Source organism: Rhineura floridana, chromosome 4 (assembly GCF_030035675.1).
Source record: "Rhineura floridana isolate rRhiFlo1 chromosome 4, rRhiFlo1.hap2, whole genome shotgun sequence".
NCBI classification, from domain to species: domain Eukaryota; kingdom Metazoa; phylum Chordata; class Lepidosauria; order Squamata; family Rhineuridae; genus Rhineura; species Rhineura floridana.
In genome coordinates this window covers 25,445,111-25,517,199 of record NC_084483.1, presented here as the reverse complement: position 1 = coordinate 25,517,199, position 72,089 = coordinate 25,445,111, and positions in this window count along the sequence as shown.

The following is a 72,089-nucleotide window of genomic DNA, read 5'->3' as shown; positions in this document are numbered from 1 at the left end:
CCGTATATCTTTCCTTAGCTTGCCATGGGCTGAATTTGCTGTCCTGCATATGAATTGGCCTTCTTGAAAGCCAGAGATATTATTATAAATGGAAAAATATATGATCCATGCTTTCCATGTTAGAAACAGTGGTATACATTCTCCATATCACTTGAAACTTGTCTCATATTCAGTCCTGTATAAAGTTCAGGGACTTTCAAGCATTCCATAAATAAATATATATGGTTGGATCCAGACTTACAGAGCAACTCAAAAGAGCAATGCTGGAGGGGGGGTTGGGTGGGGCGGATGTGTCCCCCACATGACTCTGCTTAGCTCCAGTAGCAGCGTGGGACGATGTTTCTGGGGACACAGAAAGGGAGGAGGTAGTCCAGCCAAGGGTTCACTGGATCTTAAACCAGTCCAGCTATCAGCAGTGGATCTAATCTGGGCATCTCTGCTGTGCTAGTCTGGACCTTATACAGCAAAAAATGGGCCAGTGTGAGGACTTCAGATGTGTTCTGTACAGCCTTTCCACTCCCACACAGGAGCTAGGATGGTTCTCTTAGCCATCCTCAGAGAAGACTCACTGAAATCAAAGGGACAAAAGATAGTTATGAATAACTTTACCAATTTCAACAGTTCTTCTCTGGTAATAAATTTAATAATAGTTGTAGAAGTAGTGGTCACTAAATTCTATCCTTTTGGAGAGATTTATTATTATTTATTACATTTATTTATTTATTACATTTATATACCGCCCCATAGCTGAAGCTCTCTGGGTGGTTTACAGCAATTAAAAACAATAAAAACAAATATACAAAATTTAAAACACAAAAAACAATTTAAAAACACAATTTAAAAAATATAAAAAAACAATTTAAAAACACATGCTAAAATGCCTGGGAGAAGAGGAAAGTCTTGACCTGGCGCCGAAAAGATAACAGTGTTGGTGCCAGGTGCATCTCATCAGGGAGATTATTCCATAATTTGAGAAGCCCCTCTCCCTTGTCGCCATCCTCCAAGCTTCCCTCCGAGTAGGCACCTGGAGGAGGGCCTTAGATGTTGAGCGTAGTGCACTGGTGGGTTCATGTCGGGAGAGGCATTCCATCAGGTATTGTGGTCCTAAGCCGTATGATGAGTTGAATCATAGAGTCTCTTAAAAACTATTTGGCAAAAGGAAAACAGTCCTTCAAATCTTTATTTTAAAGATAATGTTTGGCTTTAAAAAAGAAAGAAGAATCCCGGGTTGCCGAGTAAAACTACATATGTTTGGTAACTTTTAAAACCTGGCCAGACAGATCAGCTTTCAATGACTTACCAGTCAATAAGCTTTCCATCCTCTGAAACCTATCAGAAGCACAATACTTTATGGCCCCTGTACAGTTGTGTTTTCTGCACGCTGTCAAAGTCAAGGAAAATATACAACACCTGTACTGCTGAATGCCTTGCAGAAATCAATACTCTTGTCTTTCCACTGAGGGTTACAAATGGGGATTTCACAGGCACTTTGGTAACGAAGAGTGTCCTTCATGCAAATGCCTCTTAAATTCTTCCTCCAACATCCTTGGCTACAGAGTTTGTATTTGTTGTTTCTGGCTTATACTGCTCTAAAACGCTATTATACATTCACAGAAAAGTCATGCATTTTACACCATAGTTAGACAGCAAAAAACAACACAAAAACATGATATGATAGGATTCAGTGACGGCTGGTGGCTCCATGTCAGTGGGGCAGTGCAATCCACTCCAGATTTAGTTCAAGGAGCTGTCCAAGTTTCTCAGCACCCTGGACAGCTCCTTGAAAGGTTGGCATGGAGCCACCACCCACCACTGATAGGGTTTTAAATGTTAAAAGCAGTCACCAGTGCCACCCCACCCAGATGAGAGCTGCGGTGTACTGGTGAAGGGTAGAGTTGACTCTTTTGCTCCATACCTTTTCTACATTGTATTTACTGAGATAATTTTTGCACTGAATTTCCATTTATTTCACTTTGTTAAGTTGAACAATTGTGTGTGTGTGTGTGTGTTTCATATTGCTTGCTTCTGTCAGCAAGGTCTCTTGTCCACTTATTTCAAAATACTTAAGGCTATGCCCCTGACATTTTGATCTTCCAAAAGGCAACCACATGCATGCTTACTGAGAAGTCAATCTCACTGAGGTCAGTGGGGTTGATTCCAAAGTAAAAGCCATAGAACTGCATTGTAAAGTGTTTTTCATGAATTTATATCATGGATCAAGTTTAATGAGGCTGCCTATGAGCCTCCCAACAAATGGGATTTGTGACATTAAAGAAAAATGTCTTTGGGGATGTGACTTAAGGGCAGCATGTTTCTTTCTTTCTTTTATTTATATCCCACCCTTCCTCCCAGAAGGAGCATACAACATGCAACATACATGGAAGCATACAATATGCAATATTATATAAACTCAAAGCTGTATCTCATTTGCCATTATTCAGAAACCCAGCCTTTGAGTTAGGAACGATTTCTCTGTTGATGGAGCATAACATTTTTCAGTCTCCTTCAGTGCTGTCATTGTGAAACCTTATTTTTTGCTACTCTACCCTGTAATGAATTTATTAAGCCATGAAATAATTAATTGTGTCACAACCAGGGGCTCCACACTGTCTGGCAGCACTATAATTACTGTTTCATGCTGCTGGCAATGACAGGCAGCTACCGGACTTTCTCCTCTTCACAAATCACCACGTCGTACTCACTCACTCACTCACTCACTCACTCACTCTCTCTCACACACATATACCAATCAGGGGTGGAACTATAAGCAGATCCCAGGCCATGGTCTGAAGGCACATAAGGCCAGTTCCCTAAGCAGGGTCAGGTCTGGTCAGTGCCTGGATGGGAGACTGCCTGGGTACCATATGTAAGCTGCCTTGGGTTTCTATCATGAAAAGAAAGGCGGGTATAAATGAAATGAAATAAATAAAAATAAATCAATCCTTCTAGGGAGAGATAATTGCCAAGCTTTGGAATGGTTGCTACCAGCTCATGTTTTCATGCTTCTTAGAACACAGTCAGATTTAGGAAACCAGGAAAAAACATTAGGAAGTGAAAATACAGAATGACAGGCTAAACGCATAAGAACTGAAGAAGAGTTCTGCTGTGTCAGGCCAATGGCCCATCGTCTTGCATCCAGTTCTCACAAGGGCCAACCAGGTGCCTAGGGGAAGCCCACAAGCAGGACCTGAGTGCAAGAGCTCTCTCCCCTCTTGCAGCTACTGGCAACTAGTATTCTGAGGCATACTGCCTCTGACTGTGGAGGCAGAGCATAGCCATCACGGCTAGTAGTTGGTGGTCATCATAGAGTGATATCCAATGTTAACTGGATATCCTTCAGCTTTGGAGGAGCTCAGGGACAGAGTATCTGCTTTGCACGCAGAATGTCCCAGGCTCAATTCCTGGCAGTCCTGGAGAGCTTCTGCCAGTTGACCTGTAGCTTGTTAAGGGTGCTGAGAATTGTATCTCTGTGAAGGGTAAACTGCAGTTCCCAGGATTCTTTGGGGAAAGTCATGTGCTTTGAATTTATGGTGTCTGGAAATTGTGAAAGCTATTTTATTATGGATATACAGCTTAAGCCCATATGGAGGGTTTTGTTATGCCAAAAGGCTCTTTACATCTGGAGGAAGCTTCAATAATCACCAGATGAGAAACCAGAGATATAAAACAACACCTTTATTGTTTACCAAACATCTTTTGCAAAAGAGAGACGAAGTATTAGGCTAACGCCAGAATCCTGGTCTGAAAGCATAGCTACACAGATTACATTGATATATGGCTCCAAATCCTCTGCACACATAGCCCCTCCCTTATTGCTTGTTAGCAACACTTGTCAGCGACTCCATTGTCTGCATTTAGAGCGTTCTGGCCTTGAGCACTCCTTGTGCTGTTCCTCGCGCTATCTACTTGGATGGTGTCCAGTTTCATGAGAAAAGCAAGCTAACATTTAAGTATCAAACAGCAACTGAGCATCTAGCCTTCTCAGGCACTTTTAGTATCCACAGAGGAATTTTGCTTTTCTATTTCTAAGTTAAATCAGGTTAATCCATTTTCTGCTGTGTCATATTAACACTACACATACTATAGTTCCCAAACTATATATCTCATTTATCACAGTTTCACACTTTATGTTTTGAATATAAGGGGTAAAGTTGCAATCCTAAGCCCACTTACCTGCAAGTAAGTCCTACTGAATTCAATAGGACTTACTTCCAAGTAGACATTGAGCTCTAAAGCTGCCTTGCCATTGGTGCTGGTGTTTTAAGAAACCAATGGCCAATATGGACTACAAGTTTTAGAGGGTGGGTACCAATGACCCAATTAATACACTGTAGTTTGGAGAGGGATTCCAAGTTTCAACTGTTCAGCCCACCACTGCTTTCTTAGAAAACAGCTTTTCTTTATAAAATTGCTATTTTTTAAAATGATGGCAGTGACGTCTCATGCAGGTTAGGGGTTAGCATGTAGTTAGCCCCTAAAAGTGACTACTTACTTTCCATTTTATGCTTTGGCAATAGATATTTGGGTAGAGTCATAGCTCTGTGGTAGAGCATCTGCCTTGCATGCAGAAGGTCCCAGGTTCAATCCCTGGCATTTCCAGGTAGAGCTGGGAGAGCCTCCTGCCTGACACTGGACAGCTGCTGCTAGTCAGTGTAGACAATACTGAGCTAGGTGGGCCAATGGTCTGAGTAGGTATATGGCAGCTTCCTATGTTTCCATTTCAGTTCAGTGCCATAGAGAGACAGACAGATGACCAACACTGTTCTTGGCAAAACACATGAATGTGGGATCCAGTCATTTCCCAACAGCTGCTTCCATGTATTTCACTGACTGATAGCACAACCAGTTTTACTGGATTTTACTTGTCTCTCTGGTATTTTGTTGGGTGTTTTGTTGTATACTGCTTAGAGATTTTTAATACTAGGCCATTCCTGAAATGCTTTTAAAATAAATTAATTAATAAAAACTCAGTACATGTTTAACTCAGAAGTAAGCCTCCCTGTGTTCAGTGGAGGTTACAGCCTAGAAAGTGTGTTTAGAACTGAAGTCCAAAGCCTCCATTTATATATGTGCAGGTGCATGTGTGTGCCCTACTCTCAGCATGTATGGGCTCATCTACTACAGTGTGTTTGGTGCTACTCACATCTCCTTTTAATTTGCATGGTTCACATGTTACCAGCAAACAGAAGCTATCTTGCAGTTTCCCCCCTGTAAATCCGTACTAACCCAATCCACTAATAATATGAAAAGATAAGAAAAAAGTCTTCACTCTGTATCTCTAGTGCTTGAAGACACTTTGCTCTGATGCTTTTGGGTGGGTGTGTCAGTTGTTCCCCTCTCCATGCCCACTATCTCCTCCTCCCTTCTTTCATTTTGTTTCATTTAGGCTGACAAGCAACTTCCAGCTGCTCTCCTCTGTTCTGCTGGCTTTTTTTATGTTGCTGCAAACAATGCCATTATTTTTCTTTCCCCCCCTAACTTGTGTGCACAAGCATAACACTGCTCAAAGATTTGTATTTCACAGTACGTACCTGTTAAAATACAAATAATCGAACTTCCGGGTTTCTTTGTTTTTAAATGGAACCTACTGCAGCTGGTAGAACAAACTGAGTATGCTCAGTTGCCAAGCAACCAGAGAGAGTGGAAATGTTAAATTAGAGGGCATGGTCATTAGGAAACTGCCTGATTGATCCTTCCCCTCAGTGTGAATAGAAAACACCGTATTTGCAGCCACCATTGAGCCCTTACTGTGAATGGTCCAAACAGAAAGTGGAGATAAACACAGCGTCTTTAGTATGAAGTAATGCTCCCATGTAGATAAGCCCTATATTTTGTCCTCAGGTATCTCTCTACCACATTCAAAGGAGGACAGGACATTGGTCCCTTTTAAAAGGAGGAACTGTAGCCAATGAAGCTTTTCTTACCTCTGCAGGGCAGGGAGACCTGCACAAATCTTGCTATTAAGTGCATTTCTCAAAAAGTGCAGAACCCCTATGAATTTGGGGGCTTTAGAGGAAAAGATAGCAAGGAAAAGAGAGGGCAGGTCTGGCTACACTTCATTGAAGGTTCCTGGATGGAAACAAAAGTACAGAGCAATGAGTCAATGTCTTCTGCTCCAGATGACTGTGTGCTATGGTTGGCTGAATGCTAAGAGCCATGGAAATGTCTCGATTGGTTTTCTGCCACCACAGGTATAATAATGCTAAGCACTCCCAGGCATAACATTTGCTTCATATCTAATGTTTCTTTGTAGTTGAAGAAATACCCACCTATGAGAGACTTATAGCACAATCGAATGCATGTTTAGTCAGAGAAGAAAGTCCTAATGTGTTCAGTAGTGGAAAGCCTATAGCTCAGTGGTAGAGCAACTTTTGCATGCAAAAGGTTCAATCCCTGGCATCCCCAGGCACTGCTGGGGGTGACTGCTGCCTGAAACCCTGAAGAACCCACTACCAGTCAGTGTCGACAGTAATGAGCTAGGTGGACCAGTGGCCTGAACTCAGCAGAAAGCAGAAGGTGGACCAGTGGCCTGACTCAGCAGAAGTTCCAGATGAGGCTTATTTCCTAGTAATTGTGTGTTAGGATTGTACTGTCAATTAATCTGAATTAAACTGTTCATTTCAGTTCCTAATAGGATTTATCAACTTAATGAACTCAAACAAAAGACTGACTTGGTCGCCCTGTACGATGACCCTTGTCGGGAGAAAGACAGAGGGAGTGTAACTCTGTTGATTCTCCTTGATCTCTCAGCGGCTTTTGATACCATCGACCATGGTATCCTTCTGGGGAGGCTTGCGGATTTGGGAGTTGGAGGTACTGCTTGGCGGTGGTTCTGCTCCTATCTTGCAGGCCGTCTCCAGAAAGTGGTGCTTGGGGAGCACTACTCGATGCCCTGGGCGCTTCAATATGGAGTTCCGCAGGGATCAGTTCTGTCCCCCATGCTCTTTAACATCTATATGAAGCCGTTGGGTGCGGTCATTAGGAGTTTTGGAGTGCGTTCTCATCAGTATGCTGATGATACGCAGCTCTACTTCTCCTTTTCCTCAGGTGAGGCCGTCAAGGTGCTAAACCGATGCCTGGCCGCGATAATGGACTGGATGAGAGCGAACAAATTGAAACTCAATCCAGACAAGACTGAGATGCTGTTAGTAAATGGGTCCCCTGACCAGATGGATGTTCGACCTGTTCTGGATGAGGTTACACTCCCCCTGAAGGATCAAGTGCACAGCTTGGGAGTCCTTTTGGACCCGTCCTTGTCACTTGAGGCGCAGGTGGCCTCGGTGGCATGGAGTGCTTTTTACCAACTTAGGCTGGTGGCCCAGCTACGCCCATATCTGGACAGGGAACATCTTACTTCAGTTGTCCATGCTCTGGTAAACTCGAAATTGGACTACTGCAATGCACTATACATGGGGGTGCCCTTGAAGACGGTTCGGAAACTGCAGCTTGTGCAGAATGAAGCGGCCAGATTAATAACTGGAACCAAGCGGTCGGAGCATATAATACCGATTCTGGCCCGCTTGCACTGGCTGCCCATATGTTTCCAGGCCCAATTCAAGGTGCTGGTTTTAACTTATAAAGCCTTACACGGCACGGGCCCGCAATACCTGATGAAACGTCTCTCCCGATATGAACCTACCCGTACACTGCGCTCAACATCGAAGGCCCTCCTCCGGGTGCCTACTCACAGAGATGCCCGGAAGGCGACTACAAGAAAGAGGGCCTTCTCAGTGGTGGCCCCTGAACTATGGAACACCCTTCCTGACGAGGTTCGCCTGGCGCCTACATTACTATCCTTTCGGCGCCAGGTGAAAACCTTCCTCTTTGCCCAGGCATTTTAATGTTTTAATGTTTAATATTTTTAACACTCAATATATTAATATTTTAGTATTTGTATTTAATGTTTTAACAGACAGTGATATGATACATCCATTTGTAACTTGATGACCAGTTGGTTTTTAAATTATATGTGAAGTGTTTTTATTTGATGTACACCGCCCAGAGAGCCTTGCTACGGGCGATATAAAAGTCGAATTAAATAAATAAAATAAATAAATGAAAATATGTATATGAATAACTCTTCATTTCATTTCAGCTCAGCAAGAGGTCCCCATTCAGAATTACTTTCAGATTACTAGAATGTCAATAGTCTTCTTGAATTAATTGTAATAACTATCATGACACATGACAAGATTTATTATGCAAAACATATACACTCATCAATAAGATTATATATGAAACAGGTGACTTAACTAGCCTTGCATTAAATTCTTGGGCATTTCACATTAAAACATTTAACACCAATTATATGTTAGAGAGATCTGATTCTATCTACGGTTATGATGCACTGTATTTTTAGCATTTTTACTATCATCTTTTCTGTTTTTTATATTTATAGACCTGGAGACTGTGGTGCAAACCAATACATTTATAGTTTTTCATGCTGTCTGTTATGTATCTTTTGGGGGATTTCTTTGTTTGGGTGGTTAATGATGAAATCTTTCAAGAGTTTATTCTTTAGTTGTGCAGCTTTTGAGAAATTATGTGTTCTGTTGACACAGAATTTAACAAAAGAAACATGATACTCTAATCCCCAAAGTCTATAGGCTTTCAGATTAATCTTTACAGAACTCAGTTAAATATTTATAGAAAACCTAAGTCAATCCCTCAAGTGAAATTGAGTAGGTTTTTCCATTAGATTACATTCTCAATGTTTCTGTTGACAATATGCTTTTATTTGATGTACCTAAAACTGGCTGAAGGTCTCTAGATTTCAGTCTACTCAGTTACTCATTTGCATTCTAATTCTCCAATTTCTAATACATTGATTGGGAGCTCCGAAATTGCCTAGTGAGATTTGTTCTATAGAGTTATTCAGGCTTGCCTACACAAAAATGCAAAATATATACTTAATCCACTTTAATTAGGCCTGTAAATCTAATGTGGAGCAGTTAATCTCTGCTAAATTCCCAGACATGACTCTTTAGTAGAGACTAAATGATTTAACCCTCTTCAAAACAGGACTGAGGTTCACTAAAGAGGAAATGCCTGATCTATAATAAGGATATTTACTTTGGGTTTAGAAGAAGAGAGCGAAGCATTAATGAAAGTTTCTCTTGTTCAGTTAACAGATCTTCTGTTCATCTTGCAGTGAGACGCTGGAAGACCTGAGTGATGGAACAAACAACTGGAAATGTATGATCGGTCACTTGAGTGGAAACTCAGAGAGAAGGAGTTGCTGGGAAACAATACAGGCTTTTGCTTTTTGGAACTCCCATGCATATGACTAAGCATAACTTCCCTTGACTGATACACCGTTCTTAAACACACATTTCTGGTGTCTGTTGCCTTTAAACTTCCCAATTAATTAGAAGTATTCACATAGTGAGTCGTTTTCAAATATGATGGTCCCTGTGTCAGTTGCTGCCTTGCGGTATTTCCCATGATGGGGACAACTGTGCTCTAATCAGCCCTTAAATTCTGTAGCATTTGAACCCAAATGCAGAGATGCTGAGGTCCCTAAAGACTGAAACTGATGGGGGAGGGGGATGATATGCTGAATAACACCATTATTTGGGGTGAGTGGAGTTTTTTTCAAAAAATAATAATGATGATGTAGCATTATTCCCATTGAGGCATCGTCCTCTCAAAAGCAATTTTCCCATTACATCATCTTTTCATTCATTCATCTTTTCCATTTGCTGCATTGCAGGAATTCTGGTCCCCAGATCCAACTATAGTAATATAGGTTTTAATACATGGTTCTTGAAAGGTTTCTGAGATCTGCGGTCTGTCACAAGTAGATTGTCGTACTATGTAAAAGCACACTAGACAGCAGTACAGCTAGATAATTTTCATTGGGGTGGCAGAGACAAAAATGGGGGGCAGAAGGGTTGGGAAATTGGTCACTATAAAAGAGGTTTCTGGGGGGGGAAGGTTTCATAGGTTGTTGATGTTATGTGCCTCCAAGTCAACCACGACTTATAGCGGCCCTATGAATCAGTGACCCCCAAGAGCATCTGTCATGAACCACCCTGCTCAGATCTTGTAAGTTCAGGTCTGTGGCTTCCTTTATGGAATCAATCCATCTCTTGTTTGGCCTTCCTCTTTTTCTACTCCCTTCTGTTTTTCCCAGCATTATTATCTTTTCTAATGAATCATGTCTTCTCATGATGTGTCCAAAGTAGGATAACCTCAGTTTCATCATTTTGCTTCTAGAGACAGTTCTGGTTTAATTTGTTCTAACATCCAATTATTTGTCTTTTTTGCAGTCCATGGTATGCGCAAAATTCTCCTGCAACACCACATTTCAAATGAGTTGATTTTTCTCTTATGCGTTTTTTTCACTGTCCAACTTTCACATCCATACATAGAGATCGGGAATACCATGGTCTGAATGATGCTAACTTTAGTGTTCAGTGATACATCTTTGCATTTGAGGACCTTTTCTAGTTCTCTTATAGCTTCCCTCCCCAGTCCTAGCCTTCTTCTGTTTTCTTGACTATTGTCTCCATTTTGGTTAATGACTATGCAAATGTATTGATAATCCTTGACAAGTTCAATGTCCTCATTGTCAACTGTAAAGTTACCTAAATCTTCTGTTGTCATTACTTTAGTCTTCCTCATGTTCAGCTGTAGTCCTGCTTTTGTGCTTTCCTCTTGTAGAATCTTGAGCATTGCTTTACTTGCATGGGATATTAAGGCAATACTTCGATAATTACTGCATTTCCTGGGATCCCCTATCTTTGGAATTGGGATGTATATGGAACGCTTCCACCCTGTGGGCCATTGTTTAGTTTTCCATATTTCTTGACAGATTTTTGTCAAAATGTGGACAGATTTAGTCTCAGTAGCTTGTAGCAACTCTATTGGTATACCATCTGTTCCTGGTGATTTGTTTCTTCCAAGTATTTTAAGAGGAGCTTTCACCTCACATTCTAAAATTTCTGGTTCTTCATCATATGGTTCCTCTGTGAATGAATCTGTTATCCTGTCATCTCTTTTATAGAGTTCTTCAGTGTATTGCTTCCATCTTCCTTTTATTTCATCTTGGTCAGTCAGTGTGTTTCCCTGTATTCAACATCCCTACTCTTGGTTTAAATTTCTCTTTCATTTCTCTAATCTTTTGGAATAGGGCTCTTGTTCTACCCTTTTTGATGTCCTCTTCTATTACTATACAGTAACTATTGTAATAGTTCTCTTTGTTGCTATGTACCAGTGGCTGTATTGTTGCATTTAGGGTTCTGACCGAGTTTCTATCTCCTTTTGCTTTTGCTTTCCTTCTCTCTTTAACCATTTGAAGAGTTTCTTCAGTCATCCATTGAGGTCTTTCTCTCTTTTTAACTAGAGGTATTGTCTTTTTGCAATCTTTCCTGATAATATCTCTGACTTCATTCCATAGTTCTGGTTCTCTGTCAACTAAGTTTAAAGCCTCAAACCTGTTCCTTATTTGATCTTTATATGATTCTGGGATGTTATTTAAATTGTATTTTGGCATTATGATTGCTTTGTTGATCTTCTTTAGCTTTACTCCAATTTTCGATACGACCAGTTCATGATCTGTACCGCAGTCTGCTCCTGGTCTTGTTTTTGCAGAAAGTATGGAACTTCTGCATCTTCTGCTACCAATTATATAATCAATTTGATTCCTATATTGACCATTTGGTGATGTCCACGTGTACAGTCGTCTTTTCGGTTGCTCAAAAACTGTGTTGGCAAGAAACAAATTATTGGCTTCACAGAATTCAATAAGTCTTTCTCCTGCTTCATTTCTGTCTCCTAGGCCCTATTTTCTCACATTTCCTAATTCTTCTCTGTTCCCTACTTTTGCCTTCCTATCCCCCATGATTATCAGCACATCTTGTTTTGGTGTGTGATCAATTTCTTCCTGTACTTCTGCATAAAATCTCTCCAATTCCTCTTCTTCTGCATTTGCCGTTGGAACATAGACTTGGAAGATGGTTATGTTGATAGGTTTCCCATTTAATCTTACTGATATAATTTGCTCAGACCTTGCGTTGTCGTTTGCTCTTGCTACATCACTTCTCACTATTAAAGCAACCCCATTTCTTCTTAATTTCTCATTTCCTGCATAAAATATTTTGTAGTTGCTTGATTGAAAATGTCCCATTCCTGTCCATTTTAGTTCGCTCACACCAAGTATTGTAATGTTGATGCGTTCCATTTTTTGCTTGACAATTTCTAACTTTCCCTGGTTCATGCTTCTCACATTCCATGTTCCTATTGTATGCATCGTACAACTCCGGACTCTCCTTTCGCATCTGTGCACATCAGCCTCTGGGCTTCCTTTCGGCTTTGACCCAGCTGTGTCATTAATCACAGTGCTATTTTCCACACAGAAAATAGTTGTATAAACTAAATAATAGTGACTAGGAAGTAAATGTATATCATGCAAGTCATCCTACCATAATGATCTGAACTATTAATAAAGTCTAGTGGGCTGTGATTTCTCTGCAAACTTGCAGAGGAACTGTTCACTTGAAATTATTTCAGATATGTTACTTTCAAAAGCCAAGATTACTAAGTTTGGTTGTCTCTGATGAAGCATTGGACACCTGTATGGTGTTAACACATGTGTCAAATTTGAGAATGAATTTTCACAGACAGCTGTAGATGCACCAAAGGTGAGTCCTGCAGCATACAAAGTGTGCATGCATGGAAAGGCTTCCTTGTACAGGTACAATGTTTTAGTAAGCTCATGCACTGTGAGTTCAGTTCTCCTGAGGCAGCTGCTTCCCAGAACTAACTATCTTTTGATGTTTCCCGCACCAGTACGGTTGCCAGGTTCAATCCCTGAGACTGATCCTGTATCTTTAGGAGAAAAGAAAGTCAGCCAAGTGCAGGTGTTCTTGCAACCCTGTAATGGAAAAAACCACAAGGTGGAATTCTCCCTCTCCCCTGCACAACCTTTAAAGATACAAAAGACCTCTTAGATAATGATAACATTTTTGTGTTATTGTGAAACACGTACGAGGAATTTCTTAACAAGGTGCATAATAGAATTTAAAAGTACTAGCAACCATTGGTGTGTTGTATTTAAGTTTGGAACTGCAGATATAAATATATGTGTGTGTCTTTTAAATCTGAGAAAAGTATAGAGGTTTTGCACTCCTGGGTTTTTTTAGGTTTAAAAAATGCTCTGTGTGTGTTTGGTTAGCTACTCTGAGAAAAGGATGCTGGACTAGGTGGGTCTTTGCCTGATCCAGCAGGCTGTTCCTGTGATGGTTATAAGATGAACTGTTTATACAACAGATACCCATTGTGGAATCACCTTATTAAATACGTACAGAGGTTCCTCATAGGTGAGGTAGGTGCACTCTGTCCATGCTCAGGCCATTTATTTCTGAGGCTTATAGTTCCTAATCTTCCTGTCTCCTTTGGTGGTGTTTAGGTTGCATCACACTTTGATTGGGTAGAATTTTGCCTGCACATTTTTTTTCTCAGTCAGCCAACTGGCAAGAACCTCCTTGTCTTTATACCTTTAAAAAAACAAGCACACAAGAGGATCTGGACTCTTGAGACTTGACTTAAAAATCCTTCTCTCTGTCACTGGCTCATTGTGTTGTGTTGCGTAAATTACTCTGGTATCCTTTCAATCAAAGGGGTAGCCAACTAGCCATGGCTTACAGCAAAAATGAAACAATAGTCAAGTAGCGATTTAGAGACTGTACATAGGAACAGAAATGCAAACAAATACAAGAAAAATACAAGAAAAAATCCGAAAGTAGATTTTTTTAAAAAAGGCTATGTCTGGGCTAGATACCTTCATAAAAAATATTAAGAGGGGGGGGGATGAAATTGCAGCATTTGTAAAAACAGCCAGATTCTAACCATAAAATATTTGACATCCACTAGATTTACCACTAGACAGGAAAATTCGCCACTGGTCATACACCTAAAAACACTAGATTTTAGTGGGAAAATCATTACATTGGCAACAATGGAGGAGATGCTCTGCAGTGCAGATTCAGAACAATACTGTCCTTCCCACCTTGCCTTCCTCCAATTGCAAACCCTTAGGTTTGCAAACGCCCTCCCTCAACCATCAAGATTTGCGTTCATTCACTCTTCTAACTCTTATATTTGCTGTGTTTGGTATCTACCCCCTTTTATCCATGAGACAAAGATACTGTGGATTCTTGAGAAGAACTTTATTGATCATATCCAGTCCCATTTGTGGCCTAATCCATCCTGCCCCTTTCCCCTCTCCTCCCAGCTCCTCCCCTCAACTACTGGGACCTGCTCAAGACAAACTTCTTAAACTCATACTTATTATTAACAGAATACTGATGGAAGCTGTAAAGTTATGGTGTCCGGTGCACCTCTGTGGGAAGGGAGTTCCACATTCTTGGGCCACCACCTAGAAGGCCCCCTCACAAACTGCCTCCCTCAAAAGTGTGAGAAAAGTTATGAAAGTAAACTGCATCTGCTAAAGCTCCTGAATCTGTTTTTTAATCAGATAGTGATCCTGGGACAATTTCCAGGATATTGTAAAATAAACAATAGTTATACAAAAAATATGCATTAGTTAAAACTAATTTTAAAAGACAAAACAGCCGAAACATACTTAAAAACAGTAAATGACCACAACAGTTCACCCTAAATGCCTGGGAGAATAAGAATGTTTTTACTTGGTGGCAGAATCCCATCAGGATTTCCACCAACTGAGCTTCCAGGAGGAGGGTATTTCACAACTGAGGGTCGGGAACACAACAGAGAAAAAGCTCTTGCATGCATCACCACCTACCAGCAGGACAACAGCAGAAACTCTCGCACCCCATCATTACTCCCATTAGTAAATGGTGAAAAAGGCTAGTGAGTGACAGGGGGATGTATAAGTTTATGCATGGTGTTGAAACAATGGATGAGGGAAGTTTTTCTCCCTTTGTCATAACACTAGAACACATGGACATCCAATGAAACTGAATGTTGGAAGATTCAGCACAGACAAAAGAAAGTCCTTCACACAGTGCATAGTTAAACTATGGAACTTGCTCCCACAAGATGGAGTGATGGCCACCAACTTGGACGGCTTTAAAAGAGGATTAGACAAATTCATGGACAATAAGGCTATCAAAGGCTGCTCACCACAATGGCTATGTTCTATCTCTGCTGTCGGAGGAAGACACTCTCTGAATACCAGTTGCTGGGAATTGCAAGTGGAGAGAGTGCTGTGGGCTTCCCATAGGCATCTGGTTGGCCACTGTGAGTACAGGATGCTGGACTCAATGTTCTTATGACAAAATAACATTTTAGACTACTTCTGTTTAGGTTGCTGTTTCACACTGATGTACCTTTAGGCATCCTCCCTATAAAAAATATAGCGCAATTGTTACTCAGAGTGAAGAACTAGTGAGCTGGTCACAGGCAAGGCTGCTTCTGATGTATGATCACATCTGGCCTAAATGCAAAGAGGGGTGCCTGTCCCTCAGAGCCCTTAAGAAGAACCATGGTCACAACATAAGTGTTGGGGATAACAACTCCAGAGATGTTTAAACCCCTGCATTTCATCATGTTGTTGGCTGGAATGGCAGCTTTTTCTGATTCTGCTTGTGTGCTGAAGTGTAAGGAAGCAATTATAGCAGCTGGGCTTTAGCTTTCTGCTCAGTTAAGCCTCACAGCTGACAAAGTGCATGATGATGGCTTCCGAAATTACATCACCAGGCTCTTTTTAGTTCATGCCACTCTGTGCCAAACTGACCAAATCAGTGATGACATGTCTGGTTTTCTTTCTGAAACACAGGAAGGAAAACCCCCCCTCCACATATCTAGCGACAATGACTCATACAGGATAGATAATTTTCTGTGTGCTTTACTCCCATTTCTCAAAATCTAGCCGGCGGACTTGTATGTGTGTGTGTGTGTGTGTTTAAACAAGCAAATGATCTCATCAGGGCTATCTGCAAGGGAACCCCTTCCCAACCAAGACCAAAATTGTGCAGAATACTTGTTTATTCCTTGACTCGGTCAAGGGCTTCTGAGTTTCAATTCTGTCTTTTGCAGACCTCAAGTTAATTGGAGTCAGGGTTACTTTCTTTGCATGCCAGAGATAGTTGAAATTCTCAAGAGGTTCCTTGCCGAAGGCAGCTTGAGGAGGGGGCTGAAATAAAGGAAATATTTTCCTGTAGCAGAAGGATTTTTTCTACACACTGCTTCTTCCTCTCTCTGCGTTAAAAATATTCTCTGACTGTTGGGATGTCAGTGCTGAATGCATAATGAGTGCACCCCTCCATTTCAACATTTTAAATATCAGGACAAAATAGGCCTCTTCTAAAGGGGGGGTTGTGTGTTGGGAAATGTTGACATGGGTATGCACACATCTCCCATGTGCCATTCTGAGATGGTTTGAGGACTTTGCCGTATGCGCACCTGAACACTGAATCAGGGCTCAGATGTTTTCAAGGTGAGAGTTGTCTAGGAAATTGTTGGAAGGTTGCAACCCTATATAGCCATTTGCCTAGGAGTAGGGATAGGAGGATTTGTTGTTTCGGTTCTCTTGGTTTCTCATTTTTCTGATCTTAAATTCAGTTCTTCACATTTCTGCAGTAATTTGCAAAAAAACTCACTCACTAGGGCCATGACAAGTGCTGATGACTGCTCATCGCAGATTACAGATTAATTCAATCCACTATGGCCATTAATATTGTTCCTCAACATAGGCTCCAAGGAAGAAATCCAAGGCGTAAAATGAACATCCACGCCCTTCAAGATCCTACTAAGCAAGCTTGTTTTCAAACAACGCTTAAGAAATATCTACCTACAGAACTCCCTGAAAACGTTGAAGAACACTGGAATAAACTGAAGACTTCCATTATTGCAGCATGTGAACAAACGGATACCAGAGTAAGAAACATTAGGATTGGTTTGATGAGTATGATACTGAGATTGAACGTATCATCAACAAGAAAAGGAAAGCCTTCCAGATATGGCAGAACAACATTGACTGTGCTGCTAAGAAGAAAATCTATGCCAGTGCAAAGGCTGAGGTCCAAAGAAGAACTAGAGAACTTAAGAACGCCTGGTGGATAAAGAAAGTTCAAGAAATCCAGCACTTTGCAGATGCTCACAATGCATGGGGCTTTTTTAATGCCACAAAGGCCATCTATGGACCAAGAAATTATGGTACGAATCCCTGACGTTCAATGGATGGTACCAAACTCCTTAAGGATAAAAAGTCTATTGCACTGTATTGGAAACAGCATTACTACAACCTCCTTAATCGTAACTCTATAGTGGCTGGTGAGGTCTTCTCACAAATTCAGCAACAACAAACTAGAGATGAGCTTGCAGTATCACCTATTTGAAGTCAGTAAAGCCATTAATCAAATGAGGAATAACAAAGCTAGTGGACCTGATGGGATTCCTGCTGAAGTCTTTAAAGAAGGTGGGCCTGATCTTACACAACAACTTCATAAGCTCATCGAAAAGTTCTGGATGAGGGAGGAAATCCTGGAAGACTTTGGGGATGCCATAATTATCACTCTTTTTAAGAAGGGTGATAGAACAGATTGTGGGAACTATCGAGGCATCTTTCTTCTTGCTACCGCAGGTAAAATCCTTGCAAGGATCCTTGTAAATCTCCTCCTACCTATCTCAGAAGATATCCTCCCCGAATCCCAAAATGGTTTCTGCCCTTCCAGGGGGACAGTGGACATGATCTTCACTGTACAACAGCTTCAAGAAAAATGCCAGGGCAAAATCAACCTTTATATATGGTGTTTATTGATCTAAGGCCTTTGATACCGTGGATCGAACTGCTCTCTAGACCATCCTTCTGAAAATTGGATGCCCTGATAAATTTGTGAATATTTTGCGACTCCTTCATGACAACATGATGGCGACAATTTTGAATAACAATCACTTTCAGAGCGATCCATTCAGAGTCGGATCAGGCATAAAACAGGGATGCGTTATTGCTCTGAACTTATTTGCTATTTTCATTGCCATGATTCTACACCTTATTGAGGGGAAACTTCCTACCAGTGTGGAAATCATATACCAAACAGATGGAAAGCTTTTTAATCTCAGCAAGCTGAAAGCAAAAAGTAGGGTAACTACAACCTCTGTCGTAGAACTTCAATATGCCAATGATAATGTAGTCTCTGCATATTCAGAGAAAGATATTCAAACTATCCTAAATGTCTTTGCAGAAGCATATGGAAAGCTTGGGCTCATACCTAATATAAAAAAGACCAAAGTGCTTCATCAGCAGGTGTGAACTAGTCCCTCTGTAGCACCATCAATCCATCTTAATGGTGCCACGCTGACATTGATGCTGAAATTCAACATCTTCTGAGCTCTCCACGAGCTAGAGGGAGCCCCAGCTGACGAAGCATCAAGGCGAGTTAAGCAGCAGAGCGAGTTCGGCAGCAGGGCGAGTTGGCCAGGGCCCCCCACACTGCCCGTCTGTTCCCTGACCTCAACTAAACCGCAGTCTCCAACCCACTGACGTAATAAACCTTAAGCAAAACTATGCAGGTAAGAAGCCAGCAGGGGTGTGGGGGCTTTCCAGTGTTTTGCACCGCCTGCAGCATGTACGACTATCTGCCTGTTGGACAGAAGTCGTGGGTATGCTCTCGGTGCAATGAGCTCCTGGCTCTCCAGGAACGACTTCATTTCCTTGAGGCCAAGGTGGCGGACCTGGAAAAGCTGAGAGAGGCAGAGAGGTGTGTGGAGGAGGCCTTCAGGGACGTTATAGCTGTGTCCCACTCCAACGATGATAGCTCTCCTGCTATCATGGATAACGATGGTCTCGGGGAAGGAGAGCATCCAGCTGAGGAAGAGGGAAACGATCCCTTAGAAGGGACCCATTCCTTGGGGGATGAGCAGCTATCCTCTCGTGCCGAGGATATATCTCCAGGGGGTGGAGGGATCCTTGTAGTGGGTGATTCGATCATTAGGAACATAGACAGTGGGGTGTGTGATGGGCGTGTAGACCGCAAGGTGTTTTGCCTGCCTGGTGTGAAGGTTGCGGATATCGCCCGTCGTTTAGATAGTTTGGTAGACAGTGCTGGGAAGGAGTCAGTGGTCATGGTGCACGTTGGCACCAACGACATGGGGAAATGCAGCCGTGAGGTCCTGGAAGCAAAATTTAGGTTGCTAGGTAGGATGCTGAAAGCCAGGACCTCCAAGGTGGCTTTCTCTGAAATGCTACCGGTTCCACGCACAGGACCAGCCAGACAGGCCCAGCTTCGCAGTCTCAATGCGTGGATGAGACGATGGTGTCGGGTGGAAGGGTTTGGATTTGTTAGGCACTGGGGAACATTTTGGGACAAGCCGGGCCTGTACAAAAGGGACGGGCTCCACTTGAACCAGAATGGAACCAGACTGCTGGCACTTAAAATTAAAAAGGTGGCAGAGCAGCTTTTAAACTGACTGAGGGGGGAAACCCGACAGGAGCTGAGGAAGGTCTGGTTCGGAATAAACCTCCCCCCTGGGATAAAAACCAAAGAAATGATGAAATTTTAAAAGGGGTAGGCCTAGAAGTAGGCATTGTGAGAGCAGGGGCACAGGATATAAATTCAGAAGAGCAAAATTACCACAGGCCTAACCACAACTTTTTATCTGCATTCTGATAGTCGGGCGGTATATAAATTTAATAAATAATAATAATAATAATTTCACCCTGCCCTACCTGGAGATGCCTGGATTGAAACGAGAACCTTCTGCATGCAAAACAAATGCTCTGCCACTGAGCTACAAGGCGGCTGCTGCTGTAATACCACATTTATAATCCAATCATTCAACCTACTGCTAATAATGGCTTATTTTAGCATGTGGCATATGTTCCTTTATTGCCCCCCAATACAATATCTGGTTTATTATTTTTTAATTATTTTTTTAAAGACAAACGGTTCACCTGCAAAACAAATCAGTTTAAGCAATTCTGTCATGTTGACATTTCCTCTGGAATGCTATTGTTTTCCCACACAGACAAGATGGAAAGAACAGTTAATATCCTCAAAGCCTCTAGAGTGACTATTCAGGGGACAGGCCCAAAGACAAACACGTCTGGAAAAAGCAGGCAGCTTTCCAAAAACGCAGATGGTCCAAGCTGATAAATCCATAATGCTGTTCTCCAGGTGCTAATTGCATGCCAATAGGAATGAGTGTGGTTTTGTTAGATCCGGGGAGGCTGTGTCCACAGACAGACATTTTCTTGATGAGGGTCCAGGTGCAGCTCCAGCAAATCGTTTTGCAACCCAAAGATCATCTCTAAATCACATAGATTTACTGCCTTTATTTCCTTTCATAGATCCATTGGGCCAAAGATACTGAGCCTGTTGTAACAGGCAGGGTAACATTCAAGATCCATTAAACTAAGCATTAAGGCCTCTGTACATTTCTGCACCACAGACTGAAGTGAGTTTAATAGTTACTGCTGCTTCTTTAGAAATGGTGGGATGATCGTTTGTTAGGGGGAACTAAGTATCTTTTATAGAGAAGTCTTAGCACCTCGCCAAACCACAATAGCTAGGATTCTCTGGGGGAAGCCATGATAGTGCAAGTAGTAAGAAACAAATATGCAATCTGTAGGATGAAATGGTCACTGAAACATGCCTTGCTCAACTGTTCATTCCTAGAAAGTGAGGTGCAGGGCTAGAAGATGTCTTGCAGTCTCACCATTGTACTCAGGCACTTGTCCCCCATATCTGTGGGTGCTGGCTTGGTCAGGAGTGATGTAGGTGTAGGTGTAGAAAGGAAGATTTCAATCAACAGCTTGTTTCATATTCAAAGCATGCATTGTTGTTGTTATTGTTACGTGCCTTCAAGTCGATCATGACTTATGGAGACTCTATGAATCAGCAACCTCCAATAGCATCGGTCATGAACCACCCAGTTCAGACCTTGTAAGTTCAGGTCTGTGGCTTCCTTTATGGAATCAATCCATCTCTTGTTTGGCCTTCCTCTTTTTTGACTCCCTTCTGTTTTTCCCAGCATTATTGTCTTTTCTAGTGAATCATGTCTTCTCATATGTGTCCAAAGTTGGATAACCTCAGATTCATCATTTTAGCTTCTAGTGACAGTTCTGGTTTAATTTGTTCTAACACCAAATTATTTGTCTTTTTTGCAGTCCATGGTATGCGCAAAGTTCTCCTCCAACACCACATTTCAAATCAGTTAATTTTTCCCTTATCTGCTTTTTTCACTGTCCAACTTTCACATCCATACATAGAGATCGGGAATACCATGGTCTGAATGAGCCTGACTTTAGTGTTCAGTGATACATCTTTGCATTTGAGGACCTTTTCTAGTTCTCTCATAGCTGCTCTTCCCAGTCCTAGCCTTCTTCTGATTTCTTGACTATTGTCTCCATTTTGGTTAATGACTGTGCCGAGCTATTGATAATCCTTGACAAGTTCAATGTCCTCGTTGTCAACTTTAAAGTTACATAAATCTTCTGTTGTCATTACTTTAGTCTTCTCGACGTTCAGCTGTAGTCCTGCTTTTGTGCTTTTTAACTTTCATCAGCATTTGTTTCAAATCATTACTGGTTTCTGCTAGTAGTATGGTATTGTCTACTTATCTTAAATTATTGATATTTCTTCCTCCATTTTTCACACCTCCTTCATCTTGGTCTAATCCCGCTTTCCGTATGAGATGTTTTGCGTATAGATTGAACAAGTAGGGTGATAAAATACACCACTAAAATACACTCTTTCCGATGGGGAACCAATCGGTTTCTCCATATTCTGTCCTTACAGTAGCCTCTTGTCCAGAGTATAGATTGCGCATCAGGACAATCAGATGCTGTGGCACCCCCATTTCTTTTAAAGCATTCCATAGTTTTAATCAGGGCTGGCTCCAGGCATGCGGGGGCCCTTGGGCATCAGCTTGTCCCGGGCCCCCGGTAGGTGTGTGTGTGTGCGCACGAGTAGATGCGTGCATGGCCTCCCCCGCGCGCCCCCCCCACAGCCTCCCTACCTGTCTAGTCTTTACCATTGCCCTTAATGAAGATGGCGGCCGCAGTTTCCCTAAGGGAAATGAAGCCTCCACCGCCATCTTTGTTGATGGCACAAGTGCGTGCTACGCGCGCACATCTCTGCCATCAACTAAGATGGTGGCAGCAGCTTCAGTACCTTAGGGAAGCTGCGGCCACCATCTTCATTAAAGGCAATGCTAAAAAGCCGGCTGACAGGTAAGTGGGGGGCGTGGGGGGGCACGGATCGCGGAAGGGGAGCGGAGGGTCCCTTAGGGGCCCCTCAGGGGCTCCTGTAGCTCCAGAGCCTGCGAATCAGTGCCCAACCTGGCCGCCCTTTAGAACTGGCCCTGGTTTTAATGATCTACACAATCAAAGGCTTTGCTGTAATCTATAAAGCACAGTGTGATTTACTTCTGAAATTCCTTGGTCCGTTCCATTATCCAGTGTATGTTTACAATATGATCTCTGGTGCCTCTTCTTTTTCTAAATCCAGCTTGGACATCTGGCATTTCTCACTCCATATATGGTAAGAGCCTTTGTTGTAGAATCTTGAGCATTGCTTTACTTGCATGGGATATTAAGGCAATAGTTCGGTAATTACTCCATTACCTGGGATCTCCTTTCTTTGGAATTGGGATGTATATTGTATGCTTCCAGTCTGTGGGCCATTGTTCAGTTTTCCATAATTGTTGACAAATTTTTGTCAACATTTGGACAGATTCAGTCCCATAGGTTGTAGCAATTCTATTGGTATGCCATCTGTTCCTGGTGATTTGTTTCTTCCAAGTATTTTAAAAGCAGCTTTCACCTCACATTCTAAAATTTCTGGTTCTTCATCATATGTTTCCTCCATGAATGAATCTGTCATCCATGTATCTCTTTTATAGCATTCTTCAGTGTATTGCTTCTATCTTCCTTTTATTTCATCTCTGTCAGTCACTGTGTTCCCCTGTTGATTATTTAACATCCCTATCCTTGGTTTAAATTTCCCTTTAATTTCTCTAATCTTTTGGAATAGGGCTCTTGTTCTACCCTTTTTGTTGTCCTCTCCTATTTCTATACAATAACTATTGTAATAGTTCTCTTTGTTCCTACGTACTAGTCACTGTATTATTACATTTAGGGTTCTAACCGTGTTTCTATCTCCTTTTGCTTTTGCTTTCCTTCTCTCTTTAACCATTTTAAGAGTTTAAAATTTTAAGAGTTAAAAGAGTTAAGAGTTAAAAGCATGCATTAAGAAAGCTAATTTAAAAGAAGAAAAATTTGCCTCCTTAAAAGTTATTCTTTAGGTTACAATGAATGAGCCATCTTTGTTTAGCAAATGTTTTTATTATTCAATATTTATTTATTACATTTATATACCACCATTCCTCCAAGGAGCTGAAAGTGATGTATATGGCTCTCCCCCTTTCCATTTCATCCTCACAACAAACATGTGAGAATAGGTAAGGCTGAGAGACAGTGACTGGGCCAAGGTCACCTAGTGAACTTTGTGGCTGAGTGGGATTTGAACCCTGGTCTCCCAGGTCATAGTCCAACACTAACCATTACAACACAATGGCAAACACACAAAGCAAAAACACCTAGGAATATTAGCTGTTTTCCAATAGGAAGGGGACTCCTGCTTTCATCAAATCCATTTCCCCTAACTCTTTCCTGGCTGACCTTGGGCCTGAATAAGCAGAAACAGCTGGGATTTCCCCAATCCTGCCACAAAGGGAATGAAAAATCTGTGCTAATATTGGTAAGAACAGCAAGAACATGTATGTCTTAAGCCAAGCTTTATGATGAAATGTCAGTGAAAGGCAGAAAGAAAGAGAGAAAACAAAAAACAAAAAACAAAATCAGAGGCCTTTGTGTAAAGATGGAGGAAAAAATCCCTTTTGGCTGTTAGAGATTAGAGCGAAATGCAGTGCAATAATGCATACTGTGATAATTGTGTTAAAGCTAAATGTATGTAAAATGATTGCAGTGATCATTCATAAAGCAACATCCTGGCATTGGTAAGCAAATTCATACCTGTTGTGGGACAAAAAAACTGTTATCTGGATTCAGGCGACTAGTGATAGAACTGAACTGATCATTTAAATAGTTCATTTCCTTCAAAAGTTGCTTTTTTGTTGTTCCTTCAGTGAAGAGCAGATTAATCAAATAAATAGAAAATTATGCACCCAATTAGAGTCACATCCAAAAAGGCTTGCCATTTCAAAATTCAACTGTGAGGATTGTATGAGTGTACTCCCTGTGGCCTCTCTTCCACCACTGATGTGCCTTTAGTGTATTTTGTGAAAGAGCCTATCTATGTGCAAACTGTATGTGCACAGATTCTGTCCAACAATTGGGAAAGCTGCCAGATGCAAGGGCCCTAGTCACACATAAAGAGCCTATGCACAAGCACAAGCAGATGAAGGTATTTCAGAGCTTTCTCAGACTGCGGGTGTTGCTCTTAACTAGTTCCCGGTTCCTTGCAAGAAGCACAGTTCGCGTAGGTTGCATCTACTGTCCTTTACACGTTAGTACAATCTAAGGCTACAATCCTATGCCCACTTATCTGAAGGTAAGCCCCATTAAGCTTAGCTGAGTAGATATGTATCAAATAGCTATTTTAGTTAAATTGCCACTTGGATAATTGTTACCTACACTTGCCCACTTTTTAAATCACAAAGACTTTCCAAGTCCAGAACACAACAGGTTCTTTATTTGAGTTCTAATTATACGATGCAACACTGAGTAATAAATAGGTTGACTTCTACCAAAGTGGTAAGTACTGAAGATGCAAGATGAGTGTATTGCAAGATACTAAACCCAATTAAGGTTTAATTGTTGGAGGCGGCCTCTGAATACCAGTTGCTGGGAATCGTGTCCTGCTTGCGGGCTTCCCACCGGCATCTTGTTGGCCACTGTGAGAACAGGGTGCTGGATTAGATGGGCCACTGGCCTGATCCAGCAGGGCTCTTCCTACATTCTTAAGGTGATATTAAAAGAAAATAAATCCGTTTCTGTCAGCATTTTAACAGCAGAATATAGAATCAAGGGGATGGATACTTAAAAACATGATAAAAGGCAGCACTGTGATAAGCCTTTTAAGTGGTATAAGGAGAAATCATGGTGTTCACGTATTTAAAACTTGTGCCTGAAGGATTATTTTAATGAAGGAGCACAAAGGTGCTGTTTTTATTCTTGCTTTTCTTAAACAACTCATTACTAATGATGTATCAATTGCCCCATAATAAAATGATTCCTCCTATTTGAGAGCAAATGCAGAATATAATGAAATCTCTAGAGATTATAGTTTCATTTGCCTTTTAAATTTATTTTAACAAAGACTCAGGCTTTGAATTCCTTTAAGGTGGGGATTCCAAGGTTACTTCTTTCTATTCCAATTTACATTAGAAGTTCCTTTGATGTGCAAGAAGGACAAACCAACGATAGGGCTGAGAATCAAGTATAGAACTAAAAATTCAGAAGCAGCTTGCTTTAAATAACAGAAATCATTAGTCAATCAGGGTAACGTTTTGGGGGAAAATGTGGAGGGGATAGAGAAGGAAAAAAGGAAAGGGAAAAGAAGGGTAAAGTTAAGAATGACAAAAATATCAAAGACATCTGTGGCTGCGTACACAGCACGCATTAAAAGCACATTGGAAATACATTATTTTCCCCAAAGAATCTTGGCAACTGTAGTTTGTTAAGGGTGCTGAGAATTATAGCTTTGTGAAGGGCAAACTACAATTCCCAGGATTCTTTGCAGGGGGAACACATTTTAAATATATTGTGTATGCTTAGGCTGTGTGCACACTGTACATTTAAAGATTATTATTTTCCCCAAACAATGTACTTGCTAGAGCCAGACTATCTGATAGGTGTGTTCTGCACAAGAAGAATTGTTTTCTCAATGCTAGCTCCAGGTTTTGGAGGGCCCTTAGGTGAGGTAATCTCCATGCCCCAACCTCAGTGATTCTGCCTTCTCGTTGCAGCAGAGAACTCTTGTCAGTGGGCTCCCTGCTGTGGTGCAAGCCTTCAGCAGATGCCTGACCAAGTCGACCACTGGCATCAGCTCTGTCTTCTCTAATAAAGATGTTTCCTCCAAGGTGCCAGTTAGCCTTATTTGCTGTGGTATTCTGCCTGTCCCTGTTTATGGAAACAGGCTGTCTATTCATTTGAAATGGAGCTATAGGCACCTGTTCGGAGGTGCAAAGATAAAGACAGATACAACGTTCTGAACAGCAATGTCAGCACATTCTTCGCCTGCACTCGGCTTCAGAGCTTGCCGTGCACTTGTATGTGTACATACTGAATGCTGTGTCAGTCCTTAGTTTTTCCTTCGGCTCATGCTTCAGGCACTGTGTTGCTTTTTAAAATACGTTAAAAGCAGCATGTATATACAGCTGTGTTCTTTTGTCACTTTACCATAAATAAATGCATACATAAATCCATGTGTATGGTGGGTTTTTTTAAGTTGCAAAACTTCTCCAAGGATAAGCCTGTATGTTTCCGAGCTTGATTCAAGGTGCTGGTTTTAACCTATAAAGCCTTACACGACTTAGGACCACAATACCCGATGGATCACCTCTTCCGACATGAACCCACCCATACACTATGCTCAACATCAAAGGCCCTCCTCCGGGTGCCTACTCCGAGGGAAGCTGGGAGGATGGCAACAAGGGAGAGGGCCTTCTCAGTGGTGGCCCCCAAATTATGGAATGATTGTTTTGACGAGGTGCGCCTGGCGCCAACACTGTTATCTGTTCGGCACCACGTCAAGACTTTCCTCTTCTCCCAGGAATTTTAGCATGTGTTTTTAAATTGCTTTTTAAAAACGTGTTTTTAAATTTGTATATTTGTTTTTAATGTTTTTAATTGTTGTTAACTGCCCAGAGAGCTTCAGTTATAGGGCGGTATACAAATGCAATAAATAAATAAATAAAGGCAGGGAGGAGTGTTACATTTGTGGCGTTAAAGGCATTGTTTGTTACATCCCCCACCATAGCTGATTTCTCCTTTGCATGCTGCAAACTGGCAGAACTTTTCTTCCTTCCTTCCTTCCTCCAGGCCCTCCGTGGCGCAGAGTGGTAAGCGGCGGTAACGCAGCCGAAGCTCTGCTCACGGCCGGAGTTCGATTCCAACGGAAGGAGGAAGTCGACTCTCTGGTAAAAGGGGTCGAGGTCCACTCAGCCTTCCATCCATCCGTGGTCAGTAAAATGAGTATCCGGCATATGCTGGGGGGTAAAGAAAGTCCGGGGAAGGAACTGGCAATCCCACCCCCATATATATGGTCTGCCTAGTAAACGTCGCAAGAAGTCACCCTAACAGTCGGAAATGACTCGCACTATAAGTGCTGGGACACCTTTACCTTTACCTTCCTTCCTCCAGAGCTCAATCCAGGACATATGCATAAATACCATATATTGAAAGCCCATTATTTTCCCCAAAGAATCCTGGGAACAGTAGTTTGTTAGGGGTGCTGGGAATTGTAGCTTTGTGAGGGGTAAACTATAGTTCACAGGACTGTTTGAGTGAAATAGTGTGCTTTAAATATACGGTGTGTATGCAGTCTATGTCTTTCAGAGCACTAAAAGCACTTAAAATCAGGAGCGGCTCAAGATACATTACTTCCCTGAGGCAAACAACAAGGTCCCTCCCTCAGTTCCATGTACAGAATCTGACCAGACTGGATGTTGGTTCTTCTTTCAACACTGACAACATCACAGTGTCCTCCTCCCCCACACCAGAAGGCATCAGGATGGCTTTAGGGAACACAGCAGAGAGGCTACCACTGCCACCCCACAGCCCATCATTGACAGTCTGAGGCAGCCACCTGCCTCCGTCTTATGGTGGGGGATGTTCCTGATTAAAATGTTCTCTCTGTCTTCATTCTGTGCACAGCAAAGGTTCTTCATTCTTGCCTTCTGATAGGGAAGGAAAGTGGGTGAATGGCACCCCTTTTCTTCTTGTGATCAGGACAATTTTCTCAGCCCTTTGCACTTTTGGGCCTGTGTTACCTTGCTCCCTCTTTCTCTGGCAGCCTCTGTGTCCTTAATGCCACGTGATAAACTAAAACCAACGGGTACAGGTTTCTCAGACTAAAACTATAACAGCAGGAGGGAAAGCTGCACCTTTGGGATTTCTCCCTGTCACATAGGCATTAAGTGCAAAAAAGCCTGCCGGGGGGGGGGAGAGAAAGGTGACAAGCCTTGGTAGACCTATTAATGCCAGATCCAGCCTATATAAACCTCAAGGATAACAATCAAATTCATTAACGATCATCCCAGACAAGCCACATGAGGAAGGCATCAGGACAGTTTAAGATAGGAACTGATGGAGAGAAGCAAAATACACTTGTGATGGTGATGGGCAAATAACACTGGAAAGTGAGTAGATGTACTGCACACACCATAGTTTGAATCAGACGTCCCAACAGCATATTTGTTTACTTCAGCAGCTGTGGTTTGCATGTGTTGTGGTACCTCCATTTCTGTTGGTAAGGGATTTCTCAGCTGCCCGTTCTCTGAGTAGGGAGTGCAATGAATGCCCTTTGCTTTTACATAGTGACCAAAATAGGGGCAGGGACAAGCGGGTTGATTGTGCCAGACTCAGTTCAGTCCGCCTAATAAGTGGAATTGTTAAAGATCCACCTGGAAAGAGGTGGAATCCCATGCCATCCCACTTCAAGCAGTGCTTATTCATCTGACTACAAAACAGATATCTAAGGAGGGACCAGAGTTCATAGAACAGCTCAAATCTTGATACCATATAACTGTTTGTGTGCTTGCTTCTGTATTTCTAAACTTTATAGACCACTCTTCATCACTTCAAAGTAATCCCAGGGCACTTTATAGACATATAAAAATACAACAGATGCATAAAAAATATAATAACTGCAACAATCATTAAAACTAAACAGTGAGTACAACAGTATGAGTATTACTTAAAACAACAAGCACTTTTTCTTACTTATTCCAAATGCCTGAGCAAACAAGATTGCTTTCATGTGTCCAGTCAGAGTCTCTACCACCTGTACTTCCAGGAGAAGGGCATTCACAGCTTGGGGGTCACAACAGAGCAGGTCCTTCCCTGCAGCACTGCACAGTGGGCCAAGCCCACTGGTAGAACAATGAGGAGAACCCCCCTCTCCCTGCCAACTTCAGGGGCCCAGGGTCAGATGGTATGGGAGATGAAGCTGCATCCAATGTAGGGTGGCAGGGAAGGGAGAAATGCTGATAAAGCTGTCCTATATCCAAGCAGGTGATTGATTTCTTAGGGACTCTCTAGCCTGTGATCTGCATTAAACTGATGTTACTGCTCTGACCAGATTAATCTGCTTGGTTTATAAATATGCAAATCAGCCCATCTAAATGTATTGCCAAGACATTTTCAATGTATCCATTTTCAAGATGTCTTAAAAAGGATTTTCCGTGTTGATTAAAAGTTATTTGCATAGCTTGAATAGAACTGTAAGAATAGAGGAAGAAAGTGATGAAAAATGGGGTCAGGTGACACAAAGGTTAGTAGGCATAATATTAGACAGGCACCATCACTGTTGTCTTTTCAGCGCCTACTGAAGACCTTCCTCTTTCAACAGCCTTTTAAGCAGAGTCCTTATCCCAGTCTGCATCTGTGTTGGAATTGCTTTCTAAGATGTTTTTAAAGCTATTTTTGAAATATGTTTTTAAAGATGTTTTGTTTTAATATATTTTAGTCTTTTGTTTTTAAGATGTTTTAGAGTGTTTTTAGTGTTTTTGTTGGCCACCCTGGGCTCTTTTTGGGAGGAAGAGCAGGCTATAAGTGCAATAAATAAGTAATACTGATTCAAGGAGGGAGGGAGGGAGGAGAGAAATACTTAAGGTGCGGCTGGGTGAGAAGGGGGTCAGCTGCTTGGAGAGGGAACACGTCAGCCTGCTAGCTGAACTCAGGCCGTTTCAGAAGTCCAAATAAGACGAAACAGAGCCAGCCCAGGACATTCCATTGCCTGAAGAAAAAAAATCCCTGTGCCCCAGTGACTGTATGTTGCTGTCACACAAGGGTCACATCCACATCATACATTTAAATGGGATCCTGGGAGCTGGAATTTGGTAAGGGTACTGGGAATTGTACCTCTATGAGGGGAAATCTATAGTTTCCAGAATTCTTGGGGGGGGGAAGCCTGTTAAAGTGGTATAAATGTGCTTTAAATATATGGTGTGGATACCATGATGATGGTGTCTGCAGGTTATTTTAACATCACATCAAGTAAGTAGGGTTCATCAAACAAGCAAAAAGGGGGGAATGCTTTCAAATCCAACATTTCAACAGAGCATACTATCCACATAAAATGTTTGCCAGAAAAAAATCGAGAAAAAGTCAAATGAGGTAAATCTCAGGAGAAAGCACGAATAGGTAAATCTCTGAGCATGTCTAATGATGGGCAAAGTCCTCTCAACTCAATTCAGAACTGGCTGAATAATAATAAGTCTTCACACACACACCCCTCAAGGGGGGAAAGAGAGGGGAATTCTGTTTTCTGAGAGTTCATCTCTCTTCTGTACCATATTGTTGGCAGGCACATGATAATGATGCCATGCATAGGCACTTTCTTGGCTTGACCTCCTGAAATTGTCCTTCCGAGCACTAGCTATAGCAGAGAGCTGCTTGGGCAGTTGAGCCACCATTCCTGTCCTAAAAACAATGATACTAGAGCTCAAGAGGTTTTTGTTTAAAAAAATATCCACAACCATAACCAAATTGCCAGAGACAATTAAGAGAACTGACCCAAATATAGAGAAACCAAACAAAAGGCCAATTAGCTCAGTCATAGTCCGGTCACTTAGTTCACAGCAGTCAATGGGAGCTTCATTAAGAGAAAAGGGTAAACACAAAGGAACTTTGCAGCTCGACAAAGTCACATACTTTGTAGTTCATATAGTTGCCTACAGCAACCAGAGTTTCTGTGTGTTCACATTAAAGAACATTTTGCACAGATGCCTAACAATGCCTCTGGCTTTGTAGTTTGTGACCAAGAGAAGTTCCGCTCAAGCAAGGTATTGTATATTAAAGAAATGTTGTGTATGTGTCTACAAAGGTACTCAGTTCATAATGTCAAGCTGGATAAATTCAGCACCAAATAAGTATGAACTTTAAACAACTTGGCACTCGCACACAGAGACATGCACACGCAGACAGGGAAACACTCTCTCTTTGTCTTGGACATACATGAGGTCCATATGTGCAGAAGGGAACAAAATATGCAGAAGCACAGAACAAACCCAGACTCATTGTCTCATTGCAGAGCCAGCCCTGAAGCAAAACTCATTGCTATGGATGGCTACATCTGTATGAGTCATTTCTTTTTCTCCAGATTCTGCTGCATTAATATCAGATGTGTTGATTTTGTTAACTGAAAATGGTAATCATACACCTTTTTTTTAGTTTGGTATTTTTCTGGATATTCCTTAAAAAAGTTCACCTCCCCCTTTTTTAAATAAAAAAAGGCGAAGAGAGCTGCTTCGTTGTGCCATAAACATCCCTCCCCTGTATCTGCAACTGGCTTTATCCCTGGTCTGTTTAAACCAGAATTCCAATGATGGCTGACATCTATGTGCAAAAGAAGGAAAGAAGGGAAGGTGGGAGGGAGGGCCAAGCAGGCCTAATGCTCATTTCCCAGTTTCATCAACCATGGTTTAACAAGCTGGGATCCAATTTGCTGTTTGGGAGAGGTAGAGGCAGACAAACAGCTATGAGTAGACTGATGACATGTTGAGAGCCTAGGGTAACTGGCAATTTGATGTGAAGTAGCAAGTTTTATAGGAGTGCCTACACTTTGCTTCAATTTATGATCTACTTGTACATTGGCAAACAAAGCAGTCGCTCTCCAGTGTACTGTCATCCAAAGGAAACCAAACCTGGGTACTGCTGTCCTCCAAAATGTGGAGCTGGAGTCACCAACCGTTTCAGGCCCATGGGCACACTTGCAAACCAGACAAACAATTGTGGGCACCACACACACACACACACACACACCACGACAAAGCACACACCACCATCTATTCTTTTTCCTGCAATAAGATGCTTTCTCGAGCTTAATTTCAGCAGTGGGGAGAGTGGGGGGAGACGGCCCTACAAGAACCAGAGAAGGCCTCTGCAGGCATGTGTGTGTCACATTGGCAGCCCCGCCTTAGGGAATTGGGAGTCACACGCCACAACAGGGAGTGGTTAATCCTTCAGGAGGGGGAGGTACCATCTGCCTTGAAGGAGGCAGTGGTGTGCCCCCTTCTTAAGAAGACCTCCCTAGAACTAGAAGTGCTCAAGAAGGTGGTGGCAGTTCAGCTTCAAGAATGCTTGGAGAAAATGGATTACTTGGATCCATTCCAATCTGGCTTCATACCTGGCCATGTCACTGCAACTGCCTTGGTCACCCTGGTTGATGACATCTGTAGGGAGAGAGATCTGGGAAGTGTGACCCTACTCATTCTCCTCGATCTCTCAGCAGATTTTGATACTGTTGAGGGTCTCAGGGGGAGGGGTTGGGGGCACTGTGCTTCAGTAGTTTTGTTCATACCTCAGTGTTACTTGCAAAACATAGCTATGGGAGGCTATTGTTTGGCACCGGGGAGCTGTCCTATACTGTTCCTCACTGTTCCATCTTGTCCCCCATGCTATTTAACATCTATATGAAGCCCCTGGGAGCTGCCATCAGGAGAACTGAAGTGAGGTGTCATCAATATGCAGATGATATCCAACTCTCTCTCCCCATTCCACCTGAATCAGGAGAGGTGCTTGAGGTGTTGCTTAGAGGCGGTGATAGGCTGGATGTGGGCCAATAAATTGAGGCTGAATCCTAAAAAGACAGAGGTGTTATGTGTCCAGAGTTCTCATGTCCAAGAGGTGGGAAGATGGCCTGTTCTGGAGGGAATTGCACTCCCCTCGAAGGAGCAGGTCCGCAGCTTGTGAGTACTCCTGGATCCAGCATTGTCACTGGAGGCTCAGGAGGCCTCTGGCTACAAGTGTCTTTTTTCAGCTCCATCTGGTTTGCCAGCTTTGGATCCTTTGGAGAGAGATGACTTGACTACAGTTCTTCATCCTCTGGTAACTTCCAGTCTGGATTATTGCAATGTCTGTACATCGGACTGCCCTTGAAGATGACTCAGAAACTTCAACTGGTCCAAAATGCAGCAGTAAAAGTGCAGATGGTGGTCAAAGAACAAATGGTAGTAGAGGAAAAAGAGGGTTTTGCTGTAAAACCATAAATATCATACACCAAAAATAATGAACGTTGTTGTATTTTCTTTTATTTCTTTCTTCATAAAAAAACTTTTTCTTCATAAAACTGCCCAGCGCGTTTCGGCTTTGGTTAATAGCCTTCATCAGGGGCTACGACATAAACAGTTTTGGTGTATGATATTTATGGTTTTACAGCAAAACCCTCTTTTTCCTCTACTACCAAAATGCAGCAGCCAGATTATTGATTGGGTTGCTTTTAGATCTCATTTAACTCATGTTTTAAAACAGCTACATTGGTTGCCAGTTCATTTCTGGGTCCAATTGAAGGTGCTCACACTAGTGTTTAAAGCCCTAAATGACTTGGGTCTCAAATATCAGAAAGACCGTCTTTTCCCCTGCAGACCCTCTCAGGTGTTGAGATCAGCAGAGGGGGCCCTTTTGGTAGTTCCACCACCCTCAGAAGTTCAGGGGTGGGTGGGAGAGGGCATTCTCTGTGGCAGGCCCTAAGTTGTGGAATTCCCTCTCCACCAAGGTGTCTCTGGCAACTTCACTGTACAGCTTTAGGCGAATGCTGAAGACACACCTGTTTACTGTGGCCTTTGACACCTGAGATGTATATTTTTAGGACCCACCCTATTTTGTGATTCTGGTTGTTTTTAATTGTTTTTAACACTGTATTTTAAGATTGTTGTAACCCGCCTTGGAACCTTTGGGTGAAGGGCAGACAATAAATGCTAATGCTAACAACAATAACAATAATAGCATTGTTGCCCATTCAGTGGCTAAACAGTGGATATATGTTGTCAGCCCTGACTACTTTGCCACATAATTTTTCAGGTTTGTTTTATGCAGGATATTGTATTTTCCTCCCAGTAATGGATAAATTTATATTTTCTGCCGAAAAGTATCCAAGACAAATGCAAGATGTAATCAAAATAAAGTGCCCTATTTATTTCAATAGAACAAGAACACCACAATAAAGGAAATGTGTTTGCAAAAGCATTCAGATTTCAGTTGACTGACTGTTGCCATCAGAGCTCAAATTGTCAGCACTTTGTCAAGATGTTGTGGTCTTGGCATTTCTCTCCTCACATTTGCAAGGTGAGAAGAAGTGGGCACTTTCACTTTTATTTTCTGTCTCTTGCTAACCCAGTCAGTAAATCAGATATATTGTCTATCTTAACCTCATTCTGTGAGTTTGTGGGGAAGGGGTACATTGTTCCTTCCTCTGCTAACAACACACAGATTTCTAACATTTGCTTTGCCACTCATTGTCTGAGATAAAAAGTGCATGCATTCTCATATTTCCTGTTTCTCCAGTTAGGTTTGCCTGAATGCCTGCTGAAGATGGTCCAGGACAGATTTATATAAAATATAAAATGCTGTGCATGTGGATTGTTTGGCACTTAAAAAAAAAGCCTGTTATCATTATGTATAAGCTTATTAGTCACTTTTCAAAAATAAATTTAAAGCAACTCACAGGCAATGTCAACATGAAGCCTGGTTAAAACACATTCAGGATAAATTGCACCACAGTGAAACAATAAAAACTAAAATAAACATGGAAAACACAAGCAGCAGCAGCAACAAAACCAATGCCGAACTATTGTAAAAATCCATCATTACAAATAACAGCCTTCACAAACCTGGTGCCTTCCAGATATCTTTGACTACAATTCCCATCAGCCCCAGACAGCATCCCCAATGGCCAGGGATTAGGGAGTTGTAGGCCAACAACATCTGGAGGGCATCATTAGGGTGATGGCTGACATATGGAGAGACACCCACTAGTCAAAGCATTTAACATTTGTCTATGAAACGATTTCCCAGCTGGTGTTTGTTTATATAGAGATTTATATCCTACCTTCTAGTGCCTATGCAGTATTTTAGTGACAACTGAAATTAAAAAGCAGTTTGACCTAGTCTCTATTAGGGATGGAAAGATCTGTCACTTTCGATTCTCTCAGTTTCTCATTTTTCTAATCTTAAATTTGGTTCTCCACATTTCTGCAGCATTATGCAATTTTAAAAAAGCCCCTGAAAATTCCCCAGTGTTTTAGTGTGAATTTCTTGTGATAAACACATTTTTATAGGCAGTTTTGACTAATGAACACGTTTTTGAAAGTAATTTCTCATCATATAATACATTTTTGTTTACTATTTTCATTCATATGTTCATTTTTATGCACACTTTGTCCTTACATATGCATTTTTGTGAACATTGCTTGGCTGGCGACTGCATTGCAAAATTCAAATAAGTGCAAAGTTTGAGGGATGGTGGCATTTTGGTTCTCATATTGTTTCAGAAACTGCTAATTTGATCGATTCATCTTTAAATGTAAACTGAATCAAATTTCTCAACCATCCTTAGTCTCTACTGACACCATGCATTCATCAGTTCTCGGAAATCACACCTTTTAAAATTAGAATTTAAATTTAATGAAGACTATGTCTTAATGCAAGGCAGGACTGTGATGAAAAATTGCCAATATTGGATGTATTTCTAATGTCTGGTCACCTTAAGCGAACCACCTCCATGTTTCCAAAGCAAACACATCATTGTCAAGAGCATCGGCTTTGCATGCAGAAGGTTCCAGGTTCAGTCTCCATGTAGGGCTGGGAAAGACTCCTTGTCTGAAACTCTGGACAGCCACTGCCAGAGCTAGATGAATCAATGGCCTGATTCAGTACAAGGCAGCTTCGTAATGTTCCTAAGCAGCCTATACGCTGGTATGCAAACACTGAATCAGTATCTGTCACTTGTCAAGAGAAGCTTCAATTTCCTGACCCCCGTTAGGTAAGTGATGTTAGCTCAGTACGGAGTGTCCCATAAATGCAAGTTTAGAGCGATTTCCTAATTCCTGAAAGACTACCTCATGGATTCTGAGCTGTCCATGTAACTTTCCTCAGTCTCAATAATTGCTCAATATTTAAGAGCTTAGATTAAATTCTCTTTCCTTGGCATAAGAAGCAGAACCGTTGAGAGTGACATCAGCTTATGTGATCAGCTGTTAAAAGCCTCACATTCAATAGCAGCCATGTCTGTCTGATATGAACTGGTCTATGGGGTTGTGGTAGTGGCAGCCATCTTTTCTCCCTATCAGACCATAGAGAGGTTTTCTGGTTGGAGTAATCTTTCTTGCGTCTTTGTTCCGAGACAAACATATACCTGAGTGTTGTGGCAGTCAGCCGTCTCCACCTCCCACACACACACAGGAAATGTTTTGAAATGGCTTAAAACCAAACAATTCTGGGAAGTATGAAACTTGAGGAGCCTGGCTGGGATCACAGCTTTTGCCTGTAAGCTTTGAGCCTAGAGCAGGGATGGGGTAATAATTTGCCCCACAGGGCCAATTTCCCCAAACCACACACACCTGCGCCACACCTGATGTCACATGTGTGGCAGGTAAAGGCGTGGTTCCAAAGGAACAATCGGAAGCTTAACGTGCATTCCCAATTGTTCCTTGGCAACTCCGTAGTGCAACCAATGGGGCTCTCAGCATGGATTAACTGGTGGGCACTGAGAGACATCACTTTGAAGCCCATATGCAAGTGGCTTTTATTCAAAGGCTGTGGTGTTCAGCATCCATCAGCTGATTGGCACTGACAGCTGGCCTTCAAAGGGTCTCAGCAAGCTTGGGCTGCAAGGGATGCAGGAAGGAAGGATCTTAACTTCCATAATCCTCTGCCAACCTGGCCAATAGTCAAGGTTGATGGGAATTCTAGTCCAACAACATTCAGAGGGCCACAGGAATCTTGAATTTTCCTTTTTTTCCCTTTTTTATGCTTTTTGTCAGCTTTAGAAAAACGATCTCTAGTTTACATTCAAATAATCCAATTTTACTTTTTAATCGAAAAACCTTGCTTTGGGTTTGTCAGCCTTATAAGATAGTGCATTACTTACCACTGTGTCAGGCCCAGGATGTGACTCAGGAACCAGACCAGCGGTTGTAGTTAATTCGTGTTTTATTAGGGTAATGTCCAAACAAAGACTGCGTTTTCTCATGAAGCAATACAGGGATACAGGTCCTGCGGCATTGGGAGAAAGTTGACAGAGCAAGGGACTTCTTCCCGCCTGTTCTTTAAGAAGGGGCCAAACGGGCGCGCAATCTTTCGCTCCTCCTTAACTGCCCCTCAGGTACTGCCCGCCTTCCCCCCCTTCTCTCCTGTCTTTTCAGCTGTCTGCGTGTGCGCGGTGAGGGGGGAAGCATCACCCCCTCCTCTTCTGAAGTTTCCGATTCCAGGATGGGGGATAGGGGAGGGGCTGATGGTAAACTGCCTCCCCGCTTTTCGGCTGTGAGCAGCCCTCCCTCTTCCCCCTCTTGCTCTGAGCCTGAAAGAGGGGGAGGCGTGAGAATGTCCAGGGAGGGCTCAGGCTCCCCGTTGCTAAGCGACCTTATCACTGGCAGTTCCTCTGTTTCGTCTTCGCTCCAAAGGGGGGAAGTTCCTCCCCCTTCCCTCTGCCATCCATCCGAATACTCTTCTCCCAACTCTCCGGGATCCAGCTCCCCGGGATTGGGACCCCAGCTCTGCCTTCCGACACACTGTTACACAAACCAGAAGGATACCCATATAATATCTTGTGTTGTGTTGTTGTTTTTAAATGGAATGTTCTCTAAAATGCACAAGTAGTACAGTATACAGGTAGTAGCAAGCTTCCAAAGTTTGTGAGGGTTAATTTAGACCTTTGTTGGGAAGGCAGACTGGAGGCAAAGATAGGAAGTTGAGGAAGAGGATTCTGCATCCATTTCCCAGACCCATTTTTGCTTTATAGATTTAAAAGATTTATAGCCTGCCCTTTGTTGGTAGTGGTACCAGGGCAGGGTACAACATAACAAGGACTTTTTGTGACAAGGTTGATGTAAGGCTGCAATTCTGTACTCACTTTCCTGGGTGTAACCCCATTGAACAAGGTGCTGGTACTGTTTTACAAAGGACTATATAGCTTGAGACCAGTATACCAAAAATATCATCTCACCCCAATCACTGCACTTTGTAAGAGAGGGTCTCCTGCAGATACCATCTCATGAGGAAGTCTATTTGGAATTCCCTCCCCTTAAATATTAGACAGGTGCCGTCTCTGTTATCTTTTTGGTGCCTACTGAAGACCTTTTTCTTTCAACAAGCCTTTTAAGTAGAGACCTTATCCCAGTCTGTGTCTGTGTTGAAATTGTTTTTAAAGATGTTTTGAAAGTTTTTTTTTAAAAAAAGATGTTTTTAAAGATATTTTGTTTTATTATGTTTTTAAAGATATTTTGTTTTAATATGTTTTAAAAGATGTTTTGTTTTAATATATTTTAAAGTCTTTTTATTATGTTTTAGAGTGTTTTCAGTGCTTTTGTTTGCCACCCTGGGGTCCTACTGGGAGGAAGGGTGGGATATAAATCAAATAAATAAATAAATAAATTCCATAGAATATAGGAATCAGGCCTTTAGAATGGTGGCATCTACCCTTTGGAAATCCCTCCCACTATATATATCAGACAGGCCTCCTTTCTATCACCTTTTCAGAACCTATTGAAGACCTTCCTTTTCTAACAAGACTTTTAATCTGATATTTGTATCCCAGTCTGCTTCTCTATGGCGCTTGAAATTGTTTTTACATATGTTTTTATTGTTGATGTTTTTATTGTTAAATTGTTTTGCTTTATGGGAAGTGATTCATAAATGAAATAAATAAGTAAACCTAGAATAGGCAGTAGTAAAGTCTTCTATTAAATTTTCCACCTCAAACCAATATGTGATACATATGGCATAATAAAAAAGCTGAGTTTGAGCATATCTACGGGGTTTTTTTGTCATCATTTGATGAAATCCAATTCCTTCATATGTGGAATGAGGGGCCTTCAGGCTGGGACTCTAAGACCAAAGGGCATGGCTTTTAGGCAACACCTCTCATTTTATAAACAAAGCAGCCCCATTATCTTGATCATTCACAAGAAACAATGGTGCATTCTTTGCTGACTGAAGATAAATGATCCCTAGGAACGAAGAGCACACCAATATTGCTGGAAATATTTTCCAGGTAATCTGCCACTTCTGAAATTGTTTTCATAAATTGTCCAGAGGTAATTAGCTTCCATTCTAGACTTAGAGGGCCTTTTCTCCTTTTTTAACCAAACCAGTCGTGTGCCCTCAAATAGAGTTACCCATCCCTGTTGTAAAATGTATATTTAATCTCCTGGATAGCTGTTTTGGTAGCTGAGAAGTATGAAATATCCACACCTCTTTGTTTCCTTTGCTGAAAGTCCATGTTAGGATGCTACCCCCCATCCCTGTGGAACTTCTGGGCTCTCCCTAAAACTTTAAATTTCTTACTTAAATTTTGTGAACAATGAAAAGGTCTTGATTTGTATAGCTTGGCTTTATTTTTTATTTGGTTTGCCATCACTGTGGGTTGTATTCATTGTAGGGGGGAGGTGGCAAAGACAGAGAGCAGAGAAAAGGGATGGCAGACAGAGAGATGCCACATCCACACCATGTATTTTAAGCACTATCATGCCACTTTGAGAGCCAGTGTGGTGTAGTGGTTAAGGTGTTGGACTACAACCTGGGAGACCAGGGTTCGAATCCCCACACAGCCATGAAGTGCACTGGGTGACCTTGGGCCAGTCACTGCCTCTCAACCTCATGAAAACCCTATTCATAGGGTCACCATAAGTCGGAATCGACTTGAAGGCAGTACTGTTATAAGGCAAGGCCCTGGAGCCTGCTAAACTACAATTCCCACCCCACACCCTCTCGTATGGCTGGGTATGCTTTCCCAAGAGGTTTTGTGCGAAGGAAGAACAAGGGCAGAATTAAGATACAAAGGTAACTAACTGCATATATGTTCTGCATAAATGTTATCTTTTCCTTTGGCAGACTTCCCTCACTCACAGTGAATCCCATTGTTTGTTAGGAGCCTTAGTTTTTCAGGGTCAGTTAGAAATATACATGCAGATACACACACACACACACAAAATCACCAGACTTTCAGACCCCTCCTTGGCAGGAGGGGGAGAGAGGAAAAAGTCTTTTGAAACCAAGGCTTGCATCTAGTGAAAAGAGAGAGAAGGGGGGCCAAGGAACATCAGAGCTCCAACATGTGTACCACGCTCTCAAGGAACGCATCAAAGGACTGCAGGGACAGAACCGGGGAGAGACTCTGAGTCTCAGTGTAAAACCTTGAGACCAAGAGATTCCCTCCTGGTTTTGGATCATAGCTCTTCCACATAGCATCAGCTGTATTCAACCACCCACTCCAGGCATAGGATAGGTAATCTCTCCTACCTTTCACTTCTTATAGTAATAGGGTCCTTTAATCTCTTTAGTTTAAAGTTATGAATGGGTTAGGATATTAATGATTAATGCTGCCATGCACCCAAGTAATTCTGTAATGCTATTCTGTTCTTTCTCTCAATAAAAGAAAGCTTTGCTTTATTTTGGTTTGGACCTGCATTTCTTGGGGAAAATATAGATACACCATTTAGGCACATTTCAGGGCAAAGCACTTGTTTTGTCCCTAGCAAAAGATCCCCTCGTCTCAAGGAGGTGTGTTTCATGGGACATGAGGGTGGCAAAGTCACACACTGAGGTTCCCAAGAGCACGTGTCGTAACAGTACACACACACACATCATGCCACTTTATTTTATTTATTTATTTATTTATTTATTTTATTCAATTTCTATACCACCCACAGCCCGAAGGCTCTCAGGGCGGTGCACAACATAGGATAAAATACAATAGAATCACAAAAACAGTAAAAGCATACATACTAAACAATTAAACGACCTGATATACATTAAAAGCTAAAAGATAGAATTAAAATGCCTGGGAGAATAAAAAGGTTTTAACCTGGCGCCGAAAAGATAAAAGTGTAGGCTCCAGGCGCACCTTATCGCAAAGACTGTTCCATAATTCAGGGGCAACCACCGAAAAGGCCCTAGATCTTGTTACGACCCTCCGAGCTTCTCTGTGAGTCGGAACTCGGAGGAGGGCCTTAGATGTTGAACGTAGTGAACGGGTAGGTTCATATCGGGAGAGGCGTTCCGCTAGGTATTGTGGTCCTGCGCCATGTAAGGCTTTATAAGTCAAAACTAGCACTTTGAATCTGGCCCGAAAACAGATAGGTAGCCAGTGCAAACGAGCCAGAACAGGTGTTATATGTGCGGACCGCCTAGTACTCGTCAACAGTCTAGCTGCTGCATTTTGCACTAGCTGTTGTTTCCAAACTGTCTTCAAAGGCAGCCCCACGTAGAGCGCATTGCAGTAATCCAATCTAGAGGTTACCAGAGCATGCACAACTGAAGCGAGGTCGTCGCTTTCCAGATAGGGACGTAGCTGGGCTACCAACCGAAGATGGTAGAACGCATTCCGTGCCACCGAGGCCACCTGCGCCTCGAGAGACAGGAATGGATCGAAAAGAACCCCCAAGCTACGAAACTGTTCTTTCAGGGGGAGTGTAACCCCATCTAGAACAGGTTGAACATCCACCATCTGGTCAGAGAAGGCGCTCACCAACAGCGTCTCAGTCTTGTCAGGATTGAGCCTCAGTTTATTAGCTCTCATCCAGTCCATTATCGCGGCCAGGCAACAGTTCAGCACATTAACAGCCTCACCTGAAGAAGATGAAAAGGAGAAATAGAGTTGCGTGTCATCAGCATACTGGTGACAACGCACTCCAAAGCTCCTGATGACCGCACCCAGCGGCTTCATGTAGATGTTAAAAAGCATAGGGGACAGGACCGATCCCTGCGGGACTCCACAATGGAGAGTCCAGGGTGTCGAACAATGCTCCCCAAGCCCTACCCTCTGGAGATGATCCACCAAGTAGGAGCGGAGCCACTGCCAAGCAGTACCTCCAACTTCCAACTCCATGAGTCTGCCCAGAAGGATACCATGGTCGATGGTATCAAAAGCAGCTGAGAGATCAAGGAGAATCAACAGAGTAACACTCCCTCTGTCCCTCTCCCGACATAGGTCATCGTACAGGGCGACCAAGGCTGTTTCAGTGCCAAAACCGGGCCTAAAACCGGATTGAAATGGATCTAGATAATCGGTTTCATCCAAGAGCACCTGGAGCTGGCTGGCAACCACCCGTTCTAAGACCTTGCCCAGGAATGGAACATTCGCTACCGGTCTACAGTTGTTCAAATTATCTGGGTCCAGGGAAGGTTTCTTCAGGAGTGGTCTCACTACTGCCTCTTTTAAGCAACTAGGGACCACTCCATCTCTCAAGGAGGCATTTATCACTTCCCTGGCCCAGTCAAGGCTTTCCCAAAAGAATACTGGGAGCTGTAGTATGTTAAGGGAGCTGAAAGTTGTTAGAAGACCTCAATTCCTCTCACAGAGCTGCAGTTCTCAGAGTGGTTTAACAAAAAATCCCTCTTTCCAGGGAATTGTGAGAATTGTGGCTCTGCGAGGGTCAGGGCATTGCCTAATAACTCTCAGCAGCCTTATCGAATGACAGTTCTTTGGGGAAAGCCATGACTATTTGAAGTGGTATGATACCGCTTGAAATGTAAGGTACAGATGTTGCCAGAGAGACAGAGAAGAGAGAGAGAGAGAGAGAGAGAGAGAGAGAGACAGAGAGAGAATAAAAAGAAAAAAGGGGCTGGCCTCATCCACTGCTAACATGTCCCTCCTCACCCCCACCAATTGCCCCTGAGGGAATGCAAGCCCTTGAAAGAACAAGCCTTCCCTACTTCTATTTTAATGGCAATAAGAATGAGAATGATTTGGAAAGAATAGAAAACGCTTCTTTTCTTCTTTTTTAAAGGAAAAAAATTATCCTTTTCCTGCACTTTATGGCATTTAAGCGCAAATCCTCCTTCTCATATTCCTTCCAGCTCTAAAGATTAAGTTGGCTGTAAAGTCCATTCCCATGCCTGTTCACTTCTAGTCACGTGTCAAACTAGTTTAAAAAAGGGAAAGAGTAAAAATTCAGTAGTCAAACTGACTACATTTCAGCAGAGCCATTTTTGGAGTGTTCAGTGGATCTCCCACTGTGGTGTTATGCGTGATCGTTTTTGGACTGGGCCTCGGGATTATTTTACATAAATAAATAACCAAGCCAGTCCTGTAGTTATAGACATTCTTTTACTTAGCATTTCTCGCAATGGCTTCCCCACTGTTGTCTCATATTTGAAGCAGAAGGAAGGTAGGTGTATGTGCCTAAGAGTTAAAAACAAGAACCTCTAGAATTCCCCGCTCTCAATGATAATAAGCAATTATCCCAACACAGAGCCAGAATAACAACAGAATTGCTATTGGAAGGCATTGTCTGGATCCCAGTTCTGAGTCTTTTTTATTTTTCTGCTTCAGTACACTGACTGGGAGTGGCTCTCCAGGTTTTCAGACAGGATTCTCTCCTAGTCCTACTTGGAGATGCCAGGGACTGATCCTGGGATCTTCTGCATGCAAAATTGTTGCTCCACCACTGAACTACTGCCTTTCCTTTTGAAAATCTTGAAAAAAATATTGAGAAGAACTTTCCTGACTTTCATCTCGAGTGTACAGGCACGGCAGAGAGTCTAATGGGGAGTTGTCTCCTGATAATGGTGTCAATCTTTAAACAGGTGGCAAAATGGCTGTGTGAAGCTGGATGCGTAAGAACCCTTTCCCATATTTGATTGAGGCTGATACGTTTCAAGGCTGACTTTCATGAGGCCATGCAGAGGGGGAAAGTCCCCAAAGTAGAACGACTACCTTCCTTCAGAGAAATCTACTGGCTTTGGAAGGATGGAAGGCCGTGCTGGGAGGGCTGCAGGCCAGGGCCGTGGAGTCGGAGTCGGGAGCAATTTTGGGTGGAGTCAGTCAGTAGAAATGTACTGACTCTGACTTCCAAATAAATTTTGATTGACAAGAAGCAATTTTGGGTGGAGTCGGAGTCGAAGTTGGACTGTAGAAAAATAGAGGAGTCGGAGTCAGAGTCGAAGGTTTGGCGTACCGACTCCACAGCCCTGCTGCAGGCCACTAGCTAAGTCTCAGCTCAATACTGTACTGGGGTTTGCTTTAACTGTTTGTGATTGGTATTGTTGATGTTTACATAGTGATGCTGGGGACTCAGCATCAGTGCCATTTGCCCCATTTTCTGTAGCATTTTCTGTCATGCTTTGCTGCCCTGTTTTGGAGACTAAACTGCTTCCATGTATTCCTCCTACTCAGCGTCACACACACACACAGGTTGTATTCAATGTAGTGCTAAGGTGAACATTCCATTAGCACACAGATTTTTCCTTGCACAATGGAACATTCTTCCACTCTCCTCCCCCAATGCACCCCCTAAATCTGTTCTGGGGGTTCCCTCAACCCTCTGGAGTAGATTTAGGAATGATGCAAAGGGAGGAGAAATCCTACTGCACTAGTGCTAACTGAATATTAGTAATATCAATAATACCCCCCCACACACACATACATAAAGCCACCGGTTACTCCTAAACCAAATGTTATTTTCTCTGCTTTTGTATTTGGTCAGACTAGCCAAGCAGCTCTCTGGCGCTGCTGAAAAATGATGGGACTGGCAGAGGATGAATCATCCCTAAGTTGTGCTGTTTATATCCACACCAGACATCTAAAGCACCCTTAGGGTAGAAACACACTCACAGTTCTGCCGGTTCCAGTGAGTCTCCACCTCTCTTCTGAAAACGTGGGCACAATGACACTAGTCAAACCCCACCCAGTCCCTTTTTCCTGTAAAACCTGGTGGGAGCCATTTGACTGCATTAAAAAAAAAGCTTCTAAGAGATTTCGCAACTGATTGGCAGATAAACCCGTTACCCCTCCAGGTGTGGCTAATGGAAACTCTTTGATCCAGTGACTAGTGTGTTTACAGCCTTAGACCACTGTAACAGTCATGGCTTCCCCCAAAGAATCCCTGGAACTGTAGCTTGTTAACAGTGCTGACCTCACAGAGCTGTCATTCCCAGCACCCTTAACAAACTATGGTTGCCAGGATTCTCCATTGACTGTTAAAGTGATGCTTTAAAAGTATGGTGTGGATGTGACCGGAGAAAATTCCCAAAATGCAACATCCAGGTACATGTCTGAAATGTTTAAAAAAATGTTTTTTACAGAAGGAGAGTTAAAAAGTGGTGTCTGTCATTAAATGAACCCGATGTAAAATATCTACTTCTCTCATTTCTAACAACAGCTCCTCCATCACCTGAATTGCCTTCAGCACATGATTCTGAAGATAATGGTGGGGTAGCCCACAGCAACCAATGGTCTGGAACAGCAGCCTACTGGGAAGCACTCTAGATTGGAATTGCCACAAGACGGTGACACTCCTGTGGCAGCTCCTGCAGATGACAGTGAGTAAATGAATCCACACTGAGCATGCTGGCTGTATAGTTGTCTAAACATGGCAATCTGTTGTTCAGTCCTTCACTTGGTTACTTCTGCTTCCTAGCCTGTGTACACATCATACATTTAAAGCACATGCCTTACCCCAAAGAATCATGGGAACTGTAGTTTACCTGCCTATGCTGCTCTGCTGGCCACTACTGATTATAGCAACAGCAATAGACGTGCAGGTGTTGTGGAATTTTCTCCTTAATGGAGTCCTTGTCCAGGAAACAACACTGAGGCAGGTTGAAGCTTACAGCTGTTTATTATACTTACAATTGCAAGGAGTCCCTGCTAGCATGTGCTATGGCAGAAGACTACCTTCTTCCCCAAATTGAGGGTCTTTTATAAGATTGTACAATGTACAGTCATGTGTCCCAAGGTACCCAATAAGGGGCTTTACCTGTTTCCCCCTCCCACCTGGCTCCGTGATTCGTCAGGTAATTCTCCATTAAGAGGAAGCATGAACGCACATACTCATCTTTTGTCTGTCCCATCCTGTCACAACATCCGTCCCCTTCCACCTTATTTACATACTAGTACCAGTGACACCTGAGAGTGGAAAATTCCACTTCGCAGGCAGACCACAGCCATCCAGCAAAATTCTTAGAAAGTCTTTGAACATGAGACTTTTTGGTTTCTGAAATCTTGTCTGTGTTGAAAGGAAAGCTATATTTCACTCTTTACGAACCTGGCGCCCTCCAGGTGTTTTGGACTACAACTCTCATCAGCCCCAGCCATCCATGATGATTAATTGGAGATGGCTCATTTACACGTATAAACCTTCATAATGCTACACAGTAGCAGCCCATGTGGTGAGGCAGGGCCATCCTCCCAATACCAGCATTGCTGCAGCTTACCAGGACGCAGCTGGGGCTAGATAGTAGCAAGATCAGGGCTGCATGGGTGCACCAGTGGCAGGACCAAAGTGGCTCCAACAGTGCACCTGTGCATCCTTCCACCTTGCTGCCAGAATGCCCCAGCCCTGTTCAGGTAAGTTGCAGGAGAGTGGCTTTGCAACTCCTCCCCACCACACAGCCCATTAGTGATGCTACAGTCAATAATAATGTGTGAACCAGTCTGGAATATGCCAGTTCCAAGTATGAATTTAACATACAGCCACAGAAGGGTATTTCAAACAAAGGTGGCATACACACTCCCATTTACTTAGCATTCAGTGGGCTCCCATTGCTGGTTTGGGAAGCAGTATACACACAAGGTTAGCCCCAATCCCTATCTATTCTGTGGTTTCTTATGAAATACTGTGTTTTGATGTATTTCCTCCCCTCTGAGAAAAAGAACGATTAGCTTCATTTTAAGCCAGTAATGTGTACACAGCCAATATGTAGATTTTAACCAGACTGAGCTTTTCATTCAAGGGGAAATGCAAAACATGCATATACACAATTTGTCAGGTTGGAAAACAGCTTGACTGAACACTGGAAATAGGTAAAAAGTATTTACAGGAATGTTTGATTGATAATGATTTCTCTTTCCTAGCAAGGAAACCAATATCAGTGTTGTTACCATGTGGCACTGCTGCCATAAATTTGTTATTTGCTTCACGCAGCCGTTATTTCCTAGAGAATATGTCATTCCACCCTCTCTGTTTCCTATGTGTGCTCTCATCTGAATTTATGCTGTTTACTTACAGCAGTAGAATGTAGCTACTTCCATACTCAACATAATATAGATTTTGCCACACATATTTAATTGGAAGTTTTATATGAAAATGCATCTAAAAACATGCAGACACCAGGCTGTTGAATAACCATGAGATGAGATTTAGAATCAAGGGCTTTGCTTTCATTAGAGGCATTTTCTTTATCTTTGGGGGAAAAGTTACAAATGAGATTCTCTGTAACCAGATGAAATCCAGACTGCTAAGATTTGCTTCACACACTCTTGATTTCAATTTATTTATTAGTAATGAAGACTCCTATCTTGCCAGAATTTAAGATTTTACTCTGTGGGTGTTTTCAGATGAATGTTTATTGTGGGATTGGTGTTTCTTATGCATATACGTTTTCTGCAGCATTTGATGTTGTTGTCATCAAAATGCCAGCCCGTATCACCCCCCTTTATTCTGGATTTGCCTTTTCTGAGGGGGGGGAACAGTAGGTTAACACCACCTGCTGCCAACAACCCATTTCTGATATCTCAGTGACCCATTTGCAACATTCCCCATTAGGAAGATATCTGGTTCAGTCCCTGGCATCTCCAGGTAAGACTAGGAGAGACCCTTCTCCATGTAGACCAGGTGTCACCAACCTTTATGGGCCAGAGGGCACATTTCAAATTTTGAGAGTGTTGGGGGTGTCAATCAAAAAATGGCTGCCATGGGGACACAGCATAACATAAAATGGCTGTCATGGGGGCATGGCATAACAAAAAATTAGAAAAGTCATGGTGAAGCTTTTCCCATCATTGTTTTCCATATTAGAAAAGATCTGACCCATTGAACGTCTGCCTGCAATACAGCTGTTAAAGATTTAAAAATACTGTTTTCCCCAAATGCCATCCCTAAACCAAAGCCTAGGCTGCCATCCTGTACCCATTTGCCTTGCCTCGAAGTAAGCCCAAAGAGGCTTATTTCTGAGTAGACATGTATACCGTTGCACTGTAAATTAACTATACAGTGAATTCTTAATGAGCAAAGCAGGAGACATGCCTAAGCCTCTTTGCAAATTTTTCACTTTTGGGGGGAAGGGATTCTTCACTCACACTTATCATGTAATAGTATTTGCAGAAAATAACTGATATGCACTGCCTGATATCAGGTGAGCCCAACTCAGGAAACATGCATCCTGGTTGCTAAGGGAAAACTGGAAGGGCAAACTATGGAGATTCCAAGGACTAGAAAAAAAGGCAGAAGCAGTAAAAGTGCATTAAAAGGGAGTGCAAAACAACAGCTCTTTACGACCCCAGGGTTTGCTAGTGTCTGGTGTTTAAACAACACACTTATCAATCAAGTATTCCTGAATTAGACGGTTTATTTAGATCCATCACAATCTGGATTCAGAACAGAATCACTCTTGGTCACCCTGATGGATGACCTGTATCGTGAGACAGATGGTGGAGTGCAACCCTGTTACTTCTGCTTGATCTCTCAGCAGCATTTGATATCATTGACTATGGTAGTCCCCTGGACTGACTCAGTGGGATGAGTACTGAAGGCACTGTATTACAGTGATTCCACTCTTACCTTCAGGGTCACATCCAGAAAGTAACACTAGGTGAGTGTTCCTCGGCCCCCTGGCACTGGTGCTATAGGGTTCTGCAGGGTGCTATTTCCTCCCCAGTGCTATTCAACATCTATATAAAGCCATTGGAAGCGGTCATTAGGAGTTTTGGAGCAAGGTGTCAGCAGTATGCTGATGACACAAAGCTCTATTTCTCCATAACATCTGAATCAGGAGAGACTGTGAACACTCTGGATTGGCGTCTGAATGCTGTAGTGGATTGGATGAGGGCCAATAAACTGCCTGAATCCTGGGAAGACGGGCTCTTTAGATAGGTGATTCCCATGTCCAGGAGATAGGAAAGTCACCTATTCTGGATGGGGTCATGCTCCTTCTGAAGGGTCAGGTTCATAGCCTAGGGCTACTCAAGGATTCATTTTTGTCACTAGAGGCCCAAGTATCCTCTGTGGCAAGGAGTGCCTTTTACAAGCTTTGTCTGGTTCATCAGCTATGGTCGTTCCTGGACAGGCATAGACTGACCTTTGTAGTCCATGCATTGGTAACCTCGAGGCTGGATTACTCCATGTGGGGCTGCCCTTGGCCCTGGTTCAGAAGCTTCATCTGAAGCAGAGTGCTGATGGAAGTACATGGCCAACAACATGTGACACCATTCTTAGAACATCTGCACTGGCTGCCCATCCACTTCTGAGCCAGGTTCAAGGTCCTTATATTAATTTACAAAGCCTTGAATAACGTAGGTCCAGGGTATATTAGGAACCTCCTGAACCCTTATATTCCAGCTTTATCACTGAGATCATCTGCAGGAGCGGCTCTGGTCATCCCCTGAGTTGGTGAGGCTCATTTAACATCGACACGAAATTGAGCCTTCAGTGTCATTGGCCCGGTTCTCAGGAATGTTCTACCAATGGAAGTTTAGCAGGCAATTTCTGTTTTAACTTTTAAGCTCCTGCTGAAATCTTTCTGTTCTTCCCGGTTTAAGCAGGCAATTAAGAAGACGTCTTTTTATAATAGTTGACCTTTGTTTTTATTATATTTTTAATGTTTTTATTGTTGCGTGCCACCCCAATCTCCAAGTGGTGAGAGATCTCCAGGAGTCCCTGTGCTTGCCTAGGGTTTGGTTTCCTTGGAAAGAAGATCAGCAGAATCTATGGTGTCTTTATGAAATATGGTTTATTTACACACATTCACAGCCTGAGCATAAGATGGAGGGGTTCAAAGCATCAGCAGTCCAATAGATCTCGCTTTTGCATCAGTCTCCAGTTCACAGCCTTTCCTCAGACTCGCTAAAAACACAAGCCTCTTTTAGGGCCGGGGGGGGGGTGAGGCTCTCATGAAGAGTCTCAATAACAATAGGATCTCCCTGGCCCATTCGCCAGTTAATGGGCACTTGACATCCCATTAGCTCACCTGGCCACTCTATTAGATTAACAAAGGACAGTCATCTGACCAGCGGAGCAGGTTTCTTAGCTGAAGAGCCCACCTCCAGGTGCAGGGTTCCAAAACAGAGGCTGAAAGGGGACTTGTAGAAATTATCTATCTCAACCCCCAAACCCATAACATTATTGTATGGTGGTGGTTGTTTTAAACTTGTCGTAAGCCTTTTTGATGTTTTTAATGAAACAGTATACAAATATTTTTGCCTGATGTAAATTCAAATATCACACACACACACACTTCCCATCTGACATTTTGTGTTTACAGTGCGTGTGGTTTTTTCACTATCATGTAGGTCCACTCACTGAAAAAGGGCTTGGGTATATTACAAGGGATGTTAACTTGGAGATCATGGAGCTGTTGAGCAAGAGGACAAGGGAGGGGTGGGGTAAAGTCATCCAAAAGTAGGAAATAACTAAGATTCTCCTCCTCTTTTTAGAAATACTTGTGCTTTTTGTGTATAGAAGTGGTGCAGTGTATGCAAAAGTACATACATTAGGGGAAAGGATGCCTAAAAATGAATATATTAGTAAAAATATACAAAAATGTGTTATTATTGGGAGAAATTGCTTGGAAATGTATATATTAGTCAAAACTGCAAAAAATGTGTCTATAAGGAGAAATTTGTATTAAAATGCTGAAGAATTTTCATGAGGTTATTTTAATTGCAAATTGCTGCAGAGATGTGGAGAACCGAATTTCAGAATGGAAAAATTGGAAACTGAGAGAACCGAAATGGACAGATCCTTCCATCTCTAGCTACAGCCCCAGTCCTGATGTGTTCTGTCATGCCCTCCCATTAGTTTGAACAAAAAACCACAGAAAGCTGCAGGATTTTGTCAGACAGTAGAAAAAGGACCCAGCCAAGCCACACATATTTGGGTTAAGAGTTCAGACTTTTTAGATCAGGCAATGTGGCTTGGAAGTGTATTTGTCTCTGCACCATGTCATTTTGAATAATTAAGTACAGTGTTCCCCTTACAGCAACAATTGTTTGAGTAGGGCTTAAAACACTTTATTAAATGTCATGTGAACACACAAAGCGCTGATGCCCCCCCATGCTGTTTGCACATTACATTTAAATTATACCATACCAACCATACTATATCACCAAAATTGAGGGTGGTGATGGCAAAGCTGTGTCCCTCCAGATGTTGTTGAACTATAACTCTCATCAGCTCCAGCCATTGTGGCCAACGATCAGGGATTATGAGAGTTGCAGTACACAGGTTCCTCACAAACAGTAATATTAGTTTTCATTCTTGTTCTTTTTTGCTGTGGAGATGAAGGGATTACACACACACACACACATATTCTGGTTTGAGGTTTAAGGAGTAGCATAAATAATTCTCCTCTTTATGGTTTGAATTAAACTCTGCCTCAGTCAAAAAGCTTACGTGCATGCCACTTATCACTGAGATCACAGATAAAAATGCTATAATTGTAAATAGGGAGGGGAGCTCTTTTTGCAGTTCAAAGTGGAAGGAAGTGTTTGATTAGCCAGATTTTAAAGTTTTGGTAAAATTAACCTAGCCTAAGCCATTTGTTTTTAGGGTCCAGAAAACCATTCTGTGTGTGTGTGTGTGTGTGTGTGTGTAAGAGAGAGAGCGAGAGCGAGAGAGAGCATTTGTGTTAGTTCTTTATGTGTGCAGTTTGGCCCAAGCAGCAGGAGACTATCACACTTTGTTCACTTATCAGGTCTTGTCAAGAAATATTATTTATTTATTTATTTATCTCATGTATCCCACCCTTCCTCCCAGCAGGAGCCCAGGATGGCAAAGAAAGCACTAAAACACTTTAAAACATCATAAAAATAGATCTTAAAATACATTAAAACAGCATTAAAAACATTTTAAAAAACAACTTTAAAAAAGGATTAAAAACATTATTAAAAAACATATTAAACAATTCCAACACAGACGCAGACTGGGATAGGTCTCAACTTAAAAGGCTTGTTGAAAGAGGAAGGTCTTCAAAAGGCGCCGAAAAGATAGCAGAGATGGCGCCTGCCTAATATTTAAAGGGAGGGAATTCCACAGGGTAGGTGCTGCCACGCTAAAGGTCCATTTCCTATATTGTGCAGAACGAACCTCCTGATAAGATGGTATCTGCAGGAGGCCGTCACCTGTAGAGCGTAGTGATCTACTGGGCATATAAGGGCTAAGATGGTCTTTCAGGTATCCTGGTCCCGAGCTGTATAGGGCTTTGTACGCCAAAACTAGAACCTTGAACTTGGCCCGGTAGCAAATGGGCAGCCAGTGCAATTCTTTCAGCAGCGGAGTGACATGTTGGCGATACCCTGCTCCAGTGAGCAGTCTCGCCACCACATTTTGCACCAGCTGCAGCTGCTGGACCAACCTCAAGGGCAGCCCCACATAGAGCATATTACAGTAATCCAGCCTAGAGGTTACCAGTGCATGGACAACAGTGGTCAGGCTATCCCGGTCCAGAAATGGCCGCAGCTGTCTCACCAGCCGAAACTGGTAAAAGGCACTCCTAGCCACTGAGGTCACCTGGGCCTCTAGTGACAAAGATGGATCCAGGAGCACCCCCAGGCTACAGACCTGCTCTTTCAGAGGGAGTACGACCCCATCCAAAGCAGGCAACTGACCAATTATCCGAACTCGGGAACCACCAACCCACAGAGCCTCCATCTTGCTAGGATTCAGACTCAGTTTATTGGCCCTCATCCAGCCTACCACCAAGTCCAGGCAGCGGTCCAGGGCTTGCACGGCCTCTCCCGATTCAGATGTTACGGAGAAATAGAGCTGGGTATCATCAGCATACTGCTGGCACCTCACCCCAAGCTCCTGATGACTGCTCCCAAGGGCTTCATATAGATGTTAACATCATGGGGAACAAGATGATACCCTATGGCACCCCACAGCACAGCTGCCAGGGGGCTGAAAGACAGTCACCCAATGCTATTCTCTGAGAACGACCCTGGAGATAAGATTGGAACCACTGTAAAACAGTGCCTCCAATACCCATCTCACCAAGTCGGCCCAGAAGGATACCATGGTGAATGGTATCAAAAGCTGCTGAGAGATCAAGTAAGAACAATAGGGTCGCACTCCCCCTGTCCTTCTCCCGATAAAGGTCATCCATCAGGGCGACCAAGGCAGATTCAGTCCCATAACCAGGCCTGAACCCAGACTGGGATGGGTCAAGATAATCTGTTTCATCCAAAAGTACTTGCAGTTGCTGCGCCACAACCCTCTCAATCACCTTCCCTAAGAAGGGGGTATTTGCAACCGCTCAGTAGTTGTCACAAACCAATGGGTCCAGGGTGGGCTTTTTCAGGAGTGGTCGAATCACCGCCTCTTTCAAGGTGGCTGTAATCACTCCCTCTCGCAATGATGCATTGACCACACCCTGGATCCACTCGGTCAGACCCCCTTAGCAAGCTTTAATAAGCCAAGAAGGGCAAGGGTCGAGAGGACACGTTGCTGGCCGCATCATCGCAAGCACCTTGTCTAGGTCATCAGGCCGCATCAACTGAAACCGTTCCCAAGAAGTTGCAGCAGACGTTGCACTGGACACCTCACTGGGGACTACAGTAGATGTGGATGGGGCATCAAGACTGCTGCAGAGGCGAGCAACTTTACCCGCAAAGTGCCTTGCAAACAATTCACAGTGGGCCTCCGAAGGGTCTAAGACTCCATTTCCTGCAGTTGATGTCAACAGACCACTGACAATACGGAAAAGTTCCACTGGACGACTACTTGAGGATGCGATGGAGGCAGAGAAGTGGGCCTTCTTCACCGCCCTCACCGCCACACAGTAGGCACGGTTATGATGTTTTACTTAGGCCCAATCAGCCTCACAGCACGTCTTTCGCCACTTGCGCTCTAGCCGTCGTCCAGCCTGTTTTGTTGCCCTTAGCTCACTGGTGTACCAAGGTGCAAGCCGGGCTCCACAGTGCCGGGGAGGGCATTCGGGGGCAACCATGTTGATAGTCCGACGCCCCTCGCTGTTCCACAGCGTGACAAGGGCTTCAACAGGGTCACCTGTTCTATCTACTGGGAACTCCCCCAGGGCTCAAGAATCCAGTGGATTCCATTAGGCTCCAGGGGCGGACCATCTTAATCTGTCCACCACAGATTCTGTCTGCACTTCTTCCTAAGAATCCCTTTCCTCCCTTGCTTTGATGCCATTATCAGGAGTTTCCAATCTTTTTGGACTCACTGGCATATTCAGAAATTTGAAAAACTGTTGGGGGCACCATGACAGAATGGCTGCCAGGTGATCCTGGCTACTCACAAAAAGGCTGCTAGGATGCTTGTTGAAGAAACCGAGTACTAGACAGAACTGGAAACTGAGCCCCTGCACACAAAGCCACCCTTCTGATCCCAGTTTTCTGCAGCTGCAAACTGAAAGGCCAATTCAGAGAAGGCAAAATTTGCCCAAGAAACTGAAAACAAGGTGTGGCCAGGATCTGAGCCGCTAAAAACATGAAATCACTCATTTCAACCCAGAGTTTTCTACCTAGCAGAACACTAATCAGGTTCCCCAAATCATCCCCAAATAAAGTCCCCCCTCTCTCTCACACACACACACAAAGAAGCCACCACACCCCATCAATTCACAAACATGCACCCAATTAATCCAAAACACAAACACCTCCCTCCCTCCCTGGGCACATCTACTTCCTTTTTCCTCTGCCAAGGTCCCATTCACCATCTTTTCTTTCCTCCTGCCTAGCTCTGGCTTCCCCCTTTTCCTGCCCTCTGTCCCATGTGCTCTGTGTTCACCCCCAAGGGTCTATCCATCTGTTTTCTGACCCCACTTGCTCTGTATTTCCTAGCTTTCCTCCTTTAATCTGCACACACAGAGGCACAGCTCAGCTACCACCAGTCTTTCTCTCAGCACCATCCATCACCATTGCTAAGCTTGGCACTTGGTAAGCTAGTTTGGGGGGGTCACCAGGGTGGCACTTTTGGAGGATGTACATGGAGGGCACCCTCAAACCTGGCACTGTCTCTTCCTGGAGGGGTACTCCAGAATGGCTTCTCTCCATGCAACCCACTCATTGAAAACCTGGCTTTCTTTTGTCAGTCTCTTCTGCTGTGTCATCCCCTCATTTGCAACACCAATAGAGTAAATTACACGAGGATGCATAAAATACACAGAATGTGGCATTGGTTGCAGAATTCAGCTTTCCAAAAATCTCGGGGCGCATTCAGACAGTCACTATGTGCAAGTAGGTTTCAATCACATACTGGCAAATTCAGGTTGTGCAATTATAGTTTATTGGGTTGTCTTGTGCATCAAACCTGCTTCCCCAAAAGATCAGGCTTTTTGTGAGAAGGAAAAATAATGGGGAAATGAGAAGCGTGAGATAGCACCTGCTTTGATGCACTATCATCTAACCTCCCTGCAAACAAATCAGAATGAATGTTCTTTAAATAGCCAATGGTGTCTAATCTCCCTGCAAACAAATCAGGGAGATTAGGTCATCTTGAAGCACCGCTAGGCTTCTGTTCTTTTCTTTTTTTAAACGATCAGATTTCTAGTCCTTTGGTCTGTGAAGTTATGCTTGTGATTATGTAGGCAGTAACAGCTGAAATCTCAGAAAATAAGAGACGTGGCTGAAATAAATAAGTAGAGAAGAGTTGCAATGCCCTGCATAACTCTTTATTCCCCCCCCGAATCTATTACCAAAAATATTAAAATTGCAATGTGCATTTTTCAAAATAAGAGGTTTGGAATACATCCATCTTCAGGGTGGGAAAAAAACCCTAAGGGAGGGGAAAGAACTTTCAAAAACAGCCCACTGACCATGCTTTAGTGGCCACAGAATGTTGAGTCTCTTTTGTGGTAGGGACAAAAAAGTTGAGCGGGGGCTGGAGAATGGAATGAAGTATCGTGGAGGAGAGCTGAAACCCTGAACAAGAGCACTCCATTCTGTAACATTTTGTTGCAGTCTCAGTGCTCCTGTAATAGTTACTATCAGCATGAAAGGGGAGTGTGTTAGTCACCGAGAAGAACCTTCTAACATGCTTCCTTGTCCTTTTTTGCTGATTGGAGCCAATCAGAGTGAAAGGAGGTGAGTGAGCCACTGAAAAGACTCTTCTCAGTGGCTAACACACTCTAACATACTCCCCTGTCATGCTGATTGGCTCCTAGGGATGTCTGTTGTTGTGGGAGAAGGCACACAGGGGAAGGACTGAGGAGTGTGGAGATGATGACAGAGAGCAAGCAAACAAGTGAGGGGGTGTGGCTGTGAGAGGGCATGGCATGACTGTCATGAAAGGACCCTGCACTTCTGGATTTGCCACTACACTACTGTTTGACAGCCACAGATTGCTCTAGGTAGCCCTGAACCAGGGCGATCCGGGGCTGGCTTGACCTGTCCAGTCAAATCCCAGATTAGCCCAGATCGGACCAATTCAGTTCAGGATGCAGGACTTGTCTGGACCGGATGGACAGTCCTAACTATACCATGTAATACAGAGCACAGCTGTCAGATGCCTTCCAAACATCTTTTAAAGAAGATGAAGGCACCTAGCTGAGCATAGAGAGGTGCTGCTCCGCAGTTGTATGGCATCACATCCACTGCAAGAGGATGCCAGAACCAGGAGGAAGAGCACTCTGTGGGCTGTGCTCAGACCCATTTTATGTAATAGCGTCAAGGAGCTCAACACTTTTACGATACCTGGTAAACTACGTCAGAACAAATTTGAGTGTGATTTGCAGCCTACTTTCTTTTACCCTGCCTTGCGGTTTGAAAACAGGCATGTTGCACATTTTTCTGGAACTGCTGTCAGCTGCTGACAGCAATCATTATCTCTTCACTGGAAGATCATAAAACACCAAGTTTTCTCCCTCTTTGCCTGAGTTGCTGTCAAACTCTGCTGCTAGAAATGCAGCACTGACCCTTCCATACTGATTTTCTACCTCTTTGTTTTGGTTCCCAAACATATTTTCCCCTGAAGAGGTTAGGGTATCATAACAGTCCTAGCTTCCTAGTGGATAATGGATTTTTATTTGATTATTTAAGAAAACCTACACAAGGCAGCTTATATCAACTAAAATCACAATTTCATAATAAAACCATGGCATCAATGATAAAATACAATAGCAGCGGGTGATAAAACACAGTCTTGCTACCAACCACCCTTTGCAGAGTCTTCTACCTTCCAGCCAAGATGCTGCCTTCATGTAACTTTTATGGTTTTAGGGACCAGGGAAGACTGGCCTATTTGGACAAACAGGGCACCGCCCCACCAATCTCAGTGTGCCCTTAGCCAGCCCCCTACTGCCCACCTTCTTTCTTGCAACCAGTCTGGGGGTGGTGGGGCTGCCAGCTTCCTCCTCCTTAGTCTCAGGGCTTATCCACATGGGATCATAACTTTGTTCTAAAGACACTGTTTTACCTCCATTTTCTGTTTGCACCATCCACGGTAAGGGCTCAATGCCAGCGGAAAACACTGTGTTTTCTAGTCACACCTGAGGGGAAGCATCAATCACACAGTTTCTGAAAGACCATGCCCTCTAATTTAACATTTCCACTCCCTCTGGTTACTTGGCAACCGAGCATCCTCAGTTTGTTCTACCAGTAAGTTTCATTTAAAAAACAACAACCCAGAAGTGCGATTATTTATATTTTCACTGGTACAATATAGTTGAAATACAAATCTTTGTTTGAGCAGTGACATGCTTTTGTGCACAAGTTAGGGGGGAAAGAAAAATAAGGCACCGTTTGCAGCAACATAAAAGCAGAGCTTGGAAAAGTTACTTTTTTGAACTACAACTCCCATCAACCCCAGCCAGCATGGCCACTGGATTGGGCTGATGGGAGTTGTAGTTCAAAAAAGTAACTTTTCCAAGCTCTGCATGAAAGAAGGGACAGCAGCCAGAAGTTGCTCTTCAGCCCACAGGAAATGAAATGAACAAAGGGAGGAGGAGGGAGTGGGCATGGAGAGGGGAGTTATTGACACACCCACCTAAAAGCATCAGAGCAAAGCGTCTACAAGTCTTAAAGATGTGGAGTGAAGAAGTTTTTTCCTTTCCTTTTTGGATTATCAGAAGATTGAGTTAGTACGGATTTACAGGGGGAAACTGTGTGATAGCTTCTGTTTACCAGTGTGAACCATGAAGAATTAAAAGAGGATGCAGGTAGCACCAGACACACGGTAAAACCCTGCGTAGATGAGCCCTCAGTGTTGCCCTTGTAGAACTCAGCAGGGAGGAGGATGGGGACAAAATTAGATTTAATTGGCTGTGCCTGCCATTGGCTGTGATCCCACCTACTCTTGGGCTCCCTGCTTTCTGCCCAATCAATCCCAACACCCAATGGGCACCAGCCATTGCTGTTAGGGACAACTGTGTAGCTCTTTTATCCAGGGATTGAGGGAAGTGACCTCCTTCCTTCTTTCCCATTCTCTCCTTAATCCTCACTATGAAGTCAGTTTTTTTGCATTGAGAAAGCCTTTCCCCCCCACTCCCAAGATGTGCTGGGTGATGTAGAAGGATTGTTTATGTATAAAAGATGATATATCCACTTACCATGGAATGGAATGCTAGCCTTTTTTCTAAGATTGCACTTTGCTTCATTTTTTAAACCACTTAACTATTTCTCTTTTATTTTATCACCATTTCAAGTTTATGGTGTCATAATCCTTTGTGGAATGTGCTGGCATCCAGAACAGAGACAAATGTTTATAAAGAAAATAGGAAAGCAGAGACACTAAAGAGGATTGATATTGCTATCAACATAACAGAAAATGCACTTTAAAAAAAGCAGCAATATGGAGGAAATGATCTGTTACCAGAAATAGAACCCAGTACCTTAATATGGAACATCATTCTTAATGGCACATAAATCAAATGGTTCATAGCAGTAACTGACAAACCTAAAGACAGAGGACGTACACACAAGTTGGGGTTCAGTATGTGCTGGCTGTCTTGAGAAGACCTAAGAGGCTTTAAGGGTCCTTAATCGCCCTGAATCTCTTTCCAGCCTTTGGAATGATATGAGCTGGTTGGGAGGGGCAGAGAGAACCAGCTTAAAGCCGTTCTAGGAGAAGGGAAGGAGCTGGCGTTTTTTAGCTGGAGTTAGCTAAATGAGAAGCAGCCTGGGACTGAAGGGTGGGGTGAGGGCCCCATGCAGTTGCTTTGTGGAATCTGATGCAGGATCCACAATTTTACTGCTTGGTGAAGGCAACTATGTTGAGTATGAGCTTTAGCAAGGCTGTGATTAATAAGAGGCTGTGAGTCTCATAGGTGCCATCTTGCAGGAATGCTAAAGGCTCATTATCTTAGGAATATAGGAACACAGGAAGCTGCATTATGACAAGTCTAGATCAATATTGTCTACACTGACTGGCAGTGGCTCTCCAGGGTTTTCAGACAGGGAGTCTCTCCCAGCCCTACCTGGAAATGCCTGGGATTGAACCCGCACCTTCTGCATGCAGAGCAGATGTTCTCCCACTGAACTACGTCCCTTCCCTTATTTCCCAGGGTGGGGGGCTCTCTGTCTCTCTGTCCAAAGTAGGAAAACATTAGCCCCCATTAAAACCTGTCGGTATGTATAAAAGTCAGAAAACTGGGTTGGTTGCTAGATTTTTCTGAGTAAAACTGGAATGTTATTATTGTCGTTTTGAGTAAAGGTCAGCCGCAGCATAAAGGTCAGTGGGGAGGAAGGGCAGCATATACATTTAATAAGTAAATAATAAACAAACATTGGAAGCTGCCTTATACTGAGTCAGACCATTCGTCCATTGAGCTCAGTAATGTCTACACTGACAGGCAGCGTCTCTCCAGGATTTCAGACAGGGACATTCCCAGCCCTAACTGTAGATGCTGGAGATTGGACCTGGGACCTACCACTGAGCTATCAGCCCATCCCCAGCATTTTCCTTGCTTGAACTGCATAGGCTGGGAGGGGCAAGGGTCATTGAAACCCCAACAATGAGTTCAAACCTAAGACTGCAGCTTACAAGTGTGGGATGCTTCCGCAGCCCACACTTCACCTCACATCAGGCTCAGCTTTCCATGTATGTCAGCATTAATAAAAAGAACAGGCAGGACAAAAAGCTTATGCAATTACCGCCCCCCCTACCTATAAGAGAGCCAGTGTGGTGTAGTGGTTAAGGTGTTAGACTACAACCTGGGACACCAGGGTTCAAATCCCCACACAGCCATGAAGCTCACTGGGTGACCTTGGGCCAGTCACTGCCTTTCAGCCTCAGAGGAAGGCAATGGTAAACCCCCTCTGAATACCGCTTACCATGAAAACCCTATTCGTAGGGTCGCCATAAGTCAGAATTGACTTGAAGAGAGTGCATCATCATCCCCAACCTATCAGAATTAGGTAGTGTGGAATCTCTCTACTTTTAAGAGATAGGACTGTAGTTCAGAGGACATGCTTTGCCTGCCGAAAGCTCCAGGTTCAATCCCTAGCACCTCCAGTTGAAAGGATCAGGTAGCAGGTGATGTGAAAGAGTTCTCGCTTTAGACCCTGGAGAGCCAGTGTAAGTTCAAGTACATGGAATAGATGGACCTGGTATCAAGCACTTTCTTACGCATTATGGCATGCGTTTTGGTGGATTAGAACCTGCTTCATCAGATGCAACTAAGCCGGATGTATTTTGACCTCACATCGCTAAATCCAGACAAACTCCAGAAGGGTAGCTATATTAAATGTTGTAGCAAAACTGGCAAAGGATCTCATGGCATCTTTAAAGGCTAACAGGCTTATTGTGGCATAAGCTTTCATGGTCTGGAGCCCATTTGGTCAGATATAATGCTTTTCACCTTTCAGTCACTCATAGGGGCATGAACATACAGGTGGTTTGGAGCTCCTCATTTGCCTTCTCATTGTGCACATGGACATGAACACGCATGCATGCACGGAGACACAATCCCAATGATCCTCTCATGGAGGCAATTGCCATGGAGTGGAACCAAATCTGTGGATCACGCAGCAATCTAGGCTCCCATTTATAAATCAGTCCAAGGTTTGGTTTATGGACTTCTAACTCGGCTGCAGCATTCCCATGTCAAGGTACTCATGGGATCAACTGAAAAAGTAATCTCATAAGCACTGCATAGTAATTAGGAGCTGAGTAAAACTCCTTCTGTGTGATGTTCCATTACTATGCGGTGCTCCATAGTGACGATGCACAGCCCCTAGTAGGAGAAGAGAAGGGAGGAAAGGACTTCTATGGGTGATTTTTATATAATTCAGAGTATTTGATATTCAGAGGAGCATAGGTTATACTGTTTAAAAACACTGAATTTTTACCCCCCCCTTCCTTTTCTTCTGGGAAATGAAAGGTCAAGTGGTCTGGGAAATATCGAAAGTTCCTGCGTGACAGGCAATCTTTATGGCTTGGAGAAAAAATGTACTTACCCCCCCTCCTCCCTCCTCCCTTCTTTTGAATGAGCTCTGCTGCCAAGAATGCTGTTTATTGCTAAAGTAAAACATCGTAAAGGGAATTGCTGCTGAGCAGTTGGCCCATGGATCATCCTAATGGACAAGGTTACAAATTATTCTGATGACCCTGTATACATCCCGTTGTGTTTTGTATGTCAGGCGCTGAGAGTACAGAGTGTAACTGCAAATATGTGCATTCAGAAGCATCAGGAGTGCTTCAGAATGGAATGTCCAGCAGTTTCCCAGCAGTCCAAAGGCATCATAGGGGACCTCTTCCCTGTTCCCCAGGATTCCTATATTGGCCTACTGCATTCTTGCATTTCTATGGAGCATTGAAATTAGCTGGGAGGCTGGTCATGCTCAAATTCTCCCAATTCAAAGTGGCTTACATAACTTCCTCCACTACCACCACCACCACGTCCATATCCATCATTACCCATGCTTTAGGTTTACGGCAAGCCTGCACAAGAGTGCACCAGTCACATATTCTGGCTTCTTGGGTGTTCAACAATGCTCAAGAGTTAGACAGTCATCTAAGTCCTACTCAGAGTAGACCCATTCAAATTAATGAACCTAAACTTGTCATGTTTATCAACTTTAGTGGGTTCACTCTGGGTAGGACTAACGTTGAATACCACCCCAAGTTACTGAAGTCCCAAGCAGTCAATAGAAACAGGAAGTCGATCAAATCCTTGTGGGCTGACATATATGGCTGGGTTTTGCTTCGTGGATCAAAAATGCGTTACTTTAGTCACTTACACACCATCAAAACAGAGGACAGAGATTTCTGTAAAATTTGCATGTGCTAATGTATATGTGTAGAGGCAAATTCAGAAATAATTGCTACTGTGTCTGTGTTAGAATTGCTTTTAATATGTTTTCTTTAATATGTTTTAAAGCTTTTTTTAAAAAAGATGTTTTTAAAGCTTTAAAAAAATGTTTTTAATGTTCTTTTGTTTTAATGTATTTTAAGGTCTTTTTATGATGTTTTAAAGTGTTTTTAGCATTTCTGTTTGCCGCCCTGGGCTCCTGCTGGGAGGAAGGGCAGGATATAAATCAAATAATAATAATAATAATAATAATAATAATAATAATAATAATAATAATAATAATAATAATAATAATAATAATATAAACAGAAATACAAAATATCTCATCGGCAGGGGGTAGAGGATGGGAGAGACTGTGACCAGATGACCTATATGCCTACTCAGTTTGCTGTCCAAGTGTTAAGCACTGATGGATAACGTCAAGGCAGCTGCTCTCCCTTCTGATGCCTCTATCTTTAAATTTGACTTGGAATGGATAACCTTTCAGACAGAGCAGATGTGGGGAACCTTTGGCCCTCCAGATGTTTGCTGAACTACAATTCCCAACAGTACCAGCAAGCATGGCCAATGGCCAGGTGTGATGGGAGTTGTAGTTCAGCAACATCTGGAAGGCCAAAAGTTCCCTACACCTGAAATAGAGGACTTCTTCAAACAGAGGACTGCCCTTTGGAAGGTAGGTACGCAGGCCTGATTGAGGGCTTTTAGAACAGAATAAGGCACCCCACACCTCAGCATTATTGCTACAAGATTCATCATCAAAACATAAGATTTAGGTTGGTGGTTGTATATGTTTATTGTTTTTTTAAAAAAATCTTAGTACTGAATTTCAAATGTGGAATTTGACCATTTGTGGAATTTTAAAGTTTGCGTTTGAATCCTGAAACTTTGGTGAAATATTGAGTTTGTCTGACATCACGTTTCTATCCTGTTCCCTGAATACTGAACTCACTTGTGGAAGAAGGAATATTCAATATCCAGACTCTGAATCCCTATCTGTGCTTTGTTGCCTTTCAAATTCTTTAAACATCAGTGGACGAAGGTTGAGATAAGAACATGGAATGAAACTGTCATGTTGTTAGGCAAATATTTCAAGGCTGCAGCCACACCAATAGTAAGACTGACATTACTGTTAGGGACACAAGGTAGCCTGGTTTACAACCCACATATTTCATTGTTAACAATTTCTGCAGCACTTTCTAGTATACAAAATGTTTTATAGTTTCCAGACCTGCTGAAAACATTAAGTTTCCTGTGACAGGAAGTGTTCTCTCCCCATCCTTCCACCCCCACCAACAGCGATAAAAAATACAATAATGAACGCAGTCATTGGCTATGCGCTGTCTTATAATTGTACTTGAAATATACCTGTTGGGGTGGATTAAAGTTGCCTTACCTTGCCTAATGATAGATTCAGCTCTCTTGCATGTAATCTTTAGTATGTCTATTTGTTTTCCGCTCTGGAAAGGTGTGCCTATTTCTCTGCTCTCACCACCATATCAACACAACAACTCTGTGAGGCAGGTTAGGCTAATTTTTAAGCTGAGAGACAGACTGAGGGCCCCTCCAGATTGGTGTTTTATTGCGTGTGTCTTCTTAACACAAGAAAAGCCCATTAGTAGTGGATTTGTTCTGCTTTAGTTTGTTCTGCGATGCCTCCTCAATGCTACCACCTTACTGCTGTCAAGAGAGGCTATGGTGCAACAAATGGCAATAAAAATAAACCGGAATATTTGTGGTATTAAAAGTGATGGGATTTCAGCCGGAAGTTACGGGATATGCACTGATTGCAAATGAGACAGTGTGATCACCCCAAAACTCATGCAGGTGCAAACAGTATTGAAAGTGGGATTGTATTTGACCGCCCTAATGGGATCCTGAGCACAGATCATAATAAATGTGCAATAAAATGGACATCTGGAGGGGCCTTGAATCCTTTACCTCCAGGCTACAGGCCAATCTTGGCCCACCAGGGGGTCCAATGTGGCTCTTGAGGCCATTTTCCCCAAATCATACCCACCTCCTGCCCATCACCTGACATCACTGGTGACGTCTGCTGATAGGTAGGAGGACTAGGTTAAATCCTGCAGTGGGAACAGGGATAGGGAACAGGGTCTCAGAGTCAAGGTGGCAGGATTTAATCCCTGGTCATCAGCCAATGAGGAGAGGTTTTTGGAAGCTTAAATGGAGGAGGGGTGCCTGAAAGCCCTTTTCAAAAGCCCTTTCAAGCAGCCCAGCATTCCTGTTTGAGCTTCTGAGACAGAGTATACACACTTACCAGGCATAAGTACCATTGAAGTAAATGGGGCTTACTTTGTATATGTGTATAGGATTGCCCTGAGCTTTGTGTCTGATTTGGACCTGGGTAGGGTTACCAACTGTACTCTTTTAAGAGTACATGTACTCTTTTTGAGATGGTAATACTCTTACTTTTCACTTATCAAAGCCAAATGTACTCTTTTTGAAATGACAAAATAAAAAAATCAGATTATCTAACCTAACTTAATTTATTATTTTATGTTTACTATTTATAAAAAAAAATCATGCCTGTACTCTGTCACTAACGGTCGGTAATGACAATGAGTTCTGTTGGTGCCAGTGACATCTGTGCCTGGAATTAGAAAGCTGAAAAATTGATCATGAAAATTTTTAACTACTTTTCCATTTATACAATCCGCACTGAGGCTCTAAAAGACTTCTGCGATTTTGTTGAGGTAGAATATCAAAAACTACTATCTCATTCTGAGACCAGGTGGCTGTCATTATTTCCCTGCATACACAGGGTGTTGCAAATGTACTCGGCACTTCAAAGCTACTTTCTGTCGCAGGAACATCCACCAGTGTTAATAAAATTAAACAAAAGTTATTTGTGGTTCATTCACTCGCTCATTAATGTTTTCATTCCAATCTTGAAAAGACTGAAAGAGAAAAAAATAATTTAATAGAAATCGTCGACATTTTAGAATCCATGGAAGATATTTTACTGGCACGAAAGTCTCAAGAATTTCTTCTGCTCAAAGTTAAAGAAATTTTAAGAATTAATTCTAATGAACCAAGATCTGGCACTATGAAAGGCGAGTTTGTCAACATATATCACAGAGCTTTGGAATATCTCAAAAATTGGACGTCTTCTCTAGAGGAATTTAAAATTTTCAGATGGATGAAATTAAAAGACAGACCAACTTGGGATGAAATTGAAAAAACTCTTGTGTATTTAAAAATGAAAAATGTAGAAATCGATGACGCTTTGTTATTCGACCAAGCTTCTAATTTAAATATATTTTTGGAAAACATGGACACGAATGCTGAATTTTCAAGGAAAATATCATTGGATAAATGGGTAGATTACTTCAAAAAGGTGAATAAAACTGCAAGCTCTGAGTTTTTAAAAATATGTTCTTTCATTTTTGCAATACCAAGCCACAATGCTAATGTTGAAAGAGTCTTCAGCATGATGAACGCTCAATGGACTGATGAAAGAAATAGACTGGCTGTCAACATCGTGGAAAATTTGTTAATGGTTAAATATAACTTCAAAGAATTTGATTGCTTACAATTTTACAATAATTGTACGGGAAACAAAATATTGTTAGCCGAAGTTTGAAGTAAGGCAAAATATTCATTCAATTAAAATTTTATATTTATATTTATATTATAGGTTTTGTTAAAGCTTTAATTATTGATCTCTTTCATGTATGTTTATTGCAAAAGTACTTGCAATGTACATGGTTACCGACTTTAATTTGTGATTTAATTTGATTTTTGTGATGATACTAATTGAAGGTTCTGGTCATTCAATTAAAATTTTATATTTATGTCAATAAAAATTATGTTCCAGAAATTTTTTTATTTTATTGAATACCTACTACATTTTATGCACATAAAAAAATTATACCCCCTCCCTCCGGCCCCCGGATCATCATCTTCTTTTAAAGAGTGTACTTGTGTACTCTTTTCTTCTGATCCAGGGATGGTAACCCTAGACCTGGGCCTTCCCCCCATCGAAACTCAACATTGGCACCAGGATACCGAAATGGTCTGTGCAGCCAGGCATAAAATGCCAGGCATTCCTGCAAGGTTTCTGTTGTCTGGCTGAGCAGCTTCATAAAGGTGAGAGTACTTTAACCTAGAAGAGTTCAAGGAAACAGTAAAGCATCTGAAAAATGGAAAAGGAATTTGTGTACGCACATTAACTTTCTCTAGAAAGGAAGAATGTCTTACAACAAAGCCTCCCATGGAAAATGATTCCATTGTCAGCTGCTGGAAATCTATTTTATATCATCACTGAATCTGAATCACCATATGATGGCGTACTGTGTGGCTTTAAAATCTGAGTTGATTTGTTTGCCAAACAATGGTGGTGCTCATGCCATTTGTTGCTGCTGCTGCTGCAACAGCTGTTGTTTTTGCAAGGTCCATAAAAAATGCTAAGCCCTGCTGAACTCACTGGGACTTACTTCTGAGCAGAAATGTACAGGATTGTTCTGTTGAACTCTTCTAATGCGAGCTTCATGGGATGGCTTGTATGTCACGTCTTAGAAAGAAGGAGGCCACTCTCATACTTTTTAGATCTTTGTGTACACACCATACATTTAAAGCATGACTTCCCCCAAGGAATCCTGGGAATTGTAGTTGGTTAAGGACTATGGAGTTGTAGCTCTGTGAGGGGTAAACTACAGTTCCATTGTTCTTTTTTTGGGGGGGGAGGTGATGTGCTTTAAATGTATGGTGTGTACACAGCCTTAGGACACTGTAAAAGTGTTCACGTCTTCCTTGGATATTGGTTCATAGGAAAAAGGCTATAGCTCAGCAGGGCTCTTGCACATTTAATATCTGTGCAGAAGTGAAAGGGGGAATTTCACCTGGTATAGCTTGTCATGCCAGCTATATCTGCTGAAATTGTTCCACACAACCATTAAAGGAGTCCTCTCCACTTTTGAACCTGCCCACTCTGCTTGCTTTGTGTGTAAAAGGTCACAGTTCAGTCCCTAACATCTTCTGCAAGGGCTGAGAAAGGCCACTGTCTGAAACTCTGCAGAGCTGTTGCCTGTCACTGTGTAGAGTGAGTGCCTCACAATATTGTGTGCTAGATGAACCATTGGTATGACTAGGTCCCCATCCGTGCTATATATTTAAAGCAGTAATATACATGTTAAACAGTCATGGTTTCTCCCAAAGACTCCTGAGAACTGTATTTTCTTAAGAGTGCTGAGAGTTGTTAGGAGACCCCCTATTGCCCTCATGGAGCTACACTCCCCTGAGAAGAGTGATTGATCGCTGCGCCACTCTGGGAATTTATTGTTAAACCACTCTCCAAAGTGTGGAGAGTGCAAAACCTAGGACGCATCACACGGATTTGCCCCTGGGATGCTCTCACATGCACAGCAGGAAGCAAGGTGTTTTTTAAAGTAGTAGTGGTGTTTCTAAATGGACACCTGGTCCTAGCTTTGAAACACCCAGTGGACATAAATGGACAATGATCCACTTAACCAATGAACCAAGAATTCAAATTCAGATTGGAAGCCACTGAAACACTGACTAGGGGTATGGAATTTTAGTGAAATTTAACAGAAACAGTAGAACATAGGGGCACATTACACAATAATTCTTAGGGTTATTACAAACCAACTGTCTTTCTGAAAAACTTCTCAAAATCCCTCTCCTTGTACACTGTGATGTCTGGTTCTCTGTATCTTCATTCTTCCCCCCCCCTTTTTTTTTTGTAAGAATTCCGTAAGAGCAGAAATAAAGTACAGTTTTTAATTTTAATTTGCTTTTCAATTCAGATATTTACGGCGGGCTAGAAAGATTTTTGCTAGGCCAGTAACTTGTGTAGATGCATTTGCAAGGCTGTATTCGCTCCCTGCTTTTTTGCTTTGTTTTGCTTGAAACACTGTTGCCTTAATCCATATGTCAGGGCCTATACATGGTAGAGAGGCTTCCATGTGCAAGCCATTTAAATGAATAAAATGGACAGCCAGTAACAATTCCTTTAAAAATGCCTTGGAGGCAGCAAAGCCATACCGATCACTTTGAGATCACTGTCTTCCTGTCAGGTATGTATTCAGCTAGGAGACCAGGGTAATTGAAGCCTAGAGCATGTGAGCCGCAAGGTTCAGGCAATGCGTGTACTCTGCCAGGAATCACAGATTGGAATCCACATGGCTCTTTCTCAGTCTGCTTTCTTCTGTATCCTCAATACTTGTTGATCAGCGGACACCAAGAAAACAACATAAAGGGCTGCACATGATATGACCCCTGACGAGCACAGGATTGGAATCTTCTTCTCAGTCAGGATGAGACATGAAGCAATGGGAAGCATGAAGGATATACAGGCAGTCCCGCCGGATCAGACCAAAGGCCTACCTAGTTCAGCATCCCCTTTTCCACAGTGGCCAAACCAATGCCAATGCGAAGCCCACAAGCAGGACATTATGAGAGCAATAATCCACTCCTGATGGTGCTCCTGGAAGATGCCGTTCAGTGGCATACAATCTCTGCCCCTGGAGGTTGCAAACCTGCTGCTGCATATCAACAGGACTAGTCGCCATTGATTAACTTACCCTCCATGCTTTTGTTCCAATCCCTAAAGCCATCTAAGCTAGAGGCGATCACCACATTCCACACATTAATTCTGTGTTGTGTGTCTGTCCTGAATCTTCTGCCAATCAGATTCACACTGGGGAGCAGCAGCAGGTTCCAGAGGGAGAGTCATTTTCCTGCCTCAAACCTTTGTGTAATTAAAAAGAGAGAGAGTTGCAGTCTAGACAAAGGTGGGGACGTGGGATAAAGCATGCATTATTCACAACATAGCATTCTCACACATTCTTATGCATGAATAGGAAGAAACTCAAAAGCTTTTCCTGTAGAAAAGCATTGACGATCTTTGCTCATTCATGCAAAGTTCAGAATCAAACCATCAGCATTCCTAATTCTGAAGATTCCTAATCTGTCTTGATAGGAACATGGATCGAAATCAAGACTTAGTTCTTCAGCTCTACTAGAACCCTCTGGAAATTGGTGTTATGTCACCCACTATTTAAGTATCAATTCTTTCTCTAATGTCAGGTAAGGTTTGGTCAATTATGGAAATAAACTAGGTTTATAATTGACCAGTTCTAGGTCCTCAAAGACGCAGAGGACATCAGTGACGTTTGCTGTGAGTCACTTTACGCACAGAGCAAATAAGGTTGCTCTGACCTGCACCTTAGCAACCAGCTGGAGGTTGTCTAAACAAGGCGATTCTACAGGAACCTCCAACGAGGAAGAGAAGCAAATAAAAATACTGCTGACTTCAAGCGAATTGGCAACCTGATAATATTTTGTTAGTTCTTTCTTTTAGTTAGTTTTAGTTAGTTTTTAGAGATGTGGAAACTGTTGCTCATGTGCTGTTATATGGTCTTTTTTATCATGACTCCCGATTTGATCTCATCACCCCAATTCTTCCAAATATCCCAGGGAGGTCTGATGCATTTTATTTAGAATATTTACTCTCAGATAGGATCCCACAGGTCACAGCTAATGTGGCAAGATTTTGTGCATCAGCTGTTACCTGTAGGAGAGTGATGATGGAAAACAATAATAGCTAACTCTCTGGGGCTTTTTGCCCATTGGTGTATTTACCCAACACCATGAGTGCCATATTATCTTATGTTGCAGCTGTTTGTTTCTTTTTCTGTATAATATTGATCTGTTTTATTGTTTTAATATTTTATAGTGCTGGTCTTTGACCGTGATTGATTGATTTTTTTTAGTTCTGAGTTATTCACACCAAATTGTCTTCCCGATCAGACAACTATTCTAGCTTCACAGCTTACTTTGGGTTTGGCAACCGGACTGCCATGAAGAGTTCCCTGGTGAGGCAGCTTGTTCTGTGGCACCACTATTTTCACATTCTTTACGTTCCCGGGGGCTGGACCATCTACCTGTGTGAGTTTCTGCAAGACCTGCTCCCTGCATTTCTGGCTGATTTCCACCTGGCCTGGAAGGGCGGGGCCCTGTCTCTCTCCAGCTACAAAAGCAGCAACTGCTGAAGGGGCCAGAGACCGTGTGTGTGTATGTGTGTGTGAACCTGCTGCTCGGGATGTCTATAGACTACTGGGGTTTTGTTTTGTATTATATGTTATATTTTACTCTATGTTATATTTTAGTCTATGTACGCTGCCTAGAGTGGCCGTTAATTCGGCCAGATAGGCGGCCTAGAAATAAAATTTTATTATTATTATTATTATTATATTATAATGGCATAGCCAACATTCTCCCCAGTTTGCAGTTTTTCAGATTTGCTAGCTTCCCAATAGGCGTGCCATTGGGGAGGATTAAGGGCACTTCCAGACTGTTGCTCTTTTCGGGTGGGATTCACAACACCAGTAAAATCAGCTTGCACATTTACAGTTGATTGGGAGCTCTTGTACAACAGCCCCGCTTCCCCCAAAGATGAGACTCTTTGCAATACAGAAAGTGATGGGAAATTATATTGAAAACTGTGGGATAGCACTTGCTTTAACACAGTGCCATCTAATCTCCCTGCAAACAAGTTGGGATGACTGCTCAATAAACAGGTCATCTGGAAGCTCTCTAAAGCTCAACTACCTGGAAAAGTAATTTTAGTCCCGCTCTAGCACTAGGTTGAGCTACTCCCTTGCAGATCTAGGGAGAGATGAACTCATTTTTGCCAGGACTCATCAGGAATACAGGCCCATTCCAGGTGAACATTTCACACAATAAGGCCAGGCTTCCTCCAGCATGTTGTTGGATGTATGTAGGCTGTGAGGATCCTTGAGCAAATCTGGCAACTGCTTTGGGGCTCTGAGCCAGGACGGGGTTTCCCAAACATGAGAATAAGGAGGAGAGAGGCTGAGTCACTGCTTTCACATTACGTAAGGTTGGAGGTGAAGAGGTGAGTTAAAGATTTAATTCACAGTGTGTACTTTAATCTGTTAAAAAAGGGACTGAGGTCCATGTTTTATCCACCGACTTGAGTCTTGTCTCTTCCAGTATCCGCATACAACTAGACATTTTCAATGTTCTCCTTTATGAGCTTCTAAACATACTTGTATCCTGGTGAAACAGCTGCAATACCTTCCGTTTTTATGCAGAATCCATAGCAGGAATGAACGGAGAAGACAGGAGAGAGGGGATGTTATTCCTCAGGGAAATACTCCACTGCCAACGACTTGTCACTGAACAGTGGAGTCTTAAGGTGATGAAACTTTCTCTCCCTCCTTTATTTATTCATTGACCACTTACACAAAGGAACATCTATTGTAGACCACCCAGACTACAGAGCTAGAAAGAGGAAGGTCTCTAGATGATTGAGATCTACGGAGGGATGAAAGTTTTGCTCAGGAGTCTGTACTGAACTGCTCAAATACTGTGGACAGTAGCATAATTGGGCTACAGCAGCAGGGCTCCAGGTGCAGACATTGTTTGATTGGCAGACTGCACTGCAAAATTCAAATAAGTGCGAGTTTCAAAGGATGGCTGTTTCAGTTCTCATATTGTTTCAGAAAGTGTGAATTTAATAGATTCAGCTTGATATGCGATCTGAATCTAATTTCTCACCCATCCCTGGCCCTTACCTAATACACAGGACTGCACAGTGCACTTATATCATGCCAGTATTACCCCTTTCTGGGGATAACAACAAATCAGACAGGCTGAGATGTCTGCTTTATGGATGGGCATGGGGGTCAGGTTGGGGCCTGCTTCCTGCCCCAGCCACATTGGGTTCTGCACTACATACAGCTTCATTCTGTGTTCACATATAATTTATCAA